Here is a 68,486-nt window from a genome sequence, read left to right on the forward strand (position 1 = left end):
ATTATTATCAAAATATTAAATTTTAATATAATATGAAAAAAGAAAAAATAACATTTAAAAAAAATATTTAAAAATCACAATTCACATATATACATAATTATAAACACAATCCATACATATCACGAACGATATGTTAGTATATATATATACATATACGAAATCTCAATTCCTCTCTCTCTTCTGTCTTCTCTCTCTTCCATCTCTATACTCTTTCTCTATGTATATATATATATACCTATACCAATATTTCGTCTTTGTATTTTATATTTGAAATTTCAATAAAGAAAGGCCTAGATTACTTGAACTATTAAGAATCTTGTGATTTTGATTGATGTACCTTTGGCTCATGAATGGCGCATAAATTTTAGTTTGTGGATGGGTTTGAGTTTGAGTTTGGGATTGAAATTGGGTGGAAATAAGGGTTTTTTGAGCTAAATTTTTTCTGGCATTTAAATTTTTTCTAACCCATCAAATTATGGGCCAATTTGAAAATTTGGCTAAAATTCAATTTTTGACATTTGACCTATTTTTGGTCATATCTGTCACGATTCGCTCCCTGTACCTAAGGGTTTAGCATCGTGATGGCAAGTAACTGAGGTTACCTACGGCCAATTCTTAAACAAATCAAATAACGCGAGTGGAAGTAATATTTAAATAAGGGTACCAAAATAATCATTAGAGTTTCTATTTTTATTACAAAATGTATTGACCAAAAAGGTCGATATTTACATATAAAAAATATCATAAAAGTGTTGTGTGTGTCTATTCCGCAGCCCCGCATCTAAGACTTTCCAAGACTATTTCTAAATTGCATTGTTTCCTGAAAATTGATAAACAACTATAAGCACATGGCAGAGTAAGAAATATTATACCAAGAGTATAAGGGATACGAAATAACCATGGATAGTTAGTTAGGCCAAAACATTTAAGATAACTTAGTCAAAACAAATAATTCTTTAAGTAGCAAAACTGAGATTATTTTCATTTAAGTGGCAGAAAATTGAAATACAGAAATTATGTAAATATATAACCATGACCACAATATAGAACATAACGGAACAGAGGCCATTGAAGTGACAGTCAGAACAGAAGTACGGATTCAAGAGGTGGCTCGTACGGGTTCTAGAGGTGGCTCCCACGATAGTGTAGCACTTAGCTCCGCACAGAACAAATGTCAATGGATCAGAGGGTCACAAAGTAACCAAACAGAGGCCAATGATTATTTAAGTCCCCCAAGGTATGGGACTCTCGTGGCAGTACTTACAAAACATAATTGTTCATAAGGTTGTAGTCAAATATTCTTTAAAATATAAACAAACATATTCATAGGTTTCCTTTTAAGCAAATAGGGTTCAGAAATAAAACCACGTAACTGAAATCTTTATAAAATATAACTTTCATTAATATACTAATAAATCATAACTTGTGTAAAATAAATTTTGATAAGCCAAAATATACGTAAAATATATTTTGATGATTTAAGGTATAATATAACTTACTTTAACTGTAATACTTTATTCCTTTTTTTCACTATTAAAAACTCTTCTTACCTTCCATTATTTTTTTCTTCTTTTCCTTTTTTTTTTTTTTTTTTTTTCTTTCTTTCTTTCTTCTTTTCTTTCCTTTCCATTCGTTTTTTCTTTCCTTTCTGCTCCAGGTGACACGCCTCCCATTATACAGGGAGATAAGGCGCATACGTGGCGTACGAATCTAGCTCAGATTCGATTAATAATTATATAAATTTGTTGTCATTTTTAATAGATATTTAAGGTAATTATTTTTTAACTTAATATTTTAATATAATTATATAAATTAATTAATTCTTAATTAAATTACATTTTATCATATATTAATAGAAAATTATTTATTTATTTTAGTACTATACCTATTATTATTATTATTATTTATATTATCTATATTATTATTATTTATATTTTGACCCTTAAATTTTTAATAATTATATTATTTTACAAAATTACGCATAATAATATATAATAAATTATATATTTTTTAAACTGAGATTAAATAATATTAATATAAATTCTACAGAATAATTAAAAATTTGGGTTGTTACAATATCATCTCTCTACTTTTTTTACACGTTTTTCAAAAAAATAGAAAAAATCAGCTTGTTTGATTTTTATTGATTAGTTGTCTTCCTGTGTTTAATTTTCCCCTTGAGATGAATTTTTTCTGGTATCACAGTTTTATCTTAACACATTGGATTTACTTTATTTTATGTGCTTGTTTGATCTTGTTAAAATTAGTAATTTGGTTGAGATGAATTTCTCTGTAATTTCTTTATCATTAGTGCCTTGATTGATGCCAAAGAAAATTATTTGCAAGTAGTTCAATTTTTTCTGATTTATTCAAACCATAGAGAAAATTGTAAGTAAATTAGATAAAATTGATCACAACACAAAAATATTTTTGAGCAAATTAGAGAAATTTTAAATTAAAAAATTAAAATACAGAAAATATTGAAAACACAGAGACATTTCAAATCAGAAATTTCAGACAAATTTCAACACACTGAGAAATTTCAGACAAATTTATCTGTGTTTTGAACTTTCTCTGTAAAAATTTGAGGGACCGCAACTACTATAAGAGTATTTCATATCTTTTATATTATAAAATCTTAATATGAAGAATCTTAAAAAAATTACCTTTAAAATTATGAATTTTAAAATTAGAAAATGAAAAAAAAAAAAAAAAAAAAAAAAAAAAAAAAAAAACAACTCATGACTCTTCTAGATATGTATTCACGCATAAATAAGAACAAAATGATTTAAAAATTTTCTCTTTTATTTTTTCTCTTTTTCCAAATAATTTATACAATGAGACTTTACAAGTTAACTAAAAGAAAAGAAAAGAGAGATGGTAAATTACACTAAGATCCCCTTGAGTTTAGTTAAAAAAAATATTTACCCTTACAAGTTTAATATAATTATATTAAGAACTAATAAAATTTTAATTTATATTTGTTAATTGTACAAAAGAAACTTCAAAAATAAATAGTGTAATCTACCAATTAAAAAAATGCATGAAACTATGGAAAACAAGCGTATGCAAATAGTAAATAAAAGGGAAAATTTCAATGTAGTGTAAATTAAAAAAAAAAAATTACTATAAATAAATGATTAATTTTATAAATATTAATAATTAAAATTATAAATTATTTTAGAGAAAATTGTTAAAAAATTCAAGTTAAAAATGAGTATAAAACCTGTCCAATGGATATTTTTTTTATTGATGAAAAGTCCACTCTTTGTGAAACAGCTTTGTTAAAAGTCCTTTTATTTATTTTGAAAGACATTTTATTTTCAACTTTACCCCTTAATTTATCTGTTTGACTTTTTTTTATCTGTTGAATTTTTTAGACTATCTGTTCAAATTTATATCTATCTGTTCAATTTTTTCCTTATTTATTCAATTTTTTTCCCTATCTGTTCAAATTATATGTGTTTCTCTCTCTATCTGTTCAAATTCTGAGAATTTCTCTCTCTAATTTGTCTTATCTGTTAAAATTATTGTGCTAATGTATCCTATCTGTTGAAATTCTTGTGCTAATTTTTCTTATATGTTGAAATCTATTTTTATCTATTCAATTTTTTGAATGAACATATCCTTGGTATAACCTAACCCTAATAAAAATAAATAATTTTTTTTTAACCCTAATCAATTTTTTATCTGTTGAAAATATAACAAATGATCGATGAAGCAACACAACACACTACACAACAAAATTACAATTAATTCCCTGTTAACCACTACCAAGCCAAATTTTCCCATGTCTATTCTTATTTGTGAAAATTACATGTATACAATTATACATACCTATCTATTTATTTATTCTTATCTGTGCAAATTACATACATACATTTATACATACCTACCTATCTATTTATTATCTATCCAAATTACATGCATTCATACATACATATATATCTCTTATATGGGCAAATTACATACATACATATTTATATCCACCACTGAGAGAGCGATAGAGTAGATTAGTGAAGTTGATTTGAAAGAGTAAATCTTCTTCTTAAATACTCCAACATCACTCCATTTCTAGCTTGAATTTCTCTTTTAATCATAGTGTTCCAAGTGAAACAATTTCTCTGAGTCATTTCATTGAACAACTTGTGTCCATAAATACCCAATTCTCACAGTAAATTAAGATCAACTAAGGCTTCGTTTGGAAATATGTTATTTTAGTAATTTTTTGACTTTTTAGATAAAATACGAGATAAAAAAAACTAGTATGTTTAGAATGACTTTTTACGAAAAGATGTGCAAAAAATAGAAAGAAAAACGAATCTTTGACTTTTTGGTATAACTTCTAGGTTTTTTAATTTTTTTAGTAACATTTTAACTTTTAAGCTATAATAAGCACATGCCAAACGAGGCCTACCTCTCGGGGTAAATACTTTTCCATTTCTCCCTATTTTTTCCACTTCACAGCCCTCACACACGCACACGCACACACACTAAAAGACTCAAACTCTTTCCCTACTTATCTCATACCTTTCATTGCTTATCATACGCACCTTATCCTCACACAAAAAGACTCAAACTCTTTCCCTACTTATCTCGTACCCCTCATTGCTTATCATACGCACCTTATCCTCTTCAATCACTCAAACTCTTTCCCTGTTTATCCCGTACCCCTCATTGCTTATCCTACTGTCACGACCCAAATCCGCCCATATGGGTTTAGCATCGTAACCGGCCAGTAAGCCATAGATTACCGAAGGCCTCTGAACAAAATAATATATATAACAGGGGCTGCGGAAGCAAATATACAAACCTACATAGTCCATAGAGCTGTGCAGACATACATGGGACAGGAAATTTAAACTTTTCATATATATATATATACACATACAGATGAGGCGATGAAAATACAGTAACCTTACATCACCCAAGCCACTTACACAAGCTTTCAAACGTGTTCAGACCAGACATAAACATTTAGAAGGTACAAAGGTCCCAAGGACACAAAAACTTGAGTAGATCTCAAAAGAGAACCTCCACAGGAGGCATGATGGCTGGCTGACACCAAAACCCGCCAGGTAGCATCTCAAGCCTGGTCGCGTGCCTGCTCACCTAGATATATACAAATAATATAGTGAGCTAGAGCTCAGTGAATAATAACTAGGTAAAGAGTTTTAATGAATGATGTCCAGCACAGAGTTAGAAGTCAGAGTTTATATTAGAAATATATTCTTATCGAAAACAGAGTCTCATGCATATTCAGATTTCAAATCAGAAATAGATTCAGATACATGCTCATATTTGTATTCATATTCAGATTTTACATAAGGTCATACATGGTATACCCATTAGCTATCATATCAACTTGGTCCTAAGACTCACATGTATAGTCGGTACCGACGACCATAAAGGTCCATATCTTGCGCGCAAGTAGCCATGGTATTGTTACTCCCAGGCAAGGGCCACGTGAATATAGGCCTCGGTATTGCTACCCCGGGGCAAGGGCCACATGAATATAAGCCTTAGTATTGTTACCCCTGGGCGAGGGCCACGTGCATATTGGCCACGGTATTGTTACCCCCGGGCGAGGGCCACGTGAACTAAGGATGCCACAAATACATTTCATAAAAATGGACATTCATAATTCATAAAATAGCATTTCAGAAAACAGATCGTATCATATTAGTTAGAAAATACTTGTAATTAAATATAACTTTACAGAGTTATTACTCACTATTAACAAATAGATCCAAGTAAACAAGTAAAGTAGGCAACTCACTTATCCTAAGGTGCGTGACCTACAAAACATGACAGTGACATACATTGAAACATACGCTCGAATTGCACATAACTCATGTTCTTGTCTTAAGTGTGTTTCTAGCCTTTATCCTCGTTATAGTGTCTTAAACATGGCCTAGGAATGTCTAGGATGGAATGAGGATGCAACAATGCACTTGAAAATATTTTTCAAATTTTGCTGAAAACAAGGTCCACGCTCGAGCGTGTCTTTCCTTGCTCGAGCGGACATGCCAAAAAGTAAGGGTTCGCTCGAGCGAACTATAAACTCAGAAAAAGTACTGGTTGCTTGCTTTTCACGCTTGATCCACGCTCGAGCGTGAGGCTCAGACCTTCGCTCGAGCGTGACTTTTGTCGGTCGAGCGTGCTGCAAAACATATGAACTTCTAGATACATGGATTTCACGCTCGAGCGGGTATCATGTCGCTCGTGTAGAGACCCTAATTTTTTTGTCATTACACTTGAAACCCTGAGCCTTTGGCTAATAGCATTTTAGCCCTAGTTCCGTAAAAGTCTGCATAAGGGCCCAAGTAAATAATAACTTCTCCGTGTGTTACCATAATTAATTCATAGAACGCCACTTTATGATTGGAACTATCCTAAAACTTGGTTTTATTTATTTTGCCTCATAATTTCTAAATTAATTCACGCATTTTATTTTATTTCTATTTTTTTTTTGTTCTTTCATTTATTATTTATTTGAATGGAATACTATTGTTTATTTGGATATATACATAGTTTAAATATATACATATATATATATATATATATATATAATATGTTGGTGGAAAAGTGATTGGATAACAACAAACAAAAATAAAAAAAAAAAAATAACTATCTAGATATTTAGTTATCTTAGCCATTAAGCTACCTTATATTATATAAATTGAGGGCTTGTCCAAATCCACTCCCACATTTTTCTAAAGCCCAAGGAGAGGGTGAGAGAGGGAGAGTTGGCTCAAGGGAAGGGAGGTAGAGAAGTAAGAAGAAAAAGAAAAAAAAGGGAAAGAGAAGGAATTCTTGAAGGTAAGAACATACCTCTTCCTTATTTTCTCCAATCCTTTCATCATCTCATTCTATGGTCTAGTATGCCTCTTGTGTTACAAATTGATGGTAAATAGGGTGTTTTTGGTGTGTGTGAAGGTGTAGGTATGAAATAGTATCATTGTCTTGCAAACTTGTGAAATTAGGCACTGCTGCAACTTCTCTAATTTAAAAGAAATATCAACTCTATCTAATTCTCAAATCTGAATTTATTGTAGGATATTTTATGTCTTTACAGCTTGTGAAAATTTTATTAGCTCCTAATTGTGTGTTTTTAGGGCTTGGATAATTTGTTGAAAAATCTGGTCCTGAATCTCTGAAAAACAGTCCACTTTTAGCAATTTTATAAAATTCTAGAAAAATCATCTCATGTTGTTTCTTCTGTAAAAATTTAGAACTCTGAGTCCTCTTTCCAACAGATTTTATTTGAGTGAAAACCATCGGGTAGATTGAGAGAAATGTTAGTTTCCCCAAAGGGTGACAAATCTGGACAGATTTTCGAATATAGTTTGTAGATGAATTTGTGGAGGGGCTGTGCAACTTCTGAAAATTGGAACTGAAACTAGACAGATTGAATATTGTTTATGTGAAATTTCAGCCCCTAATTTGGCCTAGAAATATTTTTACCAAAGCGTTCTTGTTAGCCCTGCAGAATCGAACAGTGCTGGAAATTGTGTTATATTATGTTATTTGTCTCTAAATGTTTCAAAGCCTTTTTAATGTTATTTTCTTGCCTTACTATACTTATGTATGATGACCATGGACTATATTTCCTCTAGTATGTTTTTCCCATACTCGTTTAAATGACCGAATTACCGAATGTGACTGACTTACCTAGCAAAAGATCTAATAAACAGGAAATGATAAGGGGTTAGCAATGGGTGACGTTTATCTTAGTGTTTTAAAACAATTTTATACATATGCATGACATGAATTAGGATGGGATTAATACCAAATGAGTTAAGTCTTGCGTAAGCAGTTTAGGTGAGCCCCTAGGTTGACCCGGATGTATTCAGACTGTATGCGGTGGTTTTAGGGTGTAAGCGAGCCCTAAGCACGAATTGGTATGGTATGTGCAGGGTGTAAGCGAGCCCGAGGCATGATTTGGGTGCAAGCGAGCCCACTTGTTGGTCGTCCCTTTTAAGGTCCATCAATGCCACTGACAGGTAAATAACCGGGAGGTGGGCATGGGTGGTAAGGTCTGCAAAGCAGCAAAAGGGGAAGTTCTGAGCAGTTCGGTGTTTAATCTTGTGGTTGGGTAGAAGGATCTCTTTGGGGGGGATTCTAAATGCCTAGTCTAACTACTAATTTATAAAACCTTAATGGAAGTATGTTATGTTATCTGATTTGTCTTGTGTATGATTGATTGATAGAAGATATAGGGGTGTATGTGTTTGTACTGGGCATTCCAAGCTCATGGCGTGTCGTGCCAGGTGAAGAAGCGGCTTACGACGGGGAAGGTGATCCCGAAGACAATCAAGATGAAGTTTTAGAGCCGTGGTTCACTTGAAAACTTGGACTAGTTGTTTGTTTTTGTGTTCTCTCTTCTTTTACCTTTTGGTTTGACAATGTTTGTAAACCTCTAGTGGAACTCAAATCAGTTATCTATGTTATAACTCTACTTGTATGTGTATATTAACATATTGTGGTTATCTCTTTTGTTTGAGTTGTACTTTATATATTTCTCTTGCGGTCTCAAAATTTTGGGGCGTGACAGCTCAAACGGAAGTGCACACATTCAGGGTTCTCGCTCGGGCGTGGATTCGAATTCTGGAATTTCCAGATTTGATCTTTAAGCTTCAAACTCAAACCAAACACTCCAAAACTCATCCCCTTGGGCCAAAATTCTGGAAAACACTTAGAGACTCACAAAACATCATGCTTTGAAGATTATTTCATGAAATCAAGGCCCAAAAGCATGCCAATTGTTAAAAAATTCAACTTAAACTTTATGAATGTTATATGAACATAACATGCATGAATTTCTTTAAACTCCAACTTCTCAAAACATGATCAAATGCTAAAAAACATCATGAAACTTGATGATTTCACAAAATTAAGGTGAATTCAAGACATGCATGAGAAAATTCTTAGTAAACATGCTCAAAATGTAATGAAATGTACATGCATATTTGAATTGGTCTTCCTTCCTACTTCTTAAGCTTGGTTCACACATTTCCTAGCTCAATTCACTTAAATTCATGGGTGAATCAACTCAACCTCAAGACTAAAGGTTTGGTTTCTTACCTAAAGTCTTCAATTCCTTGGGCTCTTGGTGAATCCTAGCTCAATTCTCCAATTCTCCTTCAATTTCCTAGCCAATTATCTTGTTGAGTTCAATTTCCATTCAATTTCCTCCCTACTCTCTCACTCTATCTCTCTCCCACGTTTTTCTTCCTTGAAGAGGCTCAAATGTACTCAAATGAAAGGAAAAAGATGAGTGGGGCTCACTTGGTGCCTAATAGGCTTGGTTAAAGTATAGTTAATTGAAGTTAAAATAAATGGGCACTAATTTAGTCTAATTTAATCATTCCAAATCAAATTTTAATGAAACCTACCATAAAATTCTATAAATTCCAAATAGCACATAAATCAAATCAATTTTTGAGTCAAATGCCGATAAGGTCTTCAATTCACAGAATATAGCAGTAACTCAAACAGATATTCTTACAATAAATAGATGGAAACATAAATAATGCACCATCTATGCAATTTAATTCAAAACATGGTCTTAATATCTTATTAGGCACATTAAAACACAGATTATCGTTAATCTTGGGTCGGGGTTGTTACACCTACACACCTTATCCTCTTCAATCAGTTGTGTTCACATCCATGACAATAAGCAAAGAAGGAGTACTATCAAATGGTATGATCAAGAAAATCCTTATCTCCTTACATACGTAGTAATCCGGATCTTCCTCGGCTTCATTGTGATTGTCTACAACAAGTACATCCTAGATCACAAGCTTTACAACCGGCCGTACCCAATCTCTCTTACCACGATCCACACGGACTTCTGTTCAACCCTGGCCTTCATCATCACCACCGTCTACAGATCTGAACAACTCCATACATTATCCACAAAACACATATATAGTAGCCATAAAGGTAATTAACAATCAAAGACTGAGTTAAGAAAAATATAACTCAAACCGTGAAAGATGATTCTTTTGCGATGGAGACAAGCGGCGACAGCGCGATGGATACAGCCATGGAGATCACCAACACTAACTCATCGATGACATAAAGAAAAATAGAAGCATCGGTAGTCAAACCAGATCAGATGGTCTGTCACTTAGTAAAGCTATAGATCTGGAGAGAGTGAGAGATTGGCGATGACGACAATGAGAAAGAAAGTGTGGTGCAGATCAGAGAGGAGAGAGAGAGAGAGATGAAGGGTTTGGTTGTGTTTTAGTGCAGTTTTGGTGGAGACGAAGCGTGGGCGGTGTGGTCAGCGGCAGCGACAGTGGACGACGACGGAAGGAAATTGGGACGGCGACAGCAACGGTGGTGATGGTGTCATCGGAGAGAAAGAGAGGGAGAGAGAGAGAGAAAGAGAGGAAACAAATAGTTTGATTTGGGTGCTTCTATTTACACAACACATTTTATCTCTAAGCACACCATTAATTAGTTTATTTTTTATTATAATATTAATCTAATGTAAAATAACCACAAATGATAAAGAACTATGATACACGCCTTACATAAAATTATCATAAAGGACAATAATGAATATGTATCTTCTCTCTCAAGAACCCAAAAACCCTGAAACAAAAATCAAAAACTCTTAAAGAAACAATAAAAAATATACGTATTATTGAAGATTTTGATTGGACTGAATGATGGATGCATCTGGCAATATTGATTTGGAACAATGGAGCAAGGAAAATGTTAGTTTTTCATTTTTTTTTTCCGATTTTCGTGTACTTGCTAAGTGGTAAACCATTTGTATTTGTTCGGATACCCAGATTCGAACAATGTACTCATGTTCGACTATCTACAACCGAACAGGTTCTAATTGTTTGATTTTCTAGTATCGAACATAGTCTACATATTCGGTTAATAAGTTTCTAACTTATAACATTTGTTCGATTTTCAACAGTCGAACTTTTGAATTTAGCTCGATTTTGTATTTCTGAACACTTATAACAATTTTTTTTTGGTTTTTCCATAAATGTGCATCCATGGAAGGGGTCATGAACCAGAGAATAATAGAATGAAGTCATATTCAGCACGAATGGAGACCGGTTTAGACTAGTTCCCAAACCGCTGGGATGATAATGAAACAAAGAATAGAGGGGGACGTTGTGTGTGTTTTTGAAGTGGATGTGTAGAATATGGAATATTAAAGATTGTGGGTGGGGTGTATGAGTGAGTAAGGGTAAAAATAAAAGATTGCGGGTGGAGTGTATGAGTAAGGGTAAAGATAGAAGATTATGATATGTATTAAGCAAATTTCTTATTTATCAAATTACTAAATGTGTGCCTTGAGTAGTGGTGCAACTTGAGATGAAAGGTAGCGTGTAAATAGAGGCACCTGTTTGATTTGGTTTTCCACCCTATAGCATATATATGTAGGGATAACATGGTTGTTTTGTTCAATTTTGCCTTTATAAACTATGGGAAATTCTATTTCCATCCACTTAGTTACCCCAGTCCATACATTTAAGGGTGCCTTTATTTACACACCATCTTTCATCTCAAGGCATATCATTACTCAATATACGCCTTTAGTAATTTGATAAATACGAAATTTGCTCAATACGCACCACAATCTTCCATCTTTACCCTTACACACCCCACCCATAATCTTCCATCTTTACCCTTACTCACTCACACACCACATCCACAATCTTTAATCTTCCATATTATACACTTCCATTTCAAAAACACACACAACGTCCCCCCTCCATTCTCTGTTTCATTGTCATTCCAGAGGCTTAGGAAGGAACCAGTCTAAACCAGTCTCCATTTGTGCTAAAGACGACTTCACTCCATTCTCCTCTGGTTCACGACTCCTTCCATTATTTGTTTCATCAAAGACGTTAGTGGTGATCATTGTTATCATCACAATTGGAACATAACTCCACATTGAAGCTACAGTAGGTGAGAATTCTTATTTGGCTTAGATTTTAGGATTTTATGTACGTTTTTCCATTTCCATGAGTATTGTATTTGAAAATTTCATTTTGCGAACCGTTCGACACTGGTCTTTCGAACGTTAACCTTTTGTCCAAAGTGTTTATGTCGAACACTTTTAATATGTTTGACGCTATAAAATCGAACAATTAAAACTTGTTCAGTTGTAGATAGTAGAACATGAGTACATTATTCGAATTTGGGTATCCGATCCGAACGAATACAAACAATTTACCACTTAGCAAGTACACGAAAACAAAAAAAAAAATTGAAAAGCTAACATTTTCCTTACTCCATTGTTCCAAACCAATATTGCCAGATGCATCTATTATTCGGTCCAATCAAAATAATACATATATTTTTGGTTATTTCTTTAAGGGTTTTTGGTTTTTGTTTCAAGTTTTTTTTTTTTTTTTTTGTGTTTGAGAGAGAAAATGCATAATAACGTTTGGTGTGTATTGTATTCATTATTGTTCTTTATGGTAATTTTACATAAGGTGTGTATCATAGCCCTTTGTCCTTTATGGTCATTTTATATTAGGTTAACATTGTAATAAAAAATAAACTAATTAATGGTATGTCTTGAGATGAAAGATGGTGTGTAAATAGATGCACCCCACATTTAATAAAATATTATTTTAATGTCAATTATATCCTAAATTAAAATGACCATAATAGACATCCACCAACATTCATAATAATATATCAAAATATTCTATGTACTCATCTTATTTATCAAATTGTAGAGCTAATGATTATGAACTAAAATGATGCACGTGCGAAAGAAAATTGAAACAGAGCAACAAAATGGGACATTTTTTTAATCTGGTTTGATATTGAAACGAGAATGTAAAACCAATTGAACCCAAAAACAGCACAACAAGCCATTGCAAAGTTAGAAGCAAAAAAAAAAAAACCCATAATACAAGAAGTTGGATGTCATGCAGAATAATGATGCAAACCCATCAACTGAAACTTAACAATAAGTGAAAATAAATCAGAAAAGCGGTTCCTGAGAGAAGAACAAGAAGAATAAAGATGTTTATTGGCTTGCCAGGCCGACAATGGAGTCTGCAGCTTCAATTCCTCCGACTCCAAAAAGCAATTCGTATGTTTTCAATCTCATAATCAAATCTCTCACCCATTGATTTGTCAACACAATAGGGGTGTACATGGTCCGGATTGGTTCGGTTCTGAGAAAATCCAAGAACCAAACCGATTCTAATGGTTATGTGATTTTGAGAACCAGACCAAACCATTACACTTGTAAAACCGAACCAGAACCAAACCGAAATAACGGTTCGGTTGCGGTTTGGTTCACGATTCTAAAAATTTATATTTACAAGAATAAATTGTTAATATTAGCAAAATAATTATTCAAGCTGATTACATTTAACTCATAATAAAAACTAATAATATTAAGGCATTACTCAACATTACATTTATATATCATCCTAATATCATTAACATTACAAAAAATCAATTAATAAAAAAAAAAACTTGATATGATAATATTAAATATTGTATATATATCTATATATATCTTATTAAATAATACTTACGCATGGTTCAAGGACTGCTGCTGTTTATTAAATAATATATATATATATATCTTTTAAATTTGGTTCGGTTTGGTTCGAACCATAATTTTTTCATAAAATCCATTAACCGAACTGTTTTTACGATTTTCAATATTTACTGAATCGAAATCGAACAGATTCTTAATAGAATCGAACCAAATCATACGGTTCGGTTTGGTTCAATCCGAATTACAGATTTGAACGGATTTTTGAACATCCTCACAACACAAACCAACCCAACCCAAATCAAACAGCAATATTGTGTTCAATTTTGTATTCATATGTTTGTTAGTTGTTTTATCAATTGCTTCAATAATTGTTCGATTAAGAAAAAAAGTCACTCTGGCGGCGAAGGAAAAAGACCCAACAATTCCTTACCGTCGCTACCACCACAGTGCCAGTTTCATCCCTTCGATATTCACCTACGAAGAGCTCGAATCCTCTACAAATCGGTTCGACTTGAAACGCAAAATCAGGGACGGCAGGTTCGAGTTAGTCTATCTAGATCAGCTTTACGGCAACCGAATCGTCGCTGTGAAACACCTCCATAACTACCACCCTATTGTTGCTGGCTCCATCGGAGCTAGAGCTTTCTCTTTCAAATCTTTTTGCAACGAAATCCTTATTCTCTCTTCGATCAATCACTCAAACATGCGGCGGATAAGGATAATCGGCCTAATGCGAAGGAGAAGATAGTGGAGCTGAGAAGGATTTGCAACCAAACACGAGGTGACGGTAGCAGCGATGACAGTGGTGGTGGTGGTGGAAGTTTGAAAGAGGCTTCGAAAGAGGGTTGAGTGTGTGGAAAGGGGGTTGAAGAGCTGTGTGTACAAGACATGAGTTTAGGGTATGATTGGAATAATTATTGTGTGGATTAAGAACAAAAATTAATAATCAAATTATTAAGTGTGTGCATAGAGAAATGATGTATATTGAGGTAAGTAGGTGTGTGGAAATAGAATTTCCCTATAAACTAGGGCAAATTACCTACACCTCTGTTGAGGTTTAATGAAATTACAGATTTCCCTCTGAGGTTTCAAAAATTACATCCCGTCCCATCGCAATTAATGCTGTTAACGGATATCATAAATTTATTAAAATGTCTTTTTGACAAATAAGGCCAAATTACCTACACCTCTTAAGGTTTAGCTAAATTACAGATTCCCCCTGAGGTTTAGCTAAATTGTCATTTTATAATAAGTTATGAAATGCAAAATTAAAATGGAAAAACACTTATCACAATACAGAAAATTAAGGGACAATTATTTTTAGGGGACCAAACATTTTTTGTTACGAAAAGTTTCGTTATTTTATTTTTAGCAACGAAAATTAAATATTAGTGATTAATTATTGTCTTTTTGGTATCAAATTTTTTGTCTCAAAAAATAAATTATTTTGAGACCAAATTATTTTGTCCCTAAAAGTCTATTTATTATTGACATTTTCGAAATTTTATCGCTAAAACCCTTATTTTTGACTTTTCAATGCGACCTTTTAACGACTATTCTCACGACGATAAAAATTAGTTTCTAAATATCTTTTGCAACAAATTTTTTACCTTTAGAGATCAAAAAAATTGGTCTCTAAAACTCTTATATGTTGTAGTGTCAGATGGTGAAAATATCATAAAATTAACAAATAATTAAATAAGTTAAAAGCATAATAAATGACTTGATAAAAAATTCTTAGAATATGTTTGGTTTGATTTTTAGAAATTTATTCTTAATTTTTTTTTAAAAAAAATTAAAAATTAATTTGGTTAAGAAATAAGAAATAAAAAATAAATATTATTTTTATATAATTTTATCTTTTGAGTGAGTAGAAATAATTTTTACAAATTAAATATATTTTTTTATATTTATTTTTATTAAATTAGTTTTTTTTCAAATTCTGAATTTTTTTTCTAAACAACAAATCAAACATGGTTTCAAAAACTAATTTTCTTTTTTCCATCTAACGTAATTGTTTTGTAAATTTTGTTGATTTATCAAAGGGATTTCAGCAAGGACAATATCGTCTATCGATTTATATTTTGGTAATGTCAACTAACTATTCTTAATGTTTAATTAACGATAGAAATTAAATTATTATGTGAATATAAGAGATGCAATTTTTAAAACCTCATAAGATTCTATAATTTAGCTAAACCTGTGTAGGTAATTTTCCCTATAATGTCGGGAGGCTCTATATACACACCATAAGTTATCTCAAGGCAAACCACTTCTAGAGACATACCAAAAATAATTTGAAAAATAAATATTTTTCTCATCGCACACCACAAATTTATATATTTACCCTTACTCACACACCCACCCACAACAATATACACACAAAGTTCCATCTTTGCCCCCCACACAGCCACACACCCCACACCCACAATATTCATCTCCCCCTCCATTCTCTATTCAAACCGGTGAACACCATTGCTGCAAACACTCATCAAGACGTCGTCGGTGGTGTTGTTCAACACAATTGGAACTTCACATTGGAAATTTAGTAGGTGAGTTATTATTTATTTTAGGGTTTTATGCACTTATCTCCATTGGCTTGAAGGTTATATTTGTGTGAATCATTCGACGCTGGGTTTTTGGACCCTAAATTCATTCGACACTTGATATTCGAACAACACAATTTTGTACTGTTGGTGACTGTTGAACATGTTCGGTTGTAGATTGCCGAACATATATAATATGTTCAGACAGATATTGTCGAACAATTTTTTTTTTTTGAACATTAATGTAGGGAAATAATGTGAATGAACCTTATATTATGAAAATCATAATGCCTAATAATGTAAGGTAGACAAATATATATTACCTGTTGGTTGTAACATTCCCGAAGTGCATACAACTATCTATCCATACGGCAACAAACTTATCCTTGTATGGAATTAACCAACTTTGTGACACATATTGCATTGCCTCAGGATATGTATCAAAATCCGCAAGTAGCCCAGCAAGGTGTTCATTGTATTCAAGCTTAGTTAAGGAGAGTATTAAGAAATTCCATAAAGAGATAAACTTGACCCATTCCTCCGTACTCTTAAACATTTTCTTGCATTTTGCCAGTATATTTCTACTAATATGCCACCAGCATAATAAACATCGAGATGTAGAAAATACCCTGTCAATAGCATTCATCAAAGCAAGCTCCCTGTCCGTGACAATCACCTCAGGAATAACAATGTCATCCAAGAGCCTACGCAATGTAGTTAACACCCAAACGTGGTTACCAATCTGCTCAAATTGAGATATGCAAAGGCTACGGAGAATGACATATCAGTGGATGTCACACCAACTATCTCAAGAAGAAGAAGACGATATCGATTTGTCTTATATGTGCAGTCCATGATCAACACCTTTGGAAATGAACAGAGCAAATCTAAACTGACAAGATGTGCCCAAAACAAGTTTATGACAGGCATTGTGTCGTTGTCACACCTATGCTGCTCAATCTAATTATGCTTTTATAACTCACCCAACAAATGTTGCATTTGTGATCTCCTAGCTTTCTCAATAACATTATTCCTATGACGTACATTGCAAATGGCTTTCATAGTGGTTACATTCAAAGCATCCTTTCGTTTCAATGTAACCAAAATCTCTTTCGGTGTGACCATGCTTTTGGACATATCCACTAATAATGATGTTTCCTCCTCGAATAATCTCCCGGCAAATGAATGTCCTTCAAAATGTTTAGTAGGAGCATGGTTATGTATTCCACATTCTACATCTACCATCCAATCATCATTAGCCATCAACTTACAAGCCCTCAACTCAAGGGACACCCACATTTCTTTGTATCCGTTATCTTCACAATTTTTTTGCTTGAATCATCTCCTTTTAATTTCTTATGAGCTTTGTATTGACCACTTCTCTCACAGGCAAGAAATATCCTTGGTGTCCTATGACCACCACCATAGTCCGATGTCTTGATGACAATCATAAACCCATTTTTCCTTCCAGCATCCCGTACCCAACCGAGCAATTCTTCTTTGCTCTTGAAAACCTACAAGTCAAATTCAACAAAGTCATTAAACATCCGAAAAGAAAAAGAAAAAAATACTAATTTTTGACATGAGACTATCTCATTAGTAATAAATTGAGTCGTGTAGTCAACAAGACCCCTAGATCCAACATTACTGCATTCCACGGATGCACAGTTCTAAAAAAAAAATTATAAATGTTCGGCAGTACGGAGTCGAATTAAATGAAATTGTTCGATTTTTTATAACCGAATATATGAATATAGTTTAACTCTTACAAACTGAATATATGAATATAGTTCGACCGTAGTAATCTGAACAAATGCATGTTGTTCGGTTGTAGTTGGTCGAACATATGCAAGTTGTTCGATTGTAATTAGTCGAACAACTATAAATTGTCCGATTGTAGTAAGTCGAACAATGATATAATATACACCTCTGGTTTACCAAACTGTACCAACTATTTACCACTCATCAAGTAAACGAAAACGAAAACAAAAACAAAAGCAACAAAAAAATAACCTCTTCCTTACTTCATTGTTCCGAATCAAAGTTGTCAGATGCATCATTCATTGAATCCATTCAAAATCTTCAATAATACTATATTTTTGATTATTTGTTGAAGGGTTTTTGGTTTTGGTTTTAGGGTTTTTGGATTATTGACAAAGAAGATACGTAAAGAACAATTTTGAAATTGATGATTATATTCATTATTGTCCTTTATGGTAAATACACAAATGGTGTGAATCATAACTTGTCCTATATAGTTATTTCACTTGAGATTAAAATTGTAATAAAAAATAAATTAATTAATTATTTACCTTGAGAGAAAATGTGATGGGTAAATAGAGCCTCCCTATAATGGCCTCGTTTGGGAAGTGGCTATTTTAGAGGCTTTTTGGCTATTTTAGTAGGCTATTTTAGTTTTTGTGTTTGGAAAAATGGGATGAATTTTTATTTGAGTTGTTGTATTGAAAAATGTGTTGAAATGATATTTGAAATTAAAATGACAAATTTGTCCCTAAGATCACATTTTCCAAAATTGATGTAAAGGGGCAAAATCGTAATTTAGCCAGTGATGGAACAACTTAACAAGGTGATACAGCCTACACTGTCCCACGACAACCCTATTTTATTTTTATTATTTTTATTTTTTTTTAATAAAAAGGATTGATATAGGAACTTTTTGACTTTTTTTTTAGTTTGAGGCTATTTTAGCGTCAAACCATTCTTCCCAAACACCTCCAATGTCAGCTGAGTCCGGATCCTCAGCTGTCATTATCTGCAGCTGTAACAACCCCGACCCGTAATTAGCTGCTAATCCATAGTTAATGATGCTAATGAGAGAATTAAAATAAATTATGTGTTTATTTTGTGTTTTGCATAATTTTGGTTTTTTATCTGTTACTTGAAGAAATATCTGTCTGGAATTCCGCTTTAATATGAAAATTGAAAGCCTTATTGGCATCCGAAACCGAAATTGATTGCGTCAATATGTTATTTGGAATTTTTAGAACCATATGGCAAATTTTATTAAAAATTGATTCAGTCTGATTAATTAAGTCGTGTTTGGTTAGCCTTATATTCTAATTAATGTATTTTAGCATCATAGCTATATATATATGAGATATAAGCTCATTTTAAGCTCATTTCTTTTATCCCTTGAGTGAAAAAATCCGGTGAGACATTTTAGAGGGAGAGGGAGCACAATTCTAGAGAGAGAAAGAAAGAGATTGAAGAAGAATTGAAGGTTTTGTATTGAATTCACCAAGATTGTGCTAGAACAAGAGTAATTCAAGACTCTAGGTAAGCTTTTGACTATTAATTCAAAGAGTTATGTGTTGTAGAGATGAGTTCATGGAGTTGTTAGGATCATTGCATGTAATTTACATATGTTGATCAAGAAGATAGAGGATTTGATTATAATTTCACATGCATGTATACATATATATAGAGGTTTGTCATTTTAGTTTGATTTTGAGCATCTAAATTATTTTGGGAGTTATTTAGTGCATGCATGTTTGAATTATCATGTTCCTTCACTTAAAATCATGTTTTGGGAAGAATTTCTTACATGCATGGAGCTTATGAGCTCAATTTGCTAGTTTCATGAGGTTTGAAGAAAAGATTTTACATGCATGTTTTGTTTCTTGAATTTCAAGATAAATTGTGAACTTTTGGCAAACTCTTGGGCCATGATTTTATGAAATGATCCTTTATTCTTCATATTTTACAAGTTTACTAGGTTATCTCAAGTTTTGGGGCCCAAAAGATGTGTTTTGATGAGTTGAATTCGAGTTTTGAGCTTGGAGGTGCAATCTGGAAATTCCAGATTCTGCATCTACGCTCGAGCGTAGGAGTTCACGCTCGAGCGACCGCTTTAAGTGCGTGCACTTCCGCTCGAGCGACCATGAGTCCGCTCGAGCGTGAAATGCAAGCTCCCAGAAGTTTCATGTTTTTGCAGATCGCTCGAGCGAAGGAATCTGTGCTCGAGCGACCTCTCTCATGTTTGCATGTTCATTCGAGCGAGGAAAGCTACGCTCGAGCGGAGACCCTGATTTCAAAAATTTGACTAAGTGTTCCAACTCATGTTTTGCCATCCTCATTGTATCTCAGGCATTCCTAAGACCTAGTTAAGCCATAGTAATGAGGTATGGGTTAGAAACACGCTAAGAAAAAGAATGTACTAAGTTAAGAGTTTATAAGAGTGTGTTTTAAGCAATGTGATAAGAAAGAATATGAACTATTGTAATGAAAGCTAAGCCGTAATGGCCACCTGAATGTGTAATGATAAGATATGTTTGTGTTATATATTTTGTGATTGTAGGTCAAGACTCGAGGATTGATTGACTATTTACGGGAACCACTGTGAGTAACGTTATTGTAAAGATACATTCATATGAATTATATTCCAAATGAAATATGATGAGTTATGATTTCTGAAATGATACCTGTTTTTGTGAACGAATGTTCCATGTTTGAAATCTATTATGGCATCCATAGATAGTCCCAAGTCATGGGGGGCGGCATGTAAATGTGGGTCCATGACATACATGTGATTACGAGATCTCGTTAGCCACTTCATTGTAGTGATATGTGTTTAATCGGTATCCGGAACCGATTACTCTAGTCGAAAGACGTTATGTGATATATTCTATGAGATGTACCATTATTATGTTTTGATACAAGAATGATTATGCTAAGATCTGTTTTACGCCTATGATATGTTCGGAATTCGTTCACTAACCTCTTTGCGTTGATGTTATTCATTGGGCTTTAGCTCACTGTGTATATATATGTATGTATAGGTGGGCATTCTGGAGTTCCAGCCTGAAGGCTTTTGTCTGGATCTGTGTTCTGTTGTCAGCCAACCATTGTGCCTCATGTAGAGGTTCCTGGAGTGTCTCAAGTGTTTAAGTTCTGTTGTTTCTATATATATAAGACTCGGTTGTTCTGTTGGCTGTACTTAAGATACTTTAATGTGTGTGGGTATAATGTATGAATGACTTTTGATTATATATATAAAGTTTTTAAATATTCCGTTTCATATAAGTTAGCACAGCTCATTGGACAACTATATTTATGTATTAGCTTCTGCTAGCCCTTAATTTTGTTAATCTGTTCAGAGGCCTTCGGTAATCCAAGGATTACTGGCCGGTTACAGTGCTAAACCTATAGGGGCGGGTTTGGGTCGTGACAGAGTGGTATTAGAGCACGAGTTATACCGCACACACGAGTCCATATGAGCTATAGGATGTCCTAGAAATGAAATAGGGGCATTGCATTATCATGTTTAAGCATATGAACTATTATGAACATATCTGAATTGGAAGTGGAAAGGAATGAATCTATGAGTTATGTGAAATAACATGTAATGTTGAATGTGTAATTCTTGTGAACATGACCATATGAATGTGAAAGACTACGTAACCTACGTGAATATATTTGAGTTAAAATAAAATGACGGACTGTTTGATTTGAAGTGAAAATGAAACATAAAGCTAGTAAGGACTATACCAATATAATAATCACCCTGTTTGTGTGTAGACAATGGAAAGGACAAGGAATGTAGACGAATCTGAATCTTCTGATGCTAGAATTAGCCGGTTAGAAAGAATGGTCGAAACCTTAACCGAATCTTTGAGACAACAATAACAAAGGCAAATACTTGTACCTGAGCCAGCTAATTATAATATGATAACACTGACGCAGAAATATAATAAGATGAAACCACCGAAATTTCAGGGGGGTATTAAACCATTAAAAGTCGAGACTTGGGTTTTAGAAACTGAGAAAATATTTGAAGTATTTCCGTGTATTGAGGCACAGAAAGTTTTGTTGGCAACATTCACACTCAAGGAAGAAGTTAGGAGATGGTGGATGTTAGGACGGAATGATAATGAATGTGTGACATGGTATAGGTTTAAAGAAATTTTCTTCGAAAAATATTTTCCCCAATGCATCCAAGATAGAAAAGTATCTGAGGTTGAACAACTTAAGCAAGACAATATGACTGTGGCTGAATATGAAGCAAAATTTACTGAGCTAGCCCGATACGCGCCACACATGATCGACATTGACTACAAAAAGACTAGAAAATTTGAAGGTGGGCTTGACCTAGATGTGTATGACCGAGTTAGCGTTTTAAAATTACCAAAGTACATGGACGTTCTTGATATGGCCTTAATGTCCTAGGCAAACATAGCAGCCTTGAAAATATCAAAACCAACATTATCAACTAAATCCGAAAGAATGAAACAGAAGAAACAGAAAGTCGAAATGACTAGTAATTCGATGACCTCTGCGAATGAAAAATCTAGAGCAATAACTGTGAACAAAGAGAGTCGGGGAAGCAATGTGAACAATGGTATACTTATTTGTAAAGAATGTAGGAAACAACATTGGGGCATTTGTCGCCGCCTATCAGGAGCTTGTTTTAGATGTGGACAGAAAGGGCACTTGGCTAAATCTTGCTCACGAACTCATCCGAACAATACCTAAGGGCAAGGAAGGGTTTACACCCTAGTCCCAGGAAATGCTCGGAATACTGAAACAACTGACGCAGGTATTACCTTAATTATAAGTATATGTATGTGTAAAAATTGAATTGGGAAATCTGTATGACCATGACTTGAATTGAAATGTTAGAATTGACTGAAACTGATGAATGGTTAGACCCATGAACTCGAATTATATACATGAATCAGTCACGTATAGAACTTCTGAAATTGAGAACCTATGTCAGTTTGGGAGAATGAACTTTTGCTTATGACTTGCGACCAAATGCCTAGATGATAATTGAGCCTAGACTCGTATCTGTAAATATATTTCCATGCTTGCAATACTATTAGAATTAATGGGGCTGAACCATAGTTAATGAATACTTTGAGACCTATTGTTTGATATGAATTATCGTGACCGACTTTGTGAGCTATGCTCGAACTGTTAAACATGGGGACACACTATGATTGACTATATACGGAACTTGTTTGGACCTACATATATCTATACCTTTGCGTGGGATGTTAGTAATCAAACTCGATACACACTTTGTATCTGCTGCATTTGTATTTAGACTGAGTAAACTTATGATTTGTCGCCTTAACTATCGTATCTGGAGAAACTGTTTTGTGTTCATCTGTACATTAAACTCGTGAACCCGTATTGGGAATGTTATTAGATTCTGAACATGCACCTATATGACTATACCTTTGCTCAGAATGATCGATATGTTATTTGTTTTGATAACTTGACCGTTGGGATTATGACTCTGGGATTGTGTGACTAGGTAAAGACCCCGAACGATAAACTCTAGACTGTGAACTACGATTGTTAATAATTGACAAGACTATTTGACTAGACCAGCGAGCCTATGCTTTAAGGACTGTATGACCGATTTGAAACTTTGGCATAACACTCTGTGATTGTGTACCACCGAGAAACTTTATATAACACGCTGTTGTGTACCTTATGCCTACACGAAAGACTTATTAGGAAATTGCTATATTGACTATGATGCTTTCCTGTCGATATGAACAACTGCATGCATGTACACTTACATGTAAACTTATTTAGAGGATGTAACATTGTATACAACCTGAACTCTTCGATATGAACTATTGTGATACATAACTCAAATGTGATTTGAGAACTGAGGAACTTAGAACAACTGTAGAACTACTGAATATGCGCCAAAGCGAGTGGAGTATGAACTATAGAACCAAATGTACCTTGTTTGAAAATGATGAGGATAGAACTTTTACCCGATCTAATCTGATAGAACTATGGCTTGACGAGACCTTTGTTTACCTGAGAAAACTTTTGTTTGATGACTCACGCTTGAACTTTTGTTTGGTGTGACTGGGTGGAACTTTCATCTGATGTGATCCGATAGGACTTTCATTTGATTTGATCTGAAGAGACCTTTACCTAAATAGAGAACTATTATCTGATTTGATTGCGTTATGAGGGATTGTGAATTACTTGTGACCGAATGATCAGACTGTGTTATTATGGGAACTAATCGCCTGAGAACCTGAATCAATCTTGAACACTTAGGAAGAATGTGAACCGTCAATAGCTGACTATGTGATTATAAATAACTTTAACCATATGCCTATAACTGATTGGGAGCACATGTGAGTGGGATTATGAGATCTGGTAATTTATGCTCTAAGAATGTAGAAGTACTGTATGTATGTCACGTGATTAATTGCTTTGGTATTACTGTTATTACATGAACTTGTTTGAATGAGAGAATGGTTACTTTTGCGTTACGGTACTTCGAAATTAATGATATGGGACTTGTTGATAGCAAATCAGTTTGACTATGGACCCTGACTATTTGGAAACACATGAAATCAGTATGTTCTATGATTGACTACTTCCGTATTGGTATGTGATACAATCGAATCTGTGAAAATCGAGACTAATGATCAGTAAGGGAATGATTACTTCAGAATTTTGTTTACTGTTATGGGGTTTATATATATTAATTTGTCTAGCATACTGATGACTTCTGAGTGACCTAGACTAACTGTGATGAAAACCAAATCGAATAAGGACATGATGAATGACTCAGAAATAAATAAATTAAATCTCTATAACTTGATGGGGGAAATTACTTATGAAAATTGGAAACAATGTAAATCTATGACCTCCGATAAGTAATATGAGTAAAAACATAGTAAAGTTATGTTTAACTGCATTTATTTTATGTATGATAAAATAAGATATGCTTTCTGATGTACTACATTTTGTACAATGAATGAATGAGTGTCCAATTTCTGATATGTATCCGTAGCACCATGTGATATGTGTTGGTTGTTACCCGGTATCGGAGGTTCCATCACGGAACTTAATCTGTCTGCACTCTGTTACCCGTACCGGAGGCTCCATTATGAGGGGCTCAACGTGTTTATTTTATGTTACCCGGATTCAGAGGTTTCTTTATGGAACTAATTATTTATAACCATCATGTGTTTGCATCTGTTCTGTATCTGCTCTGTTAGTGCTAATGACTACACCACGTATGATTAAGCATGAACTCTGATTTCTGTATGTAATTTGAATATGAATTTGTTTCTGACGAAAATCTGAATGTGCGTAAGACTCTGTTTGATATGAACTCTAATCTTTGTATATGATTTCTGATTTTGTTTTTGGTACGGAGTTAACGTCAAGATTGAGTCATGAACACGTTTATGAATATAGTTATGGTTCTGTTTTATTAAGAGCTGAAGTTATATTTTGGATGGACATCATTTCTTTTTGATATAAGATAACTCAAGTTTGGAGGACCAAACTTCTTAAGGTGGGAAGACTGTAACAACCCCGACCCATAATTAGCTGCTAATCTGTAGTTAATGATGCTAATGAGAGAATTAAAATAAATTATGTGTTTATTTTGTGTTTTGCATGATTTTGGCTTTCTATCTGTTACTTGTAAAAATATCTGTCTGGAATTCCGCTTTAAAATAATTGAAAGCCTTATTGGCATCCGAAATCGAAATTGATTACGTCAATATGTTATTTGAAATTTTTAGAACCATATGGCAAATTTTATTAAAAATTGATTCAGTCTGATTAATTTAGTCGTGTTTGGTTAGCCTTATATTCTAATTAATGTATTTTAGCATCATAGCTATATATATATGAGATATAAGCTCATTTTGAGCTCATATCTTTTATCCCTTGAGTGGAAAAATCTGGTGAGACATTTTAGAGAGAGAGGGAGCACAATTCTAGAGAGAGAAAGGAAGAGATTGAAGAAGAATTGAAGGTTTTGTATTGAATTCACCAAGATTATGCTAGAACAAGAGTAATTCAAGACTCTAGGTAAGCTTTTGACTATTAATTCAAAGAGTTATGTGTTGTAGAGATGAATTCATGGAGTTGTTAGGATCATTGCAAGTAATTTAAATATGTTGGTCAAGAAGATGGAGGATTTGATTATAATTTCACATGCATGTATACATATATATAGAGGTTTGTCATTTTAGTTTGATTTCGAGCATCTAAATTATTTTGGGAGTTATTTAGTGCATGCATGTTTGAATTATCATGTTCCTTCACTTAAAATCATGTTTTGGGAAGAATTTCTTACATGCATGGAGCTTATGAGCTCAATTTGCTAGTTTCATGAGGTTTGAAGAAAAGATTTTACATGCATGTTTTGTTTCTTGAATTTCAAGATAAATTGTGAACTTTTGGCAAACTCTTGGGCCATGATTTTAATGAAATGATCCTTTATTCTTCATATTTTACAAGTTTACTAGGTTATCTCAAGTTTTGGGGCCCAAAAGATGTGTTTTGATAAGTTGAATTCGAGTTTTGAGCTTGGAGGTGCAATCTGGAAATTCCAGATTCTGCATCTACGCTCGAGCGTAGGAGTTCACGCTCAAGCGACCGCTTTAAGTGCGTGCACTTCTGCTCGAGCGACCATGAGTCCGCTCGAGCGTGAAATGCAAGCTCCCAGAAGTTTCATGTTTTTGCAGATCGCTCGAGCGAAGGAATCTGTGCTCGAGCGACCCCTCTCATGTTTGCATGTTTACGCTCGAGCGGAGACCCTGTTTTCAAAAATTTGACTAAGTGTTCCAACTCATGTTTTGCCATCCTCATTGCATCTTAGGCATTCCTAAGACCTAGTTAAGCCATAGTAATGAGGTATGGGTTAGAAACACGCTAAGAAAAAGAATGTACTAATTTAAGAGTTTATAAGAGTGTGTTTTAAGCAATGTGATAAGAAAGAATATGAACTATTGTAATGAAAGCTAAGCCGTAATGGCCACCTAAATGTGTAATGATAAGATATGTTTGTGTTATGTATTTTGTGATTGTAGGTCAAGACTCGAGGATTGATTGACTATTTACGGGAACCATTGTGAGTAACGTTATTGTAAAGATACATTCATATGAATTATGTTCCAAATGAAATATGATGAGTTATGATTTCTGAAATGATACCTGTTTTTGTGAACGAATGTTCCATGCTTGAAATCTATTATGGCATCCATAGATAGTCCCAAGTCATGGGGGACGACATGTAAATGCGGGTCCATGACATACATGTGATTACCAGATCTCATTAGCCACTTCATTGTGGTGATATATGTTTAATCGATATCCGGAACCGATTACTCTAGTTGGAAGACGTTATGTGATATATTCTATGGGATGTACCATTATTATGTTTTGATACAAGAATGATTATGCTAAGATCTGTTTTACGCCTATGATATGTTCGGAATTTGTTCACTAACCTCTTTACGTTGATGTTATTCATTGGGCTTTAGCTCACTGTGTGTATATATGTATGTATAGGTGGGCATTTTGGAGTTCCAGCTTGAAGGCTTTTGTCTGGATCTGTGTTCTGTTGTCAGCCAACCATTGTGCCTCATGTAGAGGTTCCTGGAGTGTCTCAAGTGTTTAAGTTCTGTTGTTTCTATACATGTAAGACTCAGTTGTTCTATTGATTGTACTTAAGATACTTTAATGTGTGTGGGTATAATGTATGGATGACTTTTGATTATGTATATAAAGTTTTTAAATATTCCGTTTCATATAAGTCAGCACAACTCATTGGACAACTATATTTATGTATTAGCTTCCGCTAGCCCTTAATTTTGTTAATCTATTCAGAGGCCTTCGGTAATCCAAGGATTACTGGCCGGTTACGATGCTAAACCTATAGGGGCGGGTTTGGGTCGTGACAGCAGCCCTTCCTTGTAGTGCCCCAAAACGACGTCGTTTTGGGGCAAATTCTCAACAAAAAAAAAAGAACAAAAAAAAAAGAGAACAAAACCCAGAAATGGTGAAGAATAAAGAAAGTAGTGGTGGGGTGGGTTTGATCTCGCGAGCCCCCTTCTCTCTCTCTCTCTCTCTCAATCTTGATCTCGCCACCAACGATGAGCCATCTCTCCCTCTCGCGATCTTAATCTCGCCACCAATGACGAGCCACCATCTCAATCCGGACTCAGTGGTGAGGCGGTACTAGGGGAGGAGGAAAATGGTGGCGAAGGTGTAGGGAAAGGGGAGATGCAACGGAGGGAGGAGAGGGTTTTAAAGGGTTGTGACGGATGAGAAGGGACGCGGGAGACAATGAGAGGTTTTGCGATGGGGGAAAAGGAGGGGTCGGACGCGATGAGGGGAGGGAACGGTTCCGATGAATCTGCAACTAATGTAAACTCTTTTGCAAGTTTGACTTGGGTATTTATCTTGATTGTTGAAATTGATTGTTATTTTGAAACTAAAAAGAATAAAAAATAAAAAAAAAATTTGGTGGGTGTTGTAAGAGGTGGTGGGTCTGGTGATGATGGGTTTATAATTGATTTGTAACTGTGAATTTTTGCTGAAAGAAAGGTTAGAAACCATTTGCCTTGCTTTGAATGAAAGGAAAAGAAACAGAGATCTTTCTACTATGTTTTTTTATTGTTTACAATTCTTCAATTCTGGTTTTTCTTTTGGCTTATCAATTCCAGTTTCTTAGCAATGTTCAACAATTAATTTGAATTATGATTTGGATTTTGATTGGTGAGTTTTGAAATTGGATTTGATATATATATATATATATATATATATATATATATATATATATATATATATATTTTAATTTTTATGGAGTTTTGATATTGATTTTAATTTTGCTTTTATTGGTTAATTTTGATTGTGATTTTGTTTTTGTTCTTGTTTTTGATGGTTGTGGTTGTATTGTTTGGTACGGGTGGTCGAAGCAGTGGTTAGTGGTGGATGTATGTGGTAGAAGGTGGCTATTTGCTGCCAAGGAGGAGGAAGGAGTTGGGAGAAGAGAATGGTTGAAATATCTAACAAAGGAGAAGAAGAAAGAAGGGAAAAGAAGAAAGGCAGAGAAAGAGAGGAGAAGGAGGAATAGAACGGTGGCTTAAGGTCGAAAGTGGCCGAAGGTCACCGGCTATCGTGTGGGGGGTCACGGTCGTGTGGGTTCACGATGGTGGGTTACCCATCACTGCTATCTTTCTTCTTTTCCCCTTGCTGGGTTCGGTTCTATTCTCTTTTTTTTTTTTTTTTTTTTCTTTTCCCCTTGCTGGGTTCGGTTCTATTCTCTTTTTTTTTTATTTATTTTAAATTTACCTTAAAATCACGTCATTTTGAGGCACTACACGAAAGGACCGCGGATAATGACAGTTGAGGATCCGGACTCAATGTCAGCTCAGCGTCTGAATATTTGACAAAACAAAATTTAATTTTAGATTTATTTATCGTAAATAAAAGGCGTGTAAATAGCTCATACGCGAAAGAAAAGACGAAAGCAGGTCAAATCTGGAAGTGAGTGTGCGAGTAACGGAGGCCTCGATTCGAGCCCGGAGGTTCATCAACGAAAGCCCTAACTCACAGAGAGGAGAAAGAGGTGAGTTTTGGTTTGGGGGCATCTGTCTCCTCAGTGAACCAGTGTCGTGATCACTCAATTTCTCACCCCTCCCCAACTCAACAGCCTTTGCCGGGTTAGGTTTCTTCTTCTTCTTCTTCTTTCAAACGTCCCTTTTCATGTTGCAGCTGTTTCCTTCATCATGATATACCCTCTCCTTTTCTCTATTCTGCTTTAGATACAAACACATGTATGATTCGTGATGACGATGATAGACGACGTTGAGTAATTTTTGTAATTTTAACTGATTGATTGATTAATTGCTTATTTATTTATTTGTTTGTTTGTATACTCTTACTCATCATCGCCCTGCTGAACACAGGCACTCTCGCTTATTCAGACAATAAAGAGAATAGTACCTACCCATCATCATCTCCTGCTTTATGATTTTGAATTAAATTGGATTTCCTTTCTCCATTGCCAATCAATCAGGTGGGGGTGAGATAGACTTGGAGAGCTAGTCTACGGTATATATATAGATATAGAATGAGCGGCAGCGGCAGACACAGGACCCTCGGTGGTGGGGGTCAACATATATTGGACTATCTGAAGCGAGCTCAGGCAGAGAATCCTTCTTTCTTTTATGCACTTCAGGGTGATCATGACCACTCTACTGCCAACATATTTTGGGCCGATGCAACCTCCAGGATGAACTATATTTACTTTGGAGATACTGTTAGGTTAGACACGACCTACAGGATGAACCGCTACAGAGTACCATTTGCCGCTTTCACTGGCCTTAATCATCATGGCCAACCCGTGTTGTTTGGCTGTGCATTACTTCTCAATGAGTGCGATTCCTCTTTTGTCTGGCTAATCCAGACTTGGCTTCATGCTATGTCCGGGCGCTTCCCCATATCCATCACCACTGACCCAGTTCGGCTCATACAGATGGCTGTTGCCCAAGTTTTGCCTGAAACCCGCCACCGTTTCTGTAAGTGGAGCATATTTAAGGAAACTCAGGAGAAACTGGCTCATGTATATCAAACACATCCCACCTTTGAGATGGAGTTCAACAAGTGTGTTAATGAGACCGAGACAGTTGATGAGTTTGAGTCATGTTGGGAATCACTCCTAGAGAGATACTACCTTGTGGATAATGAATGGCTTCAGTCAATGTACAATGCTCGTCATCAATGGGTCCCGGTTTTCATACGAGACACATTTTTTGGAGACTTGTCTAGGACCGACTGTGGAGGTGACAGTCTAAATTCATTCTTTGATGGGTATGTGAATGCAACGACTACTATACAGTTGCTAATTAAACAGTATGAGAAAGCTGTAGCGAGTTGGCATGAAAAGGAATTAAAGGCAGATTATGATACTACCAACACCACCCCAGTTTTGAAGACACCATCTCCTATGGAAAAACAAGCCGCAAACCTTTATACGAGGAGAATATTCATGAAGTTTCAAGAGGAATTGGTAGAGACCCTCGCTAATCCTGCAACTAAAATTGAAGACTCCGGAATGATTACTGCATATCGAGTGGCCAAATTTGGGGAGGAACTCAAAGCACACACTGTTAGGTTCAATGCATTTGAGATGAAAGCGAGCTGCAGCTGTCAAATGTTTGAATTTTCTGGCATTATTTGTAGGCACATATTATCAGTTTTCAGAGCGAAAAATGTTCTTACACTTCCTTCTGAATATCTTTTGAAACGATGGACAAGAAATGCCAAGAGTGGAGGTGTTGTTGATGAACAGGCTCTTGAACTGCCAAACAATTCCCAAGAGTCTTTAACTGTTAGATATAACAATTTACGCCAGGAAGCTATTAAATTTGTTGAAGAAGGAGCAAAATCTATACATTTTTATAACGTCGCAATGGATGCTTTGCAAGAGGCTTCAAAGAAGGTTGCTGCTACAAAGAAGCAAAGGTCTGGAGCCACACAAGGCAGCACTCTGGCCAATGGAGCCAATCAAGAAATGCATACAGATGAAGAAAATCAAACAATGCCATATCAATCTGCGGTTAGTAGAATGCAAACTAATTTAAGTGATTTCCATAATAATTTTGTTTCTTCCTAGACTATACTGCTGCACAATTTCCTTTTTCTTCTTTATTGCTTTTATATTTTTTTTCTCATTTTGATTTTGGGGGTAATGGGTTCATGGATCGTTCTACTTTTTTTTGACAAGTAAAGAGTACTTATATTCAAAAAGGCACCTAGAGGGTGCCACCCATTTAAGATATGCAAAGAAAAAAACAACTAATTCACCTATACATCAAATCAAATTGATCAAAAGACTACAAAATGCAAAATTTGATTGAGGATGAGTGTCAACACTCGAGAACCATCACTATAAAATGGATAAATTTTAGTTTTCAATCTAAAATTGCGTTCAACCTAAATTATGGTTGTTAAGAAAATTGACTAGCATCTCCAAACTGACATACCAGAACAGCTGGTCTATGGTTGTTTGGTTGTGTGGCGAGCCTCCTGACTTTTCTTCTCTCCCATCTACCTCACCTCTTTCCTTACTCCTTGCAACTCCTATTTGTGAATCGCCCACCCCTATTTGCCTTAGTCATGGATGACTTAATTAAATGCATTCATGATGATGGTGTATGTTGTTTGTTGATGATGTTGTTTTAGTGGATGAAATGAAGGAAGTAATTAACACCAAACTAGAAATCTTGGGAGAAACACTCGAGTAAACGAGGTTTAAAATTAGTAGAAATAAAACTGAATATATGGAATGTAATTTTGGTTATAGAAGTAGAAATAATGGAAAAGTAAAGATTGAAAACCGGGAAATAACAAATAGTGAATATATTTTTTTACCTAGTTTTGATTAATATTATTAATAAGGATGGTGAGGTTAGAGATGATGTGTCCCATGTAATTAAATTAGGGTGGCTCAAGTAGAGTAGTGCACCTGACATATTATATGATCGACCAACATGAAAAAAATTAAAAAATAAATAAATAAATAATTATAGAACAACTATAATATCAGCACTGCCCTATGGGACAAAATGTTGGATAATTAAAAAGCTACATGTTCATCAAATAAGTGTAGCTGAAATGAGAATGTGCTTAGATGGAAGTGCAATAATACTAGGAAAAATAGAATTAGAAATGAATATATTCGTAAAATGATAAGAATAGTACTAATTGAAGATAAGTTTAAAGTGAACAAACAAAGATAGTTTGGTCATGTATGACAAAGACCTATAGATGTGTTAGGTCCCTTTATTGTCAAATCCTCGTACAAACTCTGTTTTGAAAAGTTGTACGGTATGTTTGGTTTGGCTTTGTAGAGTAATTTTGAGAACTTTTTTTTAAAAAACTTGTTTGGTTTGTAATTTTTTTAAAATAATTTTCAAAAATTTTTTCTCTCTCTTACACATCAATCAATCACTTTTTCTCTCACACATATCTACTCAATTACAACAAAATGTCAAATCATTCCAAACTCCCAAACTCCAAAACTGCTTTCAAAATACACAACCAAACAAATCAAAAAAATTCTAAACTCTCTTCCCAAAACAATTTTTAAAAATTAATCTCTCAAAACCAAACCAAACATACCCGTAATTTTTCCTTGTTTTTTGGCTTTCCCGCTCAAGCGGGACCATTGGCGCTCGAGCGTAATATGTGCTATCTCAGTAGTTGGTCGTGTTTGTAAACATACTGAGAAGTGTGATTTCGCGCTCGAGCGTGTGTTCCAGCGCTCGAGCGGAAACCTGTTTGGTCACACGCGTATTTTACTGAAGCCGCTCGAGCGGGCTGTCCTGCGCTCGAGTGGAGATCGCGACCTCTGTTTTCTATATATATTTGTTTTGGGCTGATTTTAGGGTTTATTTTTCCTAGATCTTCTTTAAGAGTCTTAGGGTTTCTTTTGAAGTTTTACTCTGAAGTTTTTGTGAGTTTTCCTTGATATATTTGAGAGGGTTTGAAACCTATGATCTAAGATACATACATCAAGGAGTTTGTTTCTTAATATTTAAGAGTGTTCTTCTTCGGTGGAATCCGAAGATTCAAGCGTGGAGCATCAAAGGAGTTTGATATTGTACGTGGTCGTTGATTCGAGATTAGAAGTTGTGGATTCAACTTCATACTGATCAATTCCGAGACGAAGGTTGTGGTGAAAGATTTTCAGAAGGCTTGAAGACAAATTTGATGCGTTTGGTAATCTGTTGGTTGTCTTTGTAATCTTTTTTTCTTCAGTAGTGGATTGATTAGTGGCGTTTCGCCCGTGGTTTTTGATTACAATTGAAGGTGCTTCAATTGTGATTTTTTCACGTGAAAATCGTTTGTGTCGATTTATTCTTTATTTCGAAAACAACAATCTAAATCACTTTCGTAAGTGCTTGTTGATTTAGATTGTGTATTTTGATTGATTGGGAATTGGAATATTTTAATCTTGATCTAATCACGAATCACTTAAGATTTTCAATTGGGTATCAGAGCAGGTCACTCTTTGTTTTTTATCAAAACTATAGGAGTGAGATTTTGTGTGATTGGTGATATGGATTCAATTCGTGAAAGTAACTCGACACATAGACCTCCATTACTTGATGGTACAAACTATTCTTATTGGAAAGCTCGTATGAGAGCGTTTTTAAAATCCATCGATGAGAAAGTTTGGCACTGTGTGCTCTATGGGTGGAGTGAACCTATTGTCACCATTGATGATATTGAGATTTCCAAATCCCTTGATAAATGGGACACAATCGATTATCAAAACTCGAGTTGGAACAGCAAGGCTCTCAATTCCCTTTTTTGCTCCGTCACACATGAAGAGTTTCGTCGTATCTGCACATGTGAGGTAGCAAAAGAGGCTTGGGACATTCTTGAAATAATTCACGAAGGTACTACTTCTGTCAAAATGTCATAACTTCAACATCTTACCTCTGCCTTTGAAACCCTTTTTATGCATGATGATGAGACATTTGATGATTTCTATGCTAAACTTAGTGACATCGTGAATTCCTGTTTCACACTCGGTGAAAAAATCTCTGAAGCTTAAGTTGTTGAAAAAATTTTGAGGTCATTACCCGAAAGGTTCCAATCAAAAGTGACAGCCATTGAGGAGGCTCAAAATGTTGATACCCTCAAGCTTGATCAGTTGGTTGGAAACCTGCAGACTTATGAAGCCCACTTGATTTCCAAGAAAAAAAAAAAAACAACTGTGGAACTTCATAAGAATATAACAAATGACTATGAAATAACTAAAGTCCACAAAAAAACACAGATATACAAAAAAAAAAAAAAACAATTATAGCCAAAGTATATCAAAGTATTCAAATCAAACTACCAAATATCCAAACTGTATCATCCACCAAATATCCATACTGTATCATCAAACGTTAAAAAATTCTTTCCCTTTTTGGCCTGGAGACAAGGAGTAAAACAGTCCAACAAACAGAGATCTGTGTCAAGCATCAGGGGGAAGAGGAGGCTGCTGGATCTGAAGCAAAGAGATAACACGAGCGAGCTGAGTAGTAGTCTAGACAGCGGACTGCTTCAACTGTCCAAGGCGGCCATCGAAGGAATCAAACCGAGCATCCAGAAAGTCCAACCACTGTGTCACAACCTCCTTGAAATGTCGAAGCTGGTCATGAAAAGTCCAGGGTGGAATATCATCCTCCTCAGCACCAACTGTGGCAGCATCAATCTCTGCCTCCTCGACAAGTCCAGCTGCTGTACCTGCGGAAGTACCAACCCTAGAAGACTCCCCCTTGACATGTGCACGACTCTGGGAAACAGTCTTCTTAGTAAAGGGCCTAGATGGAAAGGTATACTCATCATCTTCTAAAACTGGAACTTCAAGTCGGGACAAGAGACGGTTGATTAAACAACCATAAGGGAGGCTTAATTGCTTGTTACCAAAGACAACAATCATCTTACGAAGAATGAGGGTGGCAAGATCGATGGACATATGACGAGCAATACAAAAAAGAACGAACCCCTGTTCTTGATTGATTTCAGAAGAGTGAGTGGTGACAATAATATTAGCGCACACAATAAGATTAAGCAGTCGAAACTCGGGAAGGAGTTCAAACTGTTTAATCAAAGTGCCCTTTATCCAGTTATGAGGAGCACCACACAAAACTTCAGCCACGACATTAAAATCACAAGTAGGACGAACCGGAAAAGGACAATGTTCCGGAAACACACTGTCAATACTAAGAAGCCCTCTAATAAGCTCGGGAGTGACAAAGATGGACTTAGTTCGAACCCACGTGGTGAAGGAATGACCAATATCATCTATATTCTCAATGTTGCAAAAAAACTCTCGGACCCAGTCTAGATTTTGGCATTCGGAAAAGGACAAAACCAAGTCTTCGCCTAATGGATCAGACAAAGGACGGTTGGGAATAGACTTGAAGGTATTTGGCTGGACATGACGTTCGAGATGAACAGTCCTGGACGTAAACGACTTTTTGAATAACTTGGCTTATTTGACAGAGGGAAATCTATGAGGATTAAACGAAGGACGAGACACTGTAGACTTGCGTCTTTTGGGAGCAAACATGGTGACACCAAACACAACTAAAATCCAAACAAAACAATCCAAAAAACCAAAGCAACAGAGCACAGTAAACATTAGTAACGGTATTAGAAAGATATCAAAACCTAGTATAATAACAATGACAGACTCAGAGCATAATATGAATGACAGTATAATGAAAATAAGGCACTAATTTGTATCCAAAATCTAGCAAATCTGAACCAAACTCACCAAATCAACATATAATTGAGAGATGAGAGAACACAATGAAAGGCATTAGAACAACAACTTAGAACCTTAGAACTATGGACATAGCAGACTACATAAAAACTCAGTAAACTCACCATTAAGATGAAACCAAGACTCGGTGACAGTGTGTGAGGCAAAGGAGAAAAAAAAACTAAACAAAAAAAACAAAAAAAAACAACCGAAAGACGACCTCCACAAGAGCCGAAAGAACAGAGGAAAAAACAAATAGAAAAGGTGGGAGAAACTTACCAAGGTTGAATTGGAGATGAAAGAGGAAGGAAGATGGCAATATCAGGCCCAATGAGGTCGCAATCCAAGCCCTAGGGAAGAGAGACTGAAAAATGGGGAAAAAAATGAACTGAAGGGTCATGGAAGCGAGAATTTAAACCAAACCAGTCCGCTCGAGCGTGCAATTTAACGCTCGAGCGGGATCCAAAGAATGCGTGGATCTGCTCGAGTTCGAAATAGGTCGCTCGAGCGCCGAAAAGACCCTCCCAGAATTGCAAAACCCAGTACTAAATGCTGAAAGGAAGAATTTCACGTTCGAGCGGGGACAAAACTCCAAAACACCCCATTTTTTTTCTTTTTTTTTTTTTAAAAAAAAAAGAGAAAATAAACCAAAAAAAAAACAGCTTGAACAGAGAAGGGTGAACTATTAACCCAAGGAGAGTATGATTGGAAGAAAGTAATGCTAGGATAAAATGATCCATACTCCATGCAGTCTGTAAACAAGTTTATTAAAAGAAAAAAACTATGAACCACAAAAGCATGAGCAAGCCAGATAATATTCAATCAAGGATCATAAGCAACATGAGAATGCATAACTCAAAAACAACCATGAGAGCTCACATGCAAAATGTGTGTGTGTGTGATCCTTGAGAGGACGCAGAGCTAGAGTTCCTTGTAGTGATTGGATGGCTGGACCTCCGGCAGGGGTCACTGAACATCACAAAGAAAAGTCAAACCACTACGAATCACGGGGTAGTTGTTGAGTAAACGCGGAGGCTCCCCCTCAATCAATGATTTCCTTTCCTTTTTTTTTTCTTTTTTTTTTAAACTTTTCTTTCTTGTGGACACTCACTGGTGGCATGCACACTCAAGAGTATGGAGACCAAACCAGAGAAGGATGAAATTAAAAAAGATGGCCTGGTTGGTGCCTCTGAGATAGTCTTTTCCTAATGCCCAGACTTCAATGAACTGAGGGAGAAACCATGGAAGTGAACAAATGATGCTAGATGGTTAAGAGACTCAACATCACCCATGATATACTAGTATAGGTCAATTCCTCTGAAAAAGTACAAGAAACACTGTTAGTGGTCCATAGGGAACTTTGATCACTTGTGTAGAAACCCCTGCACAGTTTATCTCAAGTATGTGTGCAGAATGAGATCATGAAGTAAATGAGTATAGGCATTCAGAAGGAGCTATGAACAAAGAAGAATGAGATCTTGAAAGCAGCATGAGCAATGTTCATATAAATTTTTGATGCAAAGATAACAGGAATCAATGACTATGGGATTATAACATCCAAGCGCACAAAAAACAATCAATCACTCCCCTTCAAGTAACAAGTAACACCCTAGTGACTGAGTACGACACCCAAGGTCTTTCTAAGGAACTCAAACCGAAGAAGATCAAGGGGTTTTGTAAAAATATCAGCTTTTTTATGCTCAGTGGGTACATGTTCAAGAATAACAAGGCCTTCTTCCACTAACTCTCGAATAAAATGAAGACGAATGTAGTCTGTTGTGTCCATAGTTCTAGGGTTCTAAGTTATTGTTCTAATGCCTTTCATTGTGTTCTCTCATCTCTCAATTATATGTTGATTTGGTGAGTTTGGTTCAGATTTGCTAGGTTTTGGATACAAATTAGTGCCTTATTTTCATTATACTATCATTCATATTATGTTCTGAGTCTGTCATTGTTATTATGTTAGGTTTTGATATCTTTCTAACATTGTTACTATTGTTTGCTGTGCTCTGTTGCTTTGGTTTTTGGGATTATTTTGTTTGGGCTTTAGTTGTGTTTGGTGTCACCATGTCTGCTCCCAAAAGACGCAAATCTACAGTGTCTCGTCCTTCGTTTAATCCTCATAGATTTCCCTCTGCCAAACAGGCCAAGTTATTCGGAAAGTTGTTTGCGTCTAGGACTTTTCATCTCGAACGTCATGTCCAGCCAAATACCTTCGAGTCTATTCCCATCCGTCCTTTGTTTGATCCATTAGGCGGAGACTTGGTTTTGTCCTTCTTCGGACGCCAAAATCTAGACTGGGTCCGTGAGTTTTTTTGCAATATTGAGAATATAGATGATGTTGGTCCTTCCTTCACCACGTGGGTTCGAACTAAGTCCATCTCTATCACTCCCGAGCTTATTAGAGGGCTTCTTAGTATTGATCGTGTGTTTCCAGAACATTATCCTTTTCCGGTTCGTCCTACTTGTGATTTTAATGTCGTGGCTGAAGTTTTGTGTGGTGCTCCTCGTAACTGGATCAAGGGCACTTTGATTAAACAGTTTGAACTCCTTCCCGAGTTTCGACTGCTTAATCTTATTATGTGTGCTAATATTATTGTCACCACTCACTCTTCTGAAATCAATCAAGAACAAGGGTTCGTTCTTTTCTGTATTGCTCGTCATATGTCAATCGATCTTGCCACCCTCATTCTTCGTAAGATGATTGTTGTCTTTGGTAACAAGCAATTAGGTCTCCCTTATGGTTGTTTAATCAACCGTCTCTTGTTCAGGCTTGAAGTTCCAGTTTTAGAGGATGATGAGTATACCTTTCCATCTAAGCCCTTCACTAAGAAGACTGTTTCCCAGAGTCGTGCACATGTCAAGGGGGAGTCTTCTAGGGTTGGTACTTCCGCAGGTACAGCAGCTGGACTTGCCGAGGAGGCAGAGATTGATGCTGCCACAGTTGGTGCTAAGGAGGATGATGTTCCACCCCGGACTTTTCATGACCAGCTTCGACATTTCGAGGAGGTTGTGACACATCGGTTGGATTTTCTAGATGCTCGGTTTGATGCCTTCGATGGCCGCCTTGGACAATTGGAGCAGTCCGCCGTCCAGACTACTACTCAGCTTGTTCATATTATCGCTTTGCTTCAGATCCAGCAGCCTCCTCTTCCCCCTGATGCTTGACACAGATCTCCGTTTGTTGGACTGTTTTACTCCTTGTCTCCAGGCCAAAAAGGGGGAGAATTTTTGAATGTTTGATGATACAGTATGGATATTTGGTAGATGATACAGTTTGGATATTTGGTGGTTTGGTTTGGATACTTTGATATACTTTGGCTATAGTTGTTTTTTTTTGTATATCTGTTGTTTTTGTGAACTTTAGTTATTTCATAGTCATTTGTTATATTCTTATGAAGTTCCACAATCGTTTTTTTTTTTGTGTTGCTCTTTGATTCACAGGTGGATGACTGATGTTAATTCAACCTTTTTGTAAGGCTTCAGTTTTGTTTTCTTAATGTTCAATAGGTTGTGTTGGGGTTGTCTAGTGCGTGTGTTTTAAGGAAAATTGTTTAGAAGAGTTTTGTCCGGGAATTGACAAAGGGGGAGATTGTTAAGTCCCTTTATTGTCAAATCCTCGTACAAACTCTGTTTTGAAAAGTTGTAATTTTTCCTTGTTTTTTGACTTTCCCGCTCGAGCGGGACCATTGGCGCTCAAGCGTAATATGTGCTATCTCAGTAGTTGGTTGTGTCTGTAAACATACTGAGAAGTGTGATTTCGCGCTCGAGCGTGTGTTCCAGCGCTCGAACAGAAACCTGTTTGGTCACACGCGTATTTTACTGAAGCCGCTTGAGCGGGCTGTCCTGCGCTCGAGCGGAGATCGCGACCTCTGTTTTCTATATATATCTGTTTTAGGCTGATTTTAGGGTTTATTTTTCCTAGATCTTCGTTAAGAGTTTTAGGGTTTCTTTTGAAGTTTTGCTCTGAAGTTTTTGTGAGTTTTCCTTGATATATTTAGAGGGTTTGAGACCTAAGATCTAAGATACATACATCAAGGAGTTTGTTTCTTAATATTCAAGAGTGTTCTTTTTCGGTGGAATCCGAAGATTCAAGCGGGGAGCATCAAAGGAGTTTGATATTGTACGTGGTCGTTGATTCGAGATTAGAAGTTGTGGATTCAACTTCATACTGATCAATTCCGAGACGAAGGCTGTGGTGAAAGATTTTTAGAAGGCTTGAAGACAAATTTGATGCGTTTGGTAATTTGTTGGTTGTCTTTGTAATCTTTCTTTCTTCAGTAGTGGATTGATTAGTGGCGTTTCGCTCGTGGTTTTTAATTACAATTGAAGGTGCTTCAATTGTGGTTTTTCCACATAAAAATTGTTTGTGTCGATTTATTCTTTATTTCGAAAACAATAATCTAAATCACTTTCGCAAGTGGTTGTTGATTTAGATTGTGTATTTTGATTGATTGGGAATTGGAATATTTTAATCTTGATCTAATCACGAATCACTTAGGATTTTCAAGATGTAACGTTACGGAAGAGTGATATGATCACCATAAATTAGAAAATTTTAAGGGGAGGGGAAGGCCTAAACTGACATGGATTGTAATAGTAAAGAAAAGTATATTAATTTATTTAATTTAACTGTATATAGGGTATGTTTGGTTTGGCTTTGTAGACTGATTTTGTAAATTTTCTAAAAAACTTGTTTGGTTTGAAATTTCTCCAAAACAATTTCTAAAATCACTCTCTCCTCTGTCCTTCTCAATCACTTTTTCTCTCACATACACCTACTCAATTACAACAAAATATCAAATATTCCAAACTTTCAAATTCCAAACTACTTTCAAAATACACAACCAAACAAACCAAAAAAATTTCTAAACTCTCTCCAAAACAATTTTTAAAAACTACTCTCTCAAAATCAAACCAAACATACCCATAGCGTTTGACAAAGCATAATAGTGAAAAATGATTCATGTAACTAATTCCATTTGAGTGGGACACATGAATTTTAGTTTGGTTTGGTTTGTTAGATTTTGCCATTGTTGATAGATGTGAAAGGGAAAAAAAAACATAAAACGTTAAAAATGCAAAATTGAAGATCTCTCTCTTGCTCTCTCTCTCTCTCTTGCTCTCTCTCTCTCTTTCTCTCTCTCTATATATATATAAATTATAACTACTCTCTTGCAATTGCCCAACCAACCAAAACCGACCATTTGAAAGAATTCCCGATGTTTGTTGGTTTCGAACAATATTCAATCGAAATTGTGTGGCCTTAGTTTGCCCTATCTTATTAATAATAATAATAATAAAAATAAAGGGTTGCAGGGCTTGTTTTTTATTTATCCGTGCAATAAGTTTCTCTTGATACGGCTCGAATGATTCTCAGAGGACCTAAGAGGCATCATTTCCTTGTTTGTTGGGTTGGTTCACGCGTGCGCAAATGAGGATTGGTGCAGGTAGACAGTTTTAAATCGGACTCCCCATTCATTAGATAGAGAAGATCATCAAAATTTGATCTGCTGCCGAACTTATTCCAATTTCAAGAGCTCGAATTGAATCGGTTTTGATATACCAATTTGATGATGGGCCTAAGAAACCTGATCTAACCCATGAACACCCTAACATGGATTTTCACATCAAAGCAAATGAAACAAAAAATTACGCCTTCTTCCTCTTTTACCTACTTTTGACCCTGTGGATGAATCCAACAACCTCCATGTATACCAAGGAACACCCACAACACAAAATATGCTTAGAATCAAAGAACATAACTCCCAAGCCATTACACAATGAATGAGGAGATGATTGATTAATTCCCCATCATAGAACACTAATTAACATGAATTTAATTCATTCTTATCAAATTGTCAATAATAAGAATCTTCTCATAGATAGTCGTCCAAATGAAACGACCTTTGGTGGAGCCTTCAACCCCCAAACCCTTTTCTATGGAAAAAGAAGAGAGTATGAAAAATGAGAGATTATTGGGAGTTATCCTCAGAATTGAGGATTAAACAGAAGGTAATCATTATCCAGGTTGACGAGAGATCTAGAGGGAGTCTAGTGGAGATTATAGAGAGGAATCGATTACAAAGCTTTTCTCTGAAGATAGATTTGGGAGGTGTAAGTTAGGCCGTGCAGGCTCTACAGCAGGTGGGGAATCTTTACAAAGGACGCACTTTCTTGAGCAAATATCATGGCAGCTCTGTTGTGTTTTGTTTACAGAAGTATACCAATGGCAAGGGTGCTTTTGTTGAGTTGTCGAAATGGGAAGGAGGCGTCAAGAAGAGCAATATTATCATTCTGGCAGGAATAATGGTAATGGGTGGATGGATACAGCTACCACGCTTCGTAAAATCATTTGCAATGAACCCAAGAGGAAAATTATAGGTATGGGTGACAGGGTTAGAGTTACAGAAGGAGTTCAGAACAAGGGGACAAAGGAGAAGACTTGGGAAAGGAATACAGGGGTGAACAGAGGGAGAAAGTTTGTTGATTTGTTCACTGAAAATCAAATGGGTAATTTAGGGGTTGATATGGAGCGGGAGGTAGTCTGTGTAAGATGTGATTTCTCAAGCAGCTGGGCGCAAATTGAAAAAGAGTTGTGCAAATACTTAAAGAAGTCTATTGCACTTTGGCTATTTCAAGTCAATAGAGCTTTGTTCTGGGTAAGTAATAGAGAGGAAGCAAATTTTATTGGAAACATGGGATTGAGGTTCTTCAACAGAGGTGTGGCGATCAGTTTGGAGAAGTGGTCAGAGGTGAGGCATGTTAAACCAGAGGTGATTGTCTCTTATGGAGGGTGGATAGCAGTGTGTGACTTGCCATTTACCCTTTGGAATGAAAAGGTATTTCAGTACATCGGTCAAAGGTGTGGTGGTTTGTTGGAAGTGGATAGAAGAACGGTCTCTTTGGAAAATCTATTTGAAGTAAGACTAAAAATTAAAGGTTTTGATTCTGGTTTTCTGCCAGCTTGTATGGAGATCAAGGAGGGAGATCGATCTTCTATGGTGCGTCTCAAGTCTCTGTCCAAGTCAGTGCGACGGAAGGGGGAAGTTTGGCCAACGATCTGGCATCAGTCTGCTGGTGCATCTTTCGCCGGCGACGAGGAAGACGAAGGGGAAGGACAGCTAGGGGGGACACGCGGAGGCTTCGTAGGGGAAAATCGAAGGGGTGCAAGAGTCGAAGGGGCTGGAGTTACTTCTCATGTGGTGGCTGAAATGGAGGGTAGATCAAGGGATAAGGGGCTTTGGGAGGCTTCAGCTGGGCCAGTGGGCCGTAGTGGGCCAACAGTTATTTTGGGCCCAAGTGATCTTTATGAGAAGGGCCAGAGTGTTATGAATCAACAGCCCAGGTTGGATTCTCCAAAAGTTGGGCTATTCTGTAAGAAGCAAGTGGGTTGTAATGTTGGGCCTCAAAGTGTGGATGCGGTCTATGCAACTGATTTGGGTCCAGTGGGTCAATTGAGAGGGGTTTATGGGTTGGAAAAGAGAAGAAACGATCAATGAGGAAGGAGGAGGCTCAGCATCAGGAGTCGTCTGGGGTGCGAGAGGTTAAGGATGTGGATCGTGAGATGAATTCTTCAAGGATTAATTAGTTTCAACTAACGAGGGACAAGATTCAGCTAGGATTAGCCGATGTTGTGAATGGATCTATCGAGGACCTATAGAAAACATAGAGGAATGTGGAGGAGTGGGTCGATGAGAAGATAGGAGGTGAACGATGCTGATTTGTTAAGTCACAAGGTTGATGATGGGTGTTTCGAGCCTAACGAAGTGTTGCAAGCTTTGGAAGTGTATGGGTCTGAGACGAGCTCAGAGTTTGTCTCTGATTTAGAAGGCGAGGGAGGTGATCAAGAAGAGGATGATTTTCAGTTGTGTAATCTCTTTAAAGAACAAGGCACTGTTGAGAATAGGGAGGCCCAGGTTGCCTCTGAAGCAGTGGATCATGTCAATGACACTATTACCCAAGATCTCATAGCTCCAGCATCTGAGAGGGGTAACATTGCTAGTCAAATTTTGTCTTCTCTTGGGAATGGGGTAGGAGGGTCTCTGAGTCTGGGTCTTGATGGTTCTGTTAGGGGAATGGATGACCAAGGAGTCTTGCCGGATATTTCCAAAGCCATGATGTATAGCTCTACTTTTAATCCTGTGTCCTATAATGCTAACATTCCTGTAGGCCAAGTAAATGATGCTCAAGTGGGAGATTTAGTTAATCATATGCCCAGGAGAAGCTGTGTTTTTAGTGGAGTAAGGGATAGTGAGGTTGAAACTAAGCATTGGTTGATGGAGTTAAGCAAGTATGCGTCGTGTCCTATTGAGGAAAATGAAGGACCTCTTTTTAGGCATTTCCTTCAAGTTATGGGGCTATCGTTAGTAAGGTTAAATGGGAGGGAGGGGGTTAGTGGAGAGGAGCTTAGTGTATCCAGGGGGTAACGTGTTAGAAGGGGAGGGGTTTCGGTTAGAAGGGGGGCTAGGGAGTTAAGGAACTTGGTGAGTACGATCAATTATAATAGGAGACATGAGGAGGTTAGGGGTGGCAATGTTTCTCAATGAAGATTGTTGGTTGGAATGCGAGGGGTTTGGGCTCCTGGAAGAAGAGGGGGGTCATTAGGGATTTTTTGAAGAAGCGTCAACCTGATATAGTCATTTTTCAGGAAACTAAAGTGGAAGCTGTGATAGGAATTTCATTAAAAGTGTTTGGAGAGTTAGGCATAAAAAGTGGGCTTTTGTACCATCAGTGGGAAGGTTTGGAGGTCTTTTATGTATTTGGGATGAGAGGGTGGTGTTTGAGTGTAACTCATTAGTTGGAGAGTTCTCATTATCTGTTAGGTTCAAGACTCTAGATAATAGTGAGTGGTGGTTGTCGGGTGTATATGGCCCAAATTGCCCCGCTAAGAGACAGGCTTTGTGGGAGGAGTTAGGTGGGTTAAATGGATTATGCTACCCCAATTGGTGTTAGGGGGGGGGGGGATTTCAACGTGGTTAGGAAGATTTCAGAGAAGCTTACTGGGGGTAGAATCAATAGGAGTATAAGAGATTTTGATGGGTTCATTAGAGGTTGTGAGTTGGTGGATCCTCCATTATTTAATGCAAGATTTACATGGTCTAATCTAAGGAAAAGCAGGGTATGTTCTAGATTGGATAGATTTTTATTTTCTTTGGGTTGGGAGGGGGTTTTCCCCAATGTGAGACAGGAGGCGTTTCCAAGATTGGTGTCCGATCATTGTCCCATTATGATCAAGAGTTGCCCTTTTAGGTGGGGTCCGGCCCCATTTAGGTTTGAGAATATGTGGCTGGATCATCATTTATTTAAGGAGAACTTTGCAGGGTGGTGGAATAATGCTAGATGTCATGGGTGGAAGGGTTTTAAATTCATGAGAAAGTTGAAGGTCATTAAAGAGCAAGTGAAGCTTTGGAATAGGGAGGTGTTTGGAAATTTGGAATCATCTAAACTTCAAGTTATGGGTAGGATGGAGGAGATAGATTCTTTGGAAACGCAGGGGAATGAGGTTGACGATTTGAGAAGACAAGAGAAAGGAGGGAGCTAGGCGTGAAGTTGGAAGAGTTGACTCTTAGAGAGCAGATTTTTTGGGCACAAAAAGCAAATGTGAGGTGGTTAAAGGAGGGGGATGTTAGTTCAAAATTCTTTCATAGGGTTGCTGACGGGAAAAGGAAGAAAAAGTTCATTGAGAGGCTGGAAGTAAGGCAAGGGGTAGTAGTAGATTCAGATGAGCAAATAGTCCAAGGGATTTTGGATTTTTACCCAAAATTGTTTTTGAAGGATGAGATAGTCAGGCCTGGTTTAGAAGGGATTGAGTGGAGGCCTATTGATTAGGAAAGTGCCATCTGGTTAGAGAGGCCTTTTGAGGAAATGGAGATTAAGGATGCAGTTTTTGAGTGTGAGAGGGACAAGGCTCCAGGTCCCGACGGGTTTTCATTAGTAGTTTTTCAAGATTATTGGGAGGTGGTAAAGGGGGATTTGGTGAAGGTTTTCATGGAATTTTATGAGTCAGGGGTGGTTAATTTATGTGCTAATGCCACATTTATTTGTTTGATTCCCAAGAGGGATGGAGCCATCCGAATTGGTGATTTTAGACCAATTAGTTTGGTAACATCACTCTAAAAAATTTTGGGAAAGGTTTTATCAAAAAGGTTGAGGGCTTCTTTTGGAGATACAATCTCTTCGACACAAGGGGTTTGCGTGCAAGGTAGACAGATTCTAGATGTGGTGCTGGTGGCGAATGAGGTGGTTGAGGAGTATAGAAAGTCTGGAAAGAGAGGCCTTGTATGTAAGGCAGATTTTGAGAAAGCATATGATCATGTAGATTGACAGTTTTTGAATTTTGTGATGGCTAGGAAAGGGTATGGTGAGAGATGGAGGTCCTGGATAAGGGGATGTTTAGCGTCTTGCAATATGTCGGTGATAGTCAATGGTAAACCGGGGCAGACTTTTAAGGCATCTCAAGGGTTGAGACATGGACATCCTTTATCTCCTTTTCTCTTCATCATGGTAGTGGACGTGTTAGGAAGGATGCTGGATAGGGCTAAAGAGGTTGGTCTGTTTGAAGGCTTACAGGTTGGTAGAGATAAAATTAGTGCGACACATTTGCAGTTTGCGGATGACACTATTTTCTTTTCTGAAGGGGATGAGAGCCAAATGGTGAATCTTTTTTCGGTGGTTAGGCTTTTTGGGGTGCTCTTTGGTCTCAGGGTAAATTTAGAGAAGAGTAGGGTTACGGGAATTAATATTGATTCAAGTTTGATTCAGAGAGTGGCTGAGTTACTTGGTTGTGGTATAGAGACATTTCCGATGATGTATTTAGGGCTTCCACTAGGAGGTAACCTAAGGGGTGAAGTGTTTTGGAATCCGGTTGTGGAAAAGATAGGCAAAAGGTTAGAAGGATGGAGTAGGGCTTTACTATCTCGTGGGAGTAGGTACACTCTGGTTAAGACAGTGCTAAGTGGAATTCCAATTTATTTCATGTCTGTGTTTAAGGTTCTTGTCAAGGTAGCAAAATCTATTGAGAAATTAATGAGGGATTTCCTATGGGAAGGGAAAGATGAGGGTAGGAGGGATCATTTGGTTAATTGGGAAACGATGTCCTTATCTAAGGAGAAAAAGGGTTTGGCCATTGGTAATATAGTGGCTAAAAACATGGCTCTGCTGGGCAAGTAGTTATGGCGATTTCCCAATGAGCGTGGTTCATTATGGCATGCAGTTATTAAAAATAAATATGGGATTCAGGTTAATGGTAGGGACTCTCAGGTGGTCTCGAGGGGCAGATTTATCCAGTTTGGTCCCGATTCATTTCTATGAGGGTGGGTAATGGGGAAATGGTCAAATTTTGGGAGGATGTTTGGGTGGGTTCGATGTCCTTGGCGGAGTCATATCCACTTGTGTATGGTGTTTCTCAATCTCATAATTGTTCTGTTGTGTCTGTGGCAGGTTCTTTGGTGGTTCCTTTATCTTGGAATTTTAATTTCTGTCGGAATCTTCATGACAGGGAAGTTCCGGAATTGATTTCTCTTTTGTTAAGGCTTGAAAATGTTTCTTTGTCTCCAATGTTAAAGGATAGGTTGGTTCGGAATATTCATTTGTGGGAGTCTTTCACTTGTAAGTCCTTTCTTGATAAAATCATTGATAATTCTCATGTCCCTCAGTTTCCATTTCATAACAAGATTTGGAAGGCGTGTGCTCCTCTCAATGTGAAATTGTTCATGTGGATTTTGGTTAATGGGGGCACTCTGACCAATGATTCATTGCAAAAGAGGAGACCTTCGCGGTATCTTAATCCTCAATGGTGCATCATGTATTGTAGAAGTGGAGAATCTTTGGATCATCTCTTTTTACATTGCTTGGTGTCTAGGTGTTTATGGCTTAGGGTGTTTAGTTTGGGTAGTGTGATGTGGGTGGCCCCAAAAGGATGTGCTCAAATGTTATTATTTGATTTTCAAGTTTTCAGAAGATCAAAGAGAGCTAAAGTACTGTGGAGTGGTATAGTCTTTGCAATTTTTTGGGTTGTTTGGTTGGAAAGAAATGCTCGGATTTTCGAAGGAGAGACCCGGGATATAGATTACTTATGGGATAGGGTGAGATACTTAGCGTCTTTTTGGGCCTCGGCGAGCTCAGTATTCCGGGGGATTCCGCTTTTTTTGCTTGCTTCGGATTGGGTGTCAGTTTGTTCTATGTAGAAGTTTTTGAGTTTGGTATTTTTTTTTTCCTATTTTTGGTTTTTCCATTTCTGCTGTAAGAGGATATCTTATCCTTTTTTTTTTTCTTTTTTTTCTTGGCCTTGAGCCTTAATAAATCTTTGTTTGTTGCCGATCAAACAAAAAAAAAAAAAAAAGAAGAAGAAACCCTATGTCCTGCCAAAGCTTCATAAAATGAATTCACCACAAAGCTACTATATTATGCTTTCAACCAATGCAATTCATTCTCTTCTTCTCCAGAAATAGAAATAGTATAAAGAAGGTCCAAAAATCTTAGAAGTTCTTCTATCTCCCAGTTGTCAGATCTATATGAAAAGCCAGAGTCCAAAATACTGGGTTGCCCTCCTTTTAAAGTACTCACTACTGGTAACACCTTTATAAACCACAATACAAGCAACAATGGAAAAAGAAAACTCCTACTTCTTTTTCTTGTACCATAAATCGACTCCGAAAGTGAATCCTATCTCCATCTAGACAACAAACCGTGTGCCTTAAAAAAAATAGTCTGCCCAATTTGGATGCCTATATTACAAGCCGCTAATGCTTCCACCGAAGACCAATCTCCCCACATGGCTTCATGCTTAGATTTCACCACCCTCCTCCAATACCCATCTCTCTGACAAGCATATCTCCATGTTTGATCACCACTAGTCCTAAAAAGCTTGAGTTATTAGGAAATGCTCCACCAATATATATTAAGTTATCTAACACTCCTTCACGTGTAACCCCGTATTGCACGTGGTGATACAAACATCCATACATAAAGAGAAGTATAATGTAAACAGAGAAAACAAATGTAAACGAAGAGACTTGAATACCATGTTAGGTCACTACTAGTTCCAAAAGCTTAAGTTGATATGAAATGAGCCCATAAATGTATATTAAGCTATTCAACACTCCACAAAGTCATTTCCATCATAGAGCTTGGTTAATGATTGTGAGTTGCCAAATCCCTAAACCACCCGCTCTAAAAGAGGAGCAAACCGTGTCCCAATCAACCAAAATGGTACTTGAACTCTTTACAAAACCTTGCATTGCCTTGTCAAGCATTCCACTCAAGACCTCCAATGCCCAAATTAGAGAGCAGAGGAGACAAAGGATCACCTTGTTGCAAGCCCTTCAAAGTCCTCAAAAAAAAAAAAAAAATAGTTGGCAATTTGTTGACCAAAATTGAGTCTAATAGTGGGAATGCAAATTTTATTTGTTTCCTCCATTTTAGTCAGAATCCCATCCTCTCCAAACAATCTAGGAGGAATCTAACCTAAGCTCCCGCTCCTCAATCTAGAATCCAAGTCTCATTAGCAATCAATTTTGCATCCAAAATTTGCCCTCAAACGCATTATGGGGATCGAACACCACCTTAGACAACACTTCCTTCAATCACAAAGCAAGAACATTTGCTGTACACCCCGCCCAGAAAACTAATAGGCTTACAATCTCTTTTATCCTCCGCGCCTCTTTCTTAGGAATTATGGTCACAAATGAAACATTCAAACTTTTCTCAAAACAGCTTGAACTCAAAAAATGAACGAAACAAACCTACAACTCACTTCCCAACTCTGTTGGAAGAAAGCTAAAGTGAAATCTTGACCTGGAACTTTTTCCCCATGAAGGGACATAAGGGCCACAGGCACCTCCTTCTCTGAGAAATGACGCTCAGGCTGAAATATTACTGAAATTCATGACATCCAATTTAGGCCGCCAATCTCTGGAATTGATATGCAACTCCTCGCAGAAGCCATCAATATTGCTTCTAATCTCCTCTTTTGAAATCAAAAGCCACCCACTTGAATCTTCCCAATAAAGTTACATCTTTTATGCGCATTAGCCATCTTATGAAAGAAACGGATAATGTTGTCCCCATATCTGAGCCATAATTTTCTGGATTTCTGTCTTCAGTTAATTTCTCCATCTTTGCAATTATCTCAAATTTCTCAAACAAATGAGCTATCCATTATCTCTCCTCCTCCATCAAACCCCTATTCCTTTCTAACTTGTTCAAAGCATGGATGCTCGCTAGGATCCTCACCTTCTGAACCCCCAAGTTCTTGAATTCTTCGGTACTCCATCTCTTAATGTCCTCCTTAAGCATCTCCAACTTCTTAGCTAGCACCATACACGACCTTGTTTCAATTATATAACCCCTACACAGCTCTACCAATCCCCAACTTTCTCATGAAAGGCCTCTATGTGAAGCCACATATTCTCATGTATGAAAGGAGTCCTCCCCACTCCTAATACAGCTGCTCCATCATAATAGGAGAATGATGTGAAACAGGCCATGCTAACAAACTCTGAACCATATTGGGAAAATGCTTCTTCTAATCCGGAGATACCAAGAACCAATATCAATCCAAGACATAGCTGGATTCTCTAGACTACTAGAATTTAGACCAGAAAGAGGAAAATCCGTCAGGCCCAACTCATCAACGAAGTTAGGGAACTCCTGCAAAGGTCTAGAATTTTGGACTCCCCCAACCTCCCCGAAGAAAAGCAAGCAATATTAAAATGACCCCCATGCACCATAGAGCATCCCATCTAAAAGCAACAACTAGGTCATCCGACATGTCTCTCTTTTCTGCATTCTCCACTGGGCCATCTACGACCCCATCTCACACTCCACCACCCTCCTTTCCCACATAATCAATACACCATCTATGTTTCCCGAGGCCCCCAAATGTGTCTGCTCCACAAACCTGGCCCCAAATGCTATGAACCACCCTCAACACTTGAATCTTCCATCTTTGTCTCTTGATTACACACCTGCGCTCCATTATTTAAGGAAGGCCTTCGCTGGCACTCGTTTGTTAAGGGCATTCAAGCCCTCACATTGCAACAAATCAATTTTAACTTTATGATGTAATACATAGAAGTCCCCTTTCCCTCCGTCCCCTTGCTCCCATTCACACCCTTGCTTCTACCTTCATAATTGGCATAATTTTTTGACTTTTTAACTACTTACCCAATCAACAATTCTGTGCCCCATGTCTGCTGGTACCCATTCTTGGGGTGCTACTCCTCTACCTGGCTTCAATAGCTACAAACAGCTGCATGGCCTCCTTTTCAAACCCTTCAAATGACAACTCCTGAAATTTACTGTAGCCCCTCATCCTCTTCAAACAAAACCCATTTGGGAAGAGTCATGCCTAATCCCTTCCAGCCTTCACTTATCCATAGAAATCTCATCCACAACAACCATAGCCACCAAAGAGCAAACTAGATGCTCCACAACTTTTGTATCCTCTCCCCAACCCATAGTAACCAAGTCACCTGCCTCATGCCCAAAGGAACCCGAGTCTACAATCAGAGAAGAACTGTGTGGCCAGACCTTCCCCAACATCCCCCATTTCTAGTAATTGAGCTTGCATCCATCCCTACATCTTCTAAGGCCTCCCATTGATTTGACAAAAGCTAGCCTCCACTGCCTTCCGCCTCTTATCTGAGCAGTAATGCCAAAGGATTCTTCTCCCCATCACAGAAATGTGAAGTCCAACCTGAACTGCCTTTAGAAAATGAAACAATGTTATTTTTTTCTTTCTATAATTTGAAAATAATGGATATAGTTTGTTAATATTATTATTGTAGAAATTTAATGTATAAAGAGAAATAGAGAATTGTATTATTGATTGATTGTGATGATTCTGTATTACAAGATTGATTAATTACAATTCCTATACAATCTATATATAGAAGAAAATGTGGTAGTAGGTGTAGTGGAGGTGATAGTGGGTTAGGTGAAGTGGAGTGTGTGGTGAAGTGGAGGTAGGTGAAGTGGAGTGTGTAGTGGAGTAGGTGAAGGTAAAGATGGGAAATTCTAACAGCCCCCCGCAAACTCAAGGAGGAGAGAAACTAACCAACTTGAGTTTGGAGAGAGTAACAAAACAAGAAAATACATAAAAATAAAAAAGGATAGGAGACACTGTATGGTCGTGTCAGACCGTTGGTGAAGACACTGTATGGGGTGTCATAACGTTGTAGAGGACACTGTATGGTGGTGTCAGACCGATGTAGAAGACAGTTTATGGGGTCATGTCGGACCGTTGTAGAAGACAGTTTATGGGGTCATGTCGGACCGTTGTAGAAGACAGTTTATGGGGTCATGTCGGACCGTTTGTAGAAGACAGTTTATGGGGTCATGTCGGACCGTTGTAGAAGACAGTTTATGGGGTCATGTCGGACCGTTGTAGAAGACAATGTTGTGACAGTTTACGGAGTCTTGCTGGACCCTTGTAGAAACTAACCGGAATCAATGTCGGGACAGTTTACAGAGTCTTGTCGGACCCTTGTAGAAACTAACCGGAATCTATGTCGGGACAGTTTACAGAGTCTTGTCGGACTCATAAAGGAGCTAACCGGAATCAATGTCGGGACAGTTTACAGAGTCTTGTCGGACCCTTGAAAAAGCTAACCGGTATCAAATGTCGGGACAGTTTATAGAGTCTTGTCGGACCCTTGTAAAAGTGGCACCCTCAAAAGGTGTGCCCAATTTTGTCAAAAGACGTGCCATCAAAAGGCGTGCCCAATTCATCAAAAGGTGTGCCGGACATGATGGCGAGGCACGTGGGCGCCTTGGCTTGCGTGCCCGTTTGTCGGTTGGTGGTAAGAGGCGCGCGATGCGCGTGGCTGCCTCGACTATTTAACCAAGGTTGAGGCGGAGGCTGTGCAAACCAGTCTGAAACCGCCGAAAATCCTTTGAAAAAACTCTTCCGTTTCTGAGAAAGAGATTCTGGAACACTCTGTTGCCATTCTGTCACCAACCCTTCCGAACATTACCAGTCTGAAATTGCTATTTCGCTGAAACACTTAGCAACCCAAAAACATGGCCTCTTCTTCCCGTCCAGCTACCCAGAACCTGCTCACGCTCTTTCCAGAACTGAACGAGCCCACAAGAGAAATAACTGGTGCGGTGGCCAGTGAACCTCAACCAAACACCCCGGAGTTTGCTCCGTTGAACTTTCCGATGCGGTCGGTGGAGCAAAGAATGGCAGTGCAATCGGATGTGGAGGCCAATCAGTATACTCTGAAGGCATGTGTGGAAAGCATGACGGCGGTCACAAACTTGTCGAACCGGCTGCAGAGTAGAACAAATGAGGTGCAGCATTTAAACTCCCAGCTGGCTCTGCTCCAACGCATGTATAAGGATGCGCGAGCAGAGATAAGTGTGCTAAAGACAGAAAACAAGGAGCTGAAGCGGAAGGCCACCGTGATGTTCCGATTTGGAGGGCCTCCATATGCTGCAGTGGAGGAGCAGGGAGTGAACGTGCTCAGTGGAGTGGGAAACACGGAGGCAATACCGTCAAGGACCGCCCAAGACGGAGGCAAAAAGAAGAGACCTGCAGCAGAGTAGAGAAGAAAAAATTCTGCCTATGGATGTGGTTTTTGTTTTTGTTTTTTTTTTTTTTTTTTTTTGATGTAAAATAGTGAACGGGGTTGATCCCTGAGATGAATAAAATATGGTGTGTTGTGCAAATTTGTAAATGATTTTGGGTTTTGTTTTTTTTTTTTTTTTTTTTTTTTTTTTTTTTTTTTTTTGTGTGTGTGTTGGAAATGAAAAAGAAAAGATAAAAAAATAAAGAAATTGGAGTGGAGTGCAAAAGGGAAAGAGTGACGCAGCTGTGTCAGGAGAAAAAGAAAAAATGATATGAGGTTGTGCAAAAGTAATATATGATAATAAATATATACATATATATATATTATATATATAGTAAAAGAAAAGAAAGTGGAGTGGTCTTGGTGGATCACGTGAGTAATCTTTTTTTATTTTTTTATTTATTTATTTATTTTTTTTTATTTTATAATTGGTTTCGCAAAAAAACAGAAAGAGTGGCTGGTATATATATTATATATCTAATATATTGGAGAGTTGGGTATCAGGCTCTGGCAAGGATTCTTTCAGCTTTTCATCAAGAACCACAACCGTAATATGTAAGATATATAATATATATACATATATCCCATGCGCTGGAGAGTTGGGTGTAAAGTTGTGTGGGTGGAGAATAAAGAAAAGAAAAGAAAGGGAATCATGTGGTTGTATTCTGAATTGTTGCCTGGGTGGAGAATAAAGAAAAGAAAGGGAATCATGTGTATAATTAAAGTGGGTCTAGGGAGAGAAAGGGACCAGAGAGAGAGAGAAATCGGTCAAGTGAGATTTGAGATTCACCAACTTGATCAAAGAATGTGAAGAGCGCATTACAGAGGAAAAATGGTGAGGTACCCAGTCAATCGCTGGATCAAACTTCAACTAGTGTTGCAGGCAAGTGTCGAGCTGAACATCATTACGTATACAGCTTTACTTGATGGTCTATGTGAAGAAGGGAGGATGAAGGAAGCTGGAGAAGTTTTTACAGCAATGCTGAAAGCCAAGGTAGCTCCAAACCAGCAACTCTATACTGTCCTTGTTCATGGGTATATTAAGGCAAAACAGATGGAGAATGCCACTGTTATCTTGAAAGAAATGAAAGGAAAGAGCATCGAACCAGATTTGTTGATGTATGGAACTATCATCTGGGGTCTCTGCAAACAAGACGCTTGTTGATGAGGCTGAGAACTGGTCCTTCGGTCACGTCCGAAGAAGCCCCTCCCGCCGCAGCCATTGGAAGGAGATGAGTGCTTGTTGGAGGTTTTGCTTTGGCGAGGTATGTGTAAAAAAATCTTAGCGGACTAGGTTGAGGTCCGGCGGGCGGCTAAGGTGAGGTTGCCGCCCGCCGGGGAAGCGAAAATAGTAGGTTCTAAACCTGCTCTGATACCATGTAGAAATTTAATGTATAAAGAGAAATAGAGAATTGTATTATTGATTGATTGTGATGATTCTGTATTACAAGATTGATTAATTACAATTCCTATACAATCTATATATAGAAGAAAATGTGGTAGTAGGTGTAGTGGAGGTGATAGTGGGTTAGGTGAAGTGGAGTGTGTGGTGAAGTGGAGGTAGGTGAAGTGGAGTGTGTAGTGGAGTAGGTGAAGGTAAAGATGGGAAATTCTAACAATTATATAGACTGTATTACCTTGGCTGATTGAGTAATTTTATTTGCTAACTAATCAGTGAAAAATATCTGTATCTCAATTCATGATCTCTTATTACTGATTTCATTATGATCCCAATGTCAATTGTCATCCATATGGTATTTATTGTTTTCTTAAATTTCCCTTGCTTGTGCATCCCCAGCCTCATGCTTGTGTAGTTCTCTGTGTACCTGGAAACTGATTCTATTTTACTGTCTACAAACAAGATTTTTTGGCCTTCCAAAATTTTCAAATTAACTTGGGGGACTGTGATGAGCTTCCAAATTCGTAGATCTTTTTCCTTGTTGAAGCTTTATTGTAGCTATGGCTGTTTGCTATTCAGTGACCATTCAGGCAATATTTCTGTCTTCTATAGTTGACATGTTGATTGTATAATTTCATTACATCAAGTTGATTAAACCCCTTTGAGAGGAACCCCGTTTCTTTGAAAATGAAAAGACAATAGAGTGATGTACTAAAAAAAAGTGATGTGCTGTATTTACTGCATGGTTCCAGTAGTTTATGTGATTTCATCATGATCATGATTTGATCCTCTTTATTGCCTCTTTTGCAGGATGAGAAGGAAAAGAAAATCCGTGAATTGACTGCTGAGTTGGAAAGCACAAATCAACGATGTGAAGTGTATCGTGCAAATCTGCTTGCAGTTTTGAGAGATATGGAGGACCAGAAGTTAAAGCTATCAGTTAAAGTTCAGAATGCAAGGCTTAGCTTGAAAGAATGAATGTGAATTGCAGCAAAAAAACATCATTGTTATTATTATTATTATTATTATTTTGAATTTCTTAGGGGGTGGAGTGGTGGTGGGTAGAGTTCATGAATCTTTTTCTTTCCTTAATCTTTTCTGGGAAAAGAATTCTTGATCAGTTTAGAATGTATGAAGAAGACGTTTGCTGCTGAAGTACACTGCTGGATGGGCTGTAGAATAGATGGCAAGCTGAGGGGAATTGATTTCTTAAAAACTAGAAGGTTGAGCGGTTAGATTTAGTGAAGTTGCTGGCTCCTAACTCAAAGGTGTTTGATGATCCACTTTTGGGTTTGGATTATGCCAGTGTGTGGCCATCGTGTAAAGCATTGTCTGGTAACCAAGAACTTGATGCATGTCGCCAGGTAAGCAGAGCTCTTAGCATGCATCTGCATGGTTTAGGAGAAATTTGTGGAATTAATGATGTGTTTGCATGATAGTCCAAATTTTATTTGATGCTGCAACATGGACATGGACATGGTTGAAGATACTAGCTGGACTTCAGTTACTCCTGGTCCCTCCCAGCTCAGCACTGCATGCATCATTTTGGGTTTGATATGCGCCTTTAGTGTAGGTAGAGGCAGTTTGAGTTGCAAGTGCAGTATACACACTGTACACAGGCTCCATCAAGCTTAGAGCTGCTTGACATACAGATTTGGCTTTTGCATTCATTCTTCAGTCCTCATTCATCTCTCAACCCATCATTCCCATGGCAATTCTAGAGTTCCCAACCAATGCATGTAAATAGCCACACTGTCTGTGCTTCCACAGCAATTCAGTGCCAAGTTGAAAATGTATGATAGAAGGGAGTAATTCATGTCATCACTCAAAATTCTCTCTCTTACTGAGTTCATCTATCTTGCTTCAGGTTTTACCACATCTGTTTTTACTTTGCATATACATTCATAGCTTGACAAGTTGGCATTGATAAAGAGGCATTTGCAGTCGCACAAGTAGAATGCAACCAAATTTGCTAAGAATGAGGTTAGAAGGCCATTAATGGCAATGCCAAAAAGTCAAATCTATTGGGTTTGTAGTTGATAAATTGTAATCAAAATTTTAAGGATGTGTTTGTTGGACGGACTGGATAAAAGGGATTGTAATTTATTGGATTATTAGTCTTGGAATATATTGTTCCCGGACTAATTGGTTAGATTAGATTTGTATTCTATGTTTGTTTATGTTTGTTTAGTTATTTTATTAAATCTTATGTTTGTTTCGGATGTTATGGAGAAGGATAAATGTTCAAAAGATTATTTTACCCTTTGAATTATTTATTAAATAATGGGAATATTAAATCTGAATTATAAATTTTATTTTATTTTTTTACTAGAACTTTTAAAAATTAAATAAATAGAATATTGCTCCATCTATCTCGAAATATTTAATCTCTTATTTTATTTTTCATTGTCTCAAGAAATAAAATAATATGAATTTACTATTTTACTTTTCTTTTAAATTCATTGATAATTTTGTAAAAGTAATATTTTTTTAATATAATAATTGTACTATTAAAAAAAGTTACATTTCTTAAAAAAGACCATTATTTTGAGACCAATGGAGTAATAAAAATTGCGTTTTTAATTTGATAAATCTCATTTAAAGATATTCTAACCCAATAAGTCTACCAAAAAAATTATAACTTAGTCTCATGTATTTATACTTTATTCGATAAGATCTTTTTTTCTTGATTTATATTGTTTGTTAGACTATTATACCCTTATGTCTATTGTTGATATGTATTACATAAAAAAAGGATACGCACATTTCTTTTCTGTTGTTACCTCTATTTTGGTAGTTACCATTATTCATGTTTTTCTTTTTAATCAATTTCATTCACATTTGTGGTATTGTTTCAAAGTGTTGGGGTTTCAAAACTCTCTATTTGGTAGGGTTAGAAACTCTAATTTATACATGGTGGTGGAATAATATTATGTTCCTCCATTGTTGCGATGAAGTTTTGTGTTCCTCTATTGTCACTTTGTATTCGAAATTCTGTGTTCATCCATTGTTACTCTGTGTTCGAAACTCTATGTTTTTTTCATTGTTGTAAGTCGAAACTCTGTTTATGTCTACTCAATTTTATTACAAACATATTCTTCAAATGTGGATTTTGTTTGATTTGGATTGGTGGAATGGTGAAATTGCATAGATTGTTAATAATAGTGATAATGATAAAGATGATGATGAACATGAGGATGTGGGTGATATTTCTTGTTTTGTTTTTAAAATGATTGAGGTTTTTTTTTTTGGATTTCTAATTCTATTGTTGTTATTATTTTTATTTTTTTGTTAATTAGTGTGAATGTTCACATTTCATATTATTTAAAAGTTTGAGAAATAAGTATTGGAATATAGATATGGACATAATTATATATTTTGTAAGATGTGAATGTTCACATATTATTGGTTATTTGTTAATATTTGTTTGAATAATTTTTTTTTTTTTTGTTACCATTAAACAATTGAAACAGTCGTCTTCTTTTTTTCTTTTCTTTTTTCCTTTCAATTTTTTTTCGTGTTACAGTGTGAATGTTAAAATTGGTATGAATTTAGTTTTTCTAAAGTTAGTTGTATGTTAATTGTAAATTGTCAACTTCACATTATATTTTTGTATGAGTTTTTTTGTTGAAGTTTTTTCGAAAGTTAGTTGTATTTTGTTTTTTTTCTTTACTATGTTTATGGGTTGAACAATGATTTTTGTTACGATTGAACAATCGAAATAGTCGATTTTCACTTTTTTCAATTTTATTTTATGCTTTCACGTTGCAGTGTAAATGTTCATATTGGTGTGTTTATTTTTTTTAAAAACAAGTTGTATATTAATTGTAAATTGTGAACATTCACATTGCATTTTAGTATAAGTTTTATTTTTTCGAAAGTTAATCGTATATTTGTTATTTTTGTTATTATGTTTGTTAGTTGAACAATCATTTTTGTTACCATTGAGCAATATTCAATTTTCACTTTTTTCAATTTTGTTTTATATTTTCACGTTGTAGTGTAAATATTTACATTGGTTTGAACTATTTTTTTAAAGAATATTTGCATGCTAATTATAAATTTTGAACATTCACATTATATTTTGATATGAATTTTATTTTTTTGAAGGTTAGTTGTATGTTTGTTATTTGTTGTGAATATTCACATTGTACTTTAATGTGTGTTATTTTTTTCAAAAGTTAGTTGTATGTTTATTGTTTATTATGAACATTCACATTATATTTTAATTTTTATTCAGATTTTTTGTTGCATTATTTTTAAAATTTTCAAATTATAAAAAGATTTCAAATTCATAATTTGATATTTTTTTCATGGAATGTGAGAAATTTTCTTTTTAGAATAAGCAAGAGATTTTCTCCATGGAATAGAGAAAAGATTTTCTCTTTAGAATGAGGGAGCAATTTTCTCCATAAAATTACTGTTGTTATGTATTAGTTTCAAAATAAAAACATGTGCAAAAAATTAGAAAGATGATTTGGTTATATTACATTAAACAGAATTTAATGAAATACTTAAAAAGAATATGGATTCGATGGAATAAAATATTTAGAAAGAGAATTTATCAAAAAATAACCCATAAAAATTACATAAATTCATTTTAATTTGTAGTTGAGATCTTTAAATTTTATTTTACTTTACCAAGTATAATTAATGCCATATGATTATTAAAATAAATAATTATTTATACTTTACTAAGTATAAATAATTTAATAAATAAATTTTATTTTTAAAAAGATATTAAATAATAGAGGGTTAAAAATATAATTTTACTATATAATCCCCATGGAATGAGTTATCCTACGATTTGTGTTCCCCCCTATGGGATAGAACAATCCCATATAATTGGGATTAATAATTTGAATATATTATTAACAAAAATTTTGAATTAAACAACGAACTATTCCTTCCACTAGATATGAATTCTATACCATTGCTCAATCCCTCCAAACAAATACCCTCTAAAAACACCTAGAATCCCAAAATCAACACCAATCAAAGAAAAAGAAAAAAAAAAACAGCCGCAAATCATTACAAACACATTAGTAAAGAAAACCTAAATTCACCTATCAGAACAAACACGCTAGAAAAAGGGGGAATGGAGGTCTTCAGTTTTGGCAAGGGCTGAGCAAATCAAAGCAAATACCTAACCAAAACAAATCAGGAAAAAAAAAAATTAAAATGAGAAAAAAAAAAAAAAAGGATCCTTAAATTAGAGCAAACACCTAATCAAGAAAATAGACGAAATTGGTGAGATCCCTGCTCGTCAGTGACGATGTGGCAAAATTTGATTTTATTCGTGAGTTGACATGCAAAAACATCAACCCACTGTCCAACACTGCTTTTGATTTTTCTGTATATAAAAAATGAAGGGGAAATCACATGTCAGTGTATGTTTAAAAAAATATTTACATATTAATGATAAACTTTACCAACATTGAAATACAAAATGATAAACTTTTCCAGCAATCATTAATAAATTTTGAAAGTTTCATTAAGCTGTAATTTCCCCAAAAAACAACCAACATGATGTTTGTCTAGTTTAAGCAACCCAGCCTACCTATGTGCCTTGGCAATTTCCAAAGTTCAGTTGAAAAGCTTAGGTTTCTTCAAGATGGCCTCTTTTATTTTCTCTTTTGATATATATATATATATATATATATAATTGAAGAATAAGAAGAGTTTTAGCTTGGTATTAGGTATTAGGAAAGCAACACACAAGAACCCAGAGCTTGGTTATGGGGAGTTCAAGCCTCTGCTAGGCCTATCAAATTGAGCTTTTACCTATTGATATAAAAATGGACAACTCCTGTATGTACCAACTCAACAGAGACCAAGTGATTTCTGCTGCATATGTATTATGGTGTCGTTTGATTTACAGAGAAAATTGTGTGCTGATGGGTGTGGATTTATCCAGACATCAAGAAGTAAACAAACCCGTTGAAAAAACTAATCATCTTCAAAGTCTACCTGAAATAATGAATAAACATTCAAACTCTCTCCAGGTTCAAAGATGGACGACAATGGCTGTGTTTGGTTAAATGTTCAAACTATGTTTTCACCATTTGGTTTCAATATGGTGTTTGTTTAGAGTTTTTAAAAGTTAATTCTCTATTTACTTTTGAAAATTCTTTTCAAGACCGGAAAATTTGGACTAACCGGTCGTCCTCCCGGATGTCCAGTCGGTCGTCCTCCCGAGCATCGGGCCTGTTGACCGGTACAATGTAATTTTTTATTTTTTTTTACAATTGTCACTAGTTATTTTTTATATTTTAAATAAAAAAAATTGGAAATTTTTTAAAAATTTTTATGAATTTTGAATAGAATTTTAAGTTGTGTGTTTGATTATGAGTTGTAAGTTTTTATATCAAATATCATATGTCACATCAAAAATTTCTCACTCAATTCAAAATTCTTTTCAAAACTCATTCACCAGACAATTTTTCTACACTCAAATCATAATTCCAAAACTCACAAGCTCAAAATACAACTCTATTCTCAAATCATATTTAGAAAACTCTACCAAACGCTAACAATATTTTTACAACTTCACAACTTTGCACATACTACAGTCAAATCTAGCTAACCTTAATTCAAATGAATTAGATTTCACCTTAAATCCTCGTCCTTCGTCTACTGGGCAAGGGAATCTAACAGAAAAAGGATGCATCTCACCCCTCCCATTTCACTTCCAACTGATATCTTTGGAGAGAGAGAGAGAGAGAGTCACAGGAATGCCTAAAGTTCCAGCATGAGTTGAAATATTTTTCAAATTGAATTATTTTTTTAACCATGCTACTTGAATTGTTTCCTACAATATCATATCATATTTGACCTCCCAATAGAAAGAAAAATATATTTCTACTAGAGGGTATAAACAGAATCGGACCAACCAATGGGTATGACCAACCTCATTTATGCTCAGTTGACAGGCATTCAGGTGCTTGACTAGCATCTTCTTTTTGGTGATTGCCTGGCTTTACATCCTTGATCAAGGAGTATGAACATTTGAGCACTTGAGTCATGATTTGATACGACAGGCATTCAATGAGAATCCAACCATAGGAGAACAATATAGACATCATACATGTTGCAGCTTGAGTTTCACATCTATTGTCCTTGTCGGCAACTGTAAGCATATCATACCGAAATGCTCATCCCCTGCAAAGTCAAAATTAATAAGTTAAGAGGTTACAACAAAATAGATCAGTGTAAAACTGTTCAGATGGTAAGAAGGCTTATAGCTCTGTAATCCCTTCATCAGCCAAACTTCATCCTAAACCTACCTGCTCGGTACCATGCTTAGCATGTTCTACACACAAACCTTCTCATGCTCTGTGAGATCTTCGGAAAGATAATTCTATTAGATAATTATGGAGCAATGTGGACCTTCTTGTACGGGATAGGAAAGAAGGAACTATCACTTCAAATTAGCTATACTACTGAAAAGCAATGAGAATAATGCTCCATCAGAGGCAATTTAACTGAGAAACCTTTTCACTGTCTACACCGTCAAAACGTAAAATAACAGCTTATGTTTATGTAACGAAATTAGAGAACAAACGAAAGACAAACAACAGGTAATAACAATGTTGCACCTTTAAAGGCCATCATCTTTCATGCTAAGCTTAATGTTTTGGACTTTGACTGATAACTGTTGTTTATGATCTTCAATATCCCTCAGAACTGAAATCAGGTTGGCCCGGTAAACATCACATTTTCGATTCGCACAATCCAGCTCATGGGTAAGATCATGGATTTTCTTGTCCATATCATCCTACATAATATCCATAAAACTTTTCATTTACAAAGACCACCAATCATGAAATGTATATATAATCATCTGCTGCGGTAATTCAGTTTGAACTTAAAAAATGACAACAATGTATGCAAAGGAAGAATCATGACCATGGTATAGTCTTTAAACCTCATCCATCCCAGAAGCAAAGTAATTATAATAAAGGAAATTTATTAGAAAATCCTTTTTCAAATATTTGTATCCCAATTAGTCCATAAGGTATTCTTATATTCTAATAAGTCCTATTATCTGGACATTTGATCTACCAAATCATAATTATCATATTTAAGATATTTTGTAGACATTTCTACCTTTACAAATATTTTTTAAACAGTTAACAATTTGGTGATGTGAACATTCATATTTTACAATGTGAACATTCATATTGACATGTTAACATTAACATTGATAGTGTGAACATTCACATTGACGATGCGAATATTCACATCATGAAACATTCATACTGTAAATATGAATATTATTAGGGGTATTTTAGTAACTATGTCACCCATAGGGCTTATTGGAACATAAGAAAAAAATGTGGACTAAATAGAACATAAATAGGTGAAAGTGGATTTATAAAAAAGTGTCCCTATAATAAAACTAGGACAAAATATAACATCTTTTCTAGAAAATAATTTAAGAACCAGCTCATAATTTAAAATATTGAACTTCCATATCTGCAATCAAATCCAAATGCCAGCAATTAAATTAGAGATTTCAAACCCACATGCTCCAAATCACAACCTAAAAGCGATTCTCGACGTTTGAACAGCAGTATATAACTTGATTGGCTCTTCAAAAACTAATTTGTACGAGCTGCTATGGTCACCTACTCCGTCTAAAAGTGAGTGAAGGAAGTAGCAAAGTCCAGAGCATATCCCTCACTTTCACTTCTCATTGCTTCTTATTCTTAATGTGTGGAAATACTCAGCAGATATGAGCCAAAAGAGTTAGTCAAGCGGATGATCAATTCTTCCATAGAATTCCATCTTATGGGTTTGATGTGGTGCATATGGAACGGGAAGAACATGAAAACTTTAAAGGGTGTAGAATGATCAATTTTGTGCTTAAAAGAAACATTACTAGTCTCCTTGTTTTTTTGGCTCAGGGAACTTTTCTCTTTCTTTGTCTTCTTGTGTTGATTATTTGCAGGAGTTGTATATTCCTGTCGATAGGTCAATAATTTTTCTTTTCAAGATTAACTTTGTTACACAGTTGCACAAGAGACCCAAGAAACTCAGTAACCAAACCACCCCAACCTCCGTGGTTTGGATTGGTTTGCTTTTGTCAATATATTAGTTCAGTTCTAGGTCTAAAAATAAAAACCCGATCAGAACAGTTCGGTTCTTCGGTTAGGCAGAGCCCAGAACCAAAATCTATTTTAGATAAAATTCTGTTTATGTTTTTTTTTTTTTTTTTGATAAATAACATAAAATTCTATTTATGTTGAGATATCTTCATATAATTTGTGGAAAACAAAGTACTAAGGTAGATGTTGTTATAGAAACATTTTGCTTGTAAGATAAGTAAAACTCTATGGCTCAACATGGCATGAGTTTTACAAAAATATTTATTGACCTTATTATGCATGTTAACAGTTTTTAATAAGTAAGAAGAGTGGGTTGTTTTCATTAGTATCCACGCATGCATTTTGTTTGTATAAATATCCTGGCAATGAATTCACCATTTCTAGTATTCTTACATAAAACTATTAGTTTGGAGACATAGATTTCTTTGTACCTAATATTAGGTGTTCACAGTCTCTATTATGCATTCCTCATTCCTTAAAATTAAAACAAAGTTTTATTCTTCTCTGTGTTCTGTTCCAATGTTCAAGACTTATTTACTGCTGATTTATTACTTTTTCTTCAAAAATTTTGATGTTACAAGATTGAAGTTGAGGTTGCATTTTATGAAGAACTTATTCACTTATATGTAAGTATGGTGGAACCATTGTTCTAACTTGAATCAACCCAAGCTACATTGAGTCGAGTTGGTTTGGTTCGGTTCCAATGGAATATTGGTTCAGTCATTAGTCTAACAACCTACAAACAATCATAATTGGTTTAGTTATGGGTTTAGTGCTACCCTGAACTGAACTGAAACATGCACATCCTATACACCGTGTGTCTAGGGTGGGTTGTGCCCCTTGTGATGGTTCTTTTTAATGAATTGGTTAGTTTACTTATTAAAAATAAAAAAACCCTAGTGGTACAAGTCTAACGTATAATGCAAGATAATTACCTGATGCCAGTTTGCTGAAATGCAACTCAAACCAAAGTGATCAACCCTGCTGCAATATAATCAGTTTTCCCCCTCTCCAATGGAGGAGAACTTGGAAGTAAGTGGTGCTCTTAAACTCAGACCTAAACCAATACCCTGTTTAAACACACCAAAGCTGCCTAGATCTTTTCTTAACCTAATATGATATACATGTTGAAAGATCCACAACTGCATGTGATTCAATTGCAATACAAGAAAGTGCAAACAAATTATTGTATTGAAAAGAAAAGCACAATAGCCAAGAGATGACACAAAACAGAAGCATGCAGTAAAATAATAAACTACTAATATAAGCCAAACAATGGGTAGTGAGGGTGTTCATCAAACCGTGAGACCCGACCCATCCGACTGGACCGCCCAATCAGACGATCATACGGACAGTTTCGAATCACAGTATGGTTGGCAGCAGTTTGTTAAAAACAATTTTTTCGAGTATTGGTTCAATCAACGAGTCTAGATATTTGGAATTTGTTCAAACCAATGTTTTGAAAACCGGACCGGACGGGCCGGTTTGACCGGGTCCAAGTTCCGGTCCGGATCAACCCTCAAGCCCCACTAGCTTGAAAAGCGGTCTTTTTAAGTTAAGCCGGCCAAACCCTCGGTTAAACTAGTAACCCAGTAGAACCAGAACGGGTTGAAGCAAACCGGTCCACTAATGAAAAAATTGATGCCACAAGGAGTTGAACTCATAATCTTAAGCTCTAAAGAGCATGAGTTTCCACTATGCCACCATGGCTCCTTGTTATATGAGATATATAATATTTATTAAGGCCATTTACATACAAGTCCCATTTTGTGAACTTATAATCCATTAAGTCCTAGATAAAATTATTTGCTCCTTCAAGTCCCATTAATTTTTAATAGACCAATTTGCCCCTTCAACAAACTCCAGGTAAGCTGTCTTGATGTCGCCTTCCCTCTCCCTTCTGTCCTCAAGTCCTCCATCGACATCCTCAACGAAGCTCCGTTGTTGGAAATCTAGCTCCGCCACCAGAACCACCGCCTCCTTCCCCTACTCAGATCTGCGGTGTCGTCGTCGTCGTCGTCGTCGTCGATGAAGATGAAGAACTCAAATCCGCGAGTGGCTCATATGTAAGGTTGAGGTTGTTGTTGATTTGTCTCTGAACAGATCTACCTCTCTCCATCACCGCCAATCTGCCTCGTCACCACCTGAAATTCAACGCCTCTGGGAGGGTTGGGTGAAGAATTAAGTGGATCTGCGGCTGTTGCTTATGAGAGTCCATCGGAAGATGAGGACTCAAAGCCGGCGTCGAAGACTCGTTCGGAAAGCGATGAGTCCATTGATTGTGAGGTCACGATTTTCACTGAATTCACAGATGCCACTGCCATTAGAGAGAGAGATCTAGAGTTTTTTGAAATTGAGAACCTTCTCAGTTTATAATATTCTCAATTTTAATCATGAAAAAAATTAAGAAATTTCTCAAAATTGATAATTCTAAATTTCTTAGTTTTGATAATATTCTTAGTTCATACCAGAAAAAAAATTGAGAAATTTCTTAGTTTTGATAATTATAAATTGAGAACATTCTAAGTTTTGAAATTGAAAACATTCTCAGTTTTGGGATTAAAGGGCAAAACGTCTTTTTACCTATAAATGAGACTTATTGGTTCAAAAACTTTTTGACAGGACCTAAGCTACCACCAAATATGTAGATAGGACTTTTAGGTAATTAATGCTATTTATTATATTCAAAGTAATTTCTTTTAAACACATGTATAATTAATATTTTTACAAACAATATTAATATAAAAAATATATGTAAACATAAAAATTTTAAAAATATATATCTTAAATTATAAAATATTTTAAATGAATGTATTTTATTTATTTTTAAATTGTAAAAATATTTATAAAATAATTTTGACTTCACGGTTTAATTCTAGTTCAACCCGACAGTTGAACCGATAACCCATCCACTTCAATTCCTTTTTCAGTTCACTCACCGGTCCAGTTTTTAAAACATTGGACCCAACCCACCCGACCAGACAGCCCGATTAGACAATCATACAAATAGTTTCAAATCACAGTATGGCCAGCAGCAGTTTGTTAAAAACAATTTTTTCGGGTATTAGTTCAGTCAACGAGTTTAGATATTTGGAATCCATTCAAAATTGAACAGACTAAGTATGTTATAAAAATATTATCTTATCATGTGTCAAATTTATATTAGCCTTGGTATTGCACATTATTATATGTATCCCATGCGTGTTATGATTTCTCAAGACTGCCAAACATGTTTCTCTTTCTTCTAAACGTCTCTCTCACAACTCTTGATCTCTTTCTGTTTCTTCTAAGCGTCTGTATCTATTCTTCTCTCATTCTCTCAACCACTCTCTCTCTCTCTCTCTCTCTCTCTCTCATAGAGCTCAATCGTAACCCTAAAAGCTAATCCAAAGCCCTACCTTCTGAAAGTCACCCTCATGATTTGAACAGCCAAAGGAGAAGGCCCCATTCCCGTTCAACAACATCATGGCGTCAACGACCTTCAAGCTTCATCAATGGTGGATTTCTGGCTTTTGAAAGTTGATGGTGATGACATTGGTGATGCTCAACGACTGATTGATCTTAAAGCTTCAAGAATGGTGATAGAAAACATGCATAGTGTTTGCTATGGTAGTCATGTCAATTTATCTAGGTTTGATCTTTGAGTTTTGGTTCTAGATCTATTGATTCTTGAGTTTTCTTTTTTTTTTTCTTCTTTTTTTTTTTTTGTTTTGCTGTTGTGGTGATTTCAAGTTCGGTTTAATTATTTGGTATATCAGAATTCTTGTTTCTATAGAAGTGTTCTTGTTTTTTCTTCACCATTGAATCTGTTGAACCTTTAAATCTATAATTGCCTTTATCTATTTTTTATTTTTATGTTTGGCTTTTGTAATTTCAAAACCGTCCAAATCCTACAACCAAAACAGAGAATATGAAGGACACTTTCGAACTAACATGTGATCGGAATCTGTTAAACATATTCCCAAACCGAACAGCTTTGTTCGAGTGGCGGGTCTGACTCAAATCCGACTCGACTTGACCCGTGAACACCCCAGGTAGAACCGCAGAACACAGGACAGAAAATATAAGGAATTTGTATGAAAGCATAAGAAGACAGATAAAGCAATTGCCAGAATTTTCACTGGGAAAACAACAGGAAAGTAGGGCTTTGAAAGGCAAGAAGAATAAAATCACTAACCTCAGACAATTGCTGAGAGAAGCTCCTGGGGTGATCCCCAGTACTATAATTTGCCTGACTTCCATCACTGGTCAAGTCCTCTCTGACATGC

General features: G+C 36.1%; 3 protein-coding genes across 6 annotated transcripts in view; 1 reads left to right on the forward strand and 2 right to left on the reverse strand.

The window, feature by feature from the left end:
- Positions 1 to 11,770: 11,770 nt before the first annotated feature.
- LOC145806474 (uncharacterized) lies at positions 11,771 to 17,319 on the reverse strand. Its single transcript, XM_082903543.1, has 2 exons — positions 17,040 to 17,319; positions 11,771 to 11,940 (listed from the first exon to the last, which is right to left on the reverse strand). The coding sequence occupies exons 1-2, from the start codon at positions 17,317 to 17,319 to the stop codon at positions 11,771 to 11,773; spliced, it is 450 nt and encodes a 149-aa protein (XP_082759669.1).
- Positions 17,320 to 29,259: 11,940 nt separating this feature from the next.
- LOC145819837 (protein FAR1-RELATED SEQUENCE 9-like) lies at positions 29,260 to 57,302 on the forward strand. 2 transcript variants are annotated; one of them, XM_082913717.1, is made up of 3 exons: positions 29,260 to 29,525; positions 29,882 to 31,423; positions 55,919 to 57,302. In XM_082913717.1, exons 2-3 carry the CDS (start codon positions 29,936 to 29,938, stop codon positions 56,084 to 56,086), a joined length of 1,656 nt encoding a protein of 551 aa, XP_082769843.1. In that variant the 5' UTR covers positions 29,260 to 29,525; positions 29,882 to 29,935; the 3' UTR covers positions 56,087 to 57,302. The 2 variants fall into 2 exon arrangements, with proteins under 2 accessions (XP_082769843.1, XP_082769842.1); XM_082913716.1 differs by having other exon boundaries at positions 29,284 to 29,525; positions 29,772 to 31,423.
- A 4,282-nt stretch (positions 57,303 to 61,584) lies between these two features.
- LOC114299508 (protein FAR1-RELATED SEQUENCE 5) overlaps positions 61,585 to 68,486 on the reverse strand; it is a 9,771-nt gene continuing 2,869 nt past the window's right edge. For 2 of the 3 annotated variants that reach the window (XM_028244275.2, XM_082913718.1), the window contains exons 3-5: positions 68,396 to 68,486; positions 62,707 to 62,885; positions 61,585 to 62,269 (exon numbers count right to left, since the gene is read on the reverse strand). The exon at positions 68,396 to 68,486 is cut by the window's right edge and continues 2,137 nt beyond it. In XM_028244275.2, coding sequence (XP_028100076.2) covers positions 62,709 to 62,885; positions 68,396 to 68,486 — 268 coding nt within the window. In that variant the 3' untranslated portion in view covers positions 61,585 to 62,269; positions 62,707 to 62,708. The remainder of the gene's footprint in view (positions 62,270 to 62,706; positions 62,886 to 68,395) is intronic. The other variant, XM_028244277.2, reaches the window with a different exon arrangement.

This window comes from Camellia sinensis, chromosome 2 (assembly GCF_055761805.1).
Source record: "Camellia sinensis isolate YWXY chromosome 2, ASM5576180v1, whole genome shotgun sequence".
Classification (NCBI taxonomy): Eukaryota; Viridiplantae; Streptophyta; class Magnoliopsida; order Ericales; family Theaceae; genus Camellia; species Camellia sinensis.

Coding starts and splice junctions, on each gene's coding strand:
- LOC145819837 (XM_082913717.1), top strand. CDS start 29,936: ATGAGCGGCAGCGGCAGACACAGGACCCTCGGTGGTGGGGGTCAACAT. Junction 31,424..55,918: donor CAATGCCATATCAATCTGCG/GTTAGTAGAATG, acceptor CCTCTTTTGCAG/GATGAGAAGGAAAAGAAAAT.
- LOC145806474 (XM_082903543.1), bottom strand. CDS start 17,319: ATGGCTAATGATGATTGGATGGTAGATGTAGAATGTGGAATACATAAC. Junction 11,941..17,039: donor ACAAATGCAACATTTGTTGG/GTGAGTTATAAA, acceptor CACCTACTGTAG/CTTCAATGTGGAGTTATGTT.